The sequence below is a fragment of the Aquarana catesbeiana genome, linkage group LG13 (genome assembly GCF_042186555.1).
Source record: "Aquarana catesbeiana isolate 2022-GZ linkage group LG13, ASM4218655v1, whole genome shotgun sequence".
NCBI lineage: Eukaryota > Metazoa > Chordata > Amphibia > Anura > Ranidae > Aquarana > Aquarana catesbeiana.
The window spans coordinates 227,965,625-228,037,713 of NC_133336.1; the positions used below are offsets into that span (position 1 = coordinate 227,965,625).

At 47.3% G+C, this 72,089-nt stretch overlaps 1 protein-coding gene across 1 annotated transcript; it reads left to right on the top strand.

Annotated features, from left to right (window-relative positions):
* Positions 1–31,747: 31,747 nt before the first annotated feature.
* LOC141116884 (ras-related and estrogen-regulated growth inhibitor-like protein) lies at positions 31,748–37,355 on the top strand. The gene is made up of 4 exons (XM_073609363.1): positions 31,748–31,944; positions 33,871–33,924; positions 34,470–34,546; positions 34,946–37,355. The coding sequence occupies exons 1-4, from the start codon at positions 31,824–31,826 to the stop codon at positions 35,357–35,359; spliced, it is 666 nt and encodes a 221-aa protein (XP_073465464.1). The 5' UTR covers positions 31,748–31,823; the 3' UTR covers positions 35,360–37,355.
* Positions 37,356–72,089: the final 34,734 nt, after the last annotated feature.

The window sequence follows — 72,089 nt, forward strand, 5'->3', positions numbered from 1 at the left end:
ATGGAGTTGCCCCCTCCACGCCATGGCCATTAGTATGGAGTTGCTCCCCTCCCCCCCCATGGCCATTAGTATGGAGTTGCTCCCCTCCCCCCCCATTGGCCATTAGTATGGAGTTGCTCCCCTCCCCCCCAATGGCCACTAATATGGAGTTGCTCCCCTCCCCCCCAATGGCCATTAATATGGAGTTGCTCCCCTCCCCCCCAATGGCCATTAGTATGGAGTTGTCCCCTCCCCCCATAGCCATTAGTGTGGTGTTGCCCCCCTCTCCCCCCCATGGCCATTAGTGTGCAGTTGTCCCCCTCCCCCCGTGGATTAGTGTGAGTTGTCCCCCTCCCGCCATGGCCATTAGTATGGAGTTGCCCCCTCCCCCTCTGGGCTATTACAATGGAATTTCCTTATTCCCCATGGCTATTATTAAGGAGTTGCCCTCCTCCCCCCATGGCTGTTATTGTGGAGTTGCCCTATTCCCCCATGACAATTAATATGGAGTTGTCCCCCCCCCCCCCCCCCATGGAGTTGCCCACATGGGCAATAATAAGGAGTTGCCCACAAGGCTATTAATATGGAGTTGCCCCCCCCCCATCCCCAATGGCCATAAATTGGAATTGTCCCCTTAGCAGCTTTGAGATCTTCCACTTACCTGGGAAGGCTTTCCAGAAGATTTCAGAGGGTGTCTGTGGATGTCGTGTCCATTTGTGAGGTCTGATACTGATGAGGGATGAAAAGATCTGGCTCATCATCATCTTCATTCCAACCCATCCCAAAGGTGCTCAGCAGGGTTGAGGCCAGGGCTCTGCTCAGGACACTTAAGTTCCTCCACACCAAGCTGGCCATTTCTTGTTTTACATGCCCTCTTTATCAATATGCTTTGACATGTTTAAATAAAACCGCTACATACCTTATTGTAGCCCTGGTGGGTCTTTGTGCTTCTCTATGCAATGTAGGCAGATCATGGCTGGTGGGAGGGGTTGGCAGGTACATAGCTTCCTGAAAACATCCCAGAGCCCCCCCCCTGCCTCAGTTTCTCCTCTCAGGCTTGCCGTTTTTTCTTTTAAAGCCAAACCCAAAGACTTTAGCGCCCTCTCCCCAACGAGGGTAGAATGCGGTGCGCATAATGGGCCACAGTGAACAGTGGGTGTGGCCAAATTGCTCTTGCTGACATCATCGTCCTGCCCCCCTCAGTGATGTCGAACTGCCCGCAGCTCCCAGATGGCAACAGATATGTGTGTGTATCTTGGTTACTTGGGGAGTCACAGCTCGGTCTGAATAATGTGTCCGGGTTTTAGTCTGCCTGAAACCCGGACACATGATTCAAAACACGGGCTGTCCGGGTGAATACCGGACAGGTGGCAACCCTAACCCAAGAGCCCTCACTCCTGATGCAAGCAGCGGGTGGAGTTATGCAAATATCAAAACGCCTTGATGGGTGGGTATTAGTCTGGAGCAGTGGGTGTTCCTAGGCAGACTGTATTTGCCTAGGTAACGCCCACAAGTGATGCTGAGCCTTTATGATTGAAAGAACTGAAATCCAATGAATGAGAGGGGCGGGGCCAGGGAGGCTGGGGAGGAAAGGACTAGATAGAGTGGCGGCTGGTGGGTTTCTTTTTTTGGGAGGGCGGCAAACAAACAACACCCCCCATGTGGGCGGTCCGGCACTGACAGCTCCCCCCCTGGAGTGCGGATAGCGACGGTACCAGTGTCCGCTCCTCCAGCTTCCTCCACTGTGTGTCTCCTCTTCTGCCAAAGCGTTAGGCGCCTAACGCTTTGGCCAATCAGGGAAACAGGTTTCACGACCTGCCTCCCGATTGGCGGGGAGGAACTTTAATATGAAAATAGTGAAAATGAATTCGCTATGGTCACACAACTGGGTGGGATTTGAGGGCAATGCTCTGCGCCCCAAGCCCACCCTTTTTTTTAAGCCTATTAGAGCCTCAGTCTTTAATCACATGCTTCAAAAATACACCCACCCCCATTGGAATCCATGGTCCGGTGCCCTGATATGTAGATCAGGGGGATAGGGGTGTCCACACCCGTGTGTCCTCTATGGACGGGCCGCCACTGGCTAGATAATGCTGGATGTCCTCCAAGCTAGAAAATGAGACAAGTACTTATATGACTGTCTGCAGCTTCTAATGCATATGGTGAGAAGCTCACAGCGTGCGGTAAAATCAGAGGAAGCCATTTCAGTCCAGGAGAGGAGCCGGTACACCTGGAGGATGGGTTCCCCCCGATATTAAGGAGCCCCCCAGGCTTCTCCGTGATCTCCCTTCATATCTCACAATTCGTTGAATGAATAAATCGATATTAAAGCGATCCATCTGCCATCACATGCCCCCGCCACGCTTCCTCCGCCTCATCATTCTGGAACTCTTACAAGGAAATTCATTTTGCATCTGGTGCGTCCGAGGCCGGCTCTTCCTAGAAAACCATTAGCGAGATCCTTCAGAAGACTCAATCTGGTTCATCTGAAACAATTAGCGTGAGGCTCCATCCTTCCATATTATCGCCGGCCGCGGGCTGGAATTATCCTCACCGCAAGTCAATGGAAGAGCGGCGTCCTTAGAATTTCTTCAGCCGGGTCCTGTCAATACAAAATGCAATTTAGCCCTTCCCCCACCTCGCGGTGTGCGCGGCACGCGGCACGGCACGGTGATGTGTTTACAAACCGCCATGTGATGTTGTTGTTGCACTCAGGAGATGGCACCGGGCTCTTTAACCCCTTCATGGTCAATACAAACCCAGAGCACCCAATGGTGCAACTTTCACATTATTATTATTATTATACAGGATTTATATAGCGCCGACAGTTTACTCAGCGCTTTACAACATGAGGGCAGACAGTACAAGTACAATCCACTTTAATACTGAAGGAACCAGAGGGCCCTGATCATTAGAGCTTACAATCTAAGAGCATGCATTAGTACATGGCTCCCAACTGTCCCTGATTTGGAGGGACTATCAATGATTTGGAGGGATTATCACTGATTTGGAGGGACTGTCCCTGATTTGGAGGGATTGTCCCTGATTTGGAGGGATTGTACCTGATTAAGAGGGATTTGCCTGATTTTGAGAGATTATCCCTGATTTTAAGGGAATGTCCCTGATTTGGAGGGATTGTCCCTGATTAGGAGGGATTTCCCTGATTTGGAGGAATTATCCATGATTTGGAGGGATTGTCCCTGATTTGGAGGGACTGTCCCTGATATGGAGGGATTGTCCCTGATTTGGAGGGATTGTCCCTGATTTGGAAGGACTGTCCCTGATTTGGAACGATTATCCCTGATTTGGAGGGACTGTCCCTGATTTGGAAGGACTGTTCCTGATTTGGAGGGACTGTCCCTGATTTGGAAGAACTGTTGCTGATTTGGAGGGACTGTCCCTGATTTGGAGGGATTGTCCCTGATTTGGAGGGACTGTCCCTGATTAGGAGGGATTATCCCTGATTTGGAGGGATTATCACTGATTTGGAGGGATTGTCCCTGATTTGGAGGGATTGTCCCTGATTTGGAGGGACTATCCCTGATATGGAGGGATTGTCCCGGATTTGGAGGGACTGTCCTTGATTTGGAGAGATTGTCCCTCATTTGGAAGAACTGTTGCTGATTTGGAGGGACTGTCCCTGATTTGGAGGGACTGTCCCTGATTTGGAGGGACTGTACCTGATTAGGGGAGATTTCCCTGGTTTGGAGGGACTTCCCTGATTTGGAGCGATTATCCCTGATTTGGAGGGACTGTCCCCGATTTGGAAGGACTGTCCCTGATTTGGAGGGATTGTCCCGGATTTGGAGGGATTGTTCCTAATTTGGAGGGATTTCCCTGATTTGGAGCGATTATCCCTGATTTGGAGGGATTGTTCCTGATTTGGAAGAACTGTTCCTAAATTGGACGGACTGTCCCTGATTTGGAGGGACTGTCCCTGATTTGGAAGGACTGTCCCATCTTTGGAGGGATTGTCCCTGATTTGGAAGGACTGTCCCTGATTTGGAGGAATTGTCCCTGATTTGGAGGGACTGTCCCTGATTTGGAGCGATTATCCCTGATTTGGAGGGACTGTCCCTGATTTGGAAAGACTGTTCCAGATTTGGAGGGACTGTCCCTGATTTGGAGCGATTGTCCCTTTCCTCCTCATTTTTTCCTGATTTGGAGGGATTGTCCCTGATTTTAAGGGACTGTCCCTGATTTGGAGGGACTGTCCCTGATTTGGAGGGACTGTCCCTGATTTGGAGCGATTATCCCTGATTTGGAGGGACTGTCCCTGATTTGGAGGGACTGTCCCTGATTTGGAACGATTGTCCCTCTTTCCTCCTCATTTTTCCCTGATTTGGAGGGACTGTCCCTTATTTGGAGGGATTGTCCCTGATTTGGAGGGACTGTCCCTGATTTGGAGGGATTGTCCCTGATTTGGAGGGACTGTCCCTGATTTGGAGGAATTGTCCCTGATTTGGAGGGACTGTCCCTGATTTGGAGGGATTATCCCTGATTTGGAGGGACTGTCCCTGATTTGGAGGGACTGTCCCTGATTTGGAGGAATGTCCCTGATTTGGAGGGACTGTCCCTGATTTGGAGCAATGTCCCTGATTTGGAGGGATTGTCCCTGATTTGGAGGGACTGTCCCTGATTTGGAGCAATGTCCTCTGCCCCTCATTCCTCCTCATGTGTCCCTCATTTTGGTCTGATCTATATAGTTGTATATAAAATGCTCTTTTTATCTATCAAAAAGTGTTTTCCAGCGCTAAACCTTTCATCTGATTTCTAAATTGCTGTATTTGTAAATTCTGAAAGACAATATAGAGGAATAGTATTGGTAAAAAAGCACTTGTGGGTTTAACCAATCATTTTTTTTTGTACAGCTCTGTTGTAAGGGGGCGTGGCAGGGGGTGTGTCCTATGCCTGCATACTTTTGCTGATAGGTGTCCTTCATTCCCATTTCAGAAAGTTGGGATGTATGTTTAGTATACCGGTACAAATCACAACTACTACGTGTATCCAGGTGGATTATACCACGTTTATTTCAGGACAGATTGGGCTTTGATTTGGTGGTAAAATTTATTGGATGTCTCCTGATTTTTTTTATTATCAAAAAAAAAACTGACACAGAATAGTAAAAAAAAAAATATTTATTTTAACCACTTTCCCTCCGGAGGATTTACTCCCTTTCATGACCAGGCCATTTTTTGCGATACGGCACTGCGTTACTTTAACTGACAATTGCGCGGGCGTGCGATGTTGTACCCAAATAAAATTGATGCAGTTTTATTTTTCCCCACAAATAGAGCTTTCTTTTGGTGGTATTTGATCACCTCTGCGGTTTTTATTTCTTGCGCTATAAACATAAAAACGCCGACAATTTTGAAAAATCATACATATTGTTTACTTTCTGCTATAAAACACATCCAATAAAAAAACATGTAAAAAATCAAATTTCTTCATCAATTTAGGCCGATATGTATTGTTCTACATATTTTTGGTAAAAAAAATCCCAATAAGCATTTATTGATTGGTTTGCGCAAAAGTTATAGCGTCTACAAAATTTGTGATAGATTTATTCATTTTTTTTTTACTAGTTATGGCGGCGATCAGCAACTTATAGCGGGACTGCGATATTGCGGTGAACAAATCGGACACTCAGGCTGGGTTCACACTATTGTGAATTGGATGTGGATTTCCACCGCATCCAATTCGCATGTCAGGAGTCAGGAGGAAAGTGTTGTTTATCTTCTTTACAGAGGAAAGACAACACAGGGATGGGCTACAGATTGAATGATCACTGTGATAGCCAATAAGAGTCTATCACAGGGATCACGTGATCAGGATCTGTCCCCCTAGGTCCCAATCATTAGTAGATACCCGAGGTTGTCACCAACAGCCCGCTCTCCATACTGGGAGTGCGTGATTGATCATCAGGTTCAAAGCACAAACACAAGAACACCTACATGAGGTACCCAGGTTTACATCCCTAGTCCTGGATGCTGCATTCATGTGTTACTGTGTCAAAAAGGGGTTAAAAATGTTGCCACCCACAAACACACACACTATATTATCAAAAGTATTGGAGCGCATGCCTTTACACACACAGGGGTGAGAGCACAGGGGGCTGGAGAGCATTATGGGGGAGGCAAAGAGCATGGGGGGGCCGGAGAACACAGGGAGAGGGAGAGAACACAGGGAGGAAGAGGAGAGCACAAAGGGGCCATAGAGCATGGGGGGTTGAAGAGCACAGGGGGTGGGGGATTGGAGATCACAGGGGGAAGTAAAAACAACAGGTGGGCGGAGAGCACAGGGAGGGCAGAAGAGCACAGGGAGGGCAGGAGAGCACAGGGCGGAGAGCACAGAGGGGAGGCAGAGATCACAGGGGGGGCTGGACAGCACTGGGGGGGGGCTGGGGAGGGCACAGGGGGGCAGCGGAGAGCATGGGGGGAGGTGGAGAGCACGGGGGGAGGTGGAGAGCACAGGGGGGCTGGAGAGCACTGGGGGAGAGGCGGAGGGCACAGGGGGGCAGTGGAGATCACAGGGGGGAGATGGAGATCACAGGGGGGGGTGGAGAGCACTGGGGGGGGGCTGGAGAGCACTGGGGGAGAGGCAGAGGGCACGGGGGGCAGTGGATAGAATGGGGGAGGTGGAGATCACAGGGGGGAGGTGGAGAGCACAGGGGTGCTGGAGAGCACTGGGGGGCTGGAGAGCACTGGGGAGAGGTGGAGATCACAGGGGGGAGGTGGTGAGCACTGGAGGGGCTGGAGAGCACTGGGGGAGAGGCGGAGGGCACAGGGGGGCAGTGAAGAGAATGGGGGGAGGTGGAGATCACAGGGGGAAGGTGGAGAGCACAGGGGGGCTGGAGAGCACTAGGGAGAGGTGAAGATCACAGGGGGGAGGTGGAGAGAACTGGTGGGGGCTGGAGAGCACTGGTCGAAAGGTGGAGGACACAGGGGGGCAGTGGAGAGAATGGGGGAGGTGGAGATCACAGGGGGCTGGAGAGCACAGGGGGAGGAGGAGAGCACAGGGGGGCTGGAGAGCACTGGGGGAAAAGCGGAGGGTAAAGGGGGGCAGCGGAGAGCATGGGGAGAGGTGGCGAGCACAGGGGGAGGTGGAGAGCACAGGGGGGCTGGAGAGCACTGGGAGGCTGGGTAGCATTGGGGGAGAGGCGGAGGGCACAGGGGGAGATAGAGATCACAGGGGGTGGTGGAGAGCACAGGGGGTGGTGGAGAGCACTGGCGGGGGGGCTGGAGAGCACTGGGGGAGAGGCTGAGGGCACAGGGGGGCAGTGGAGAGAATGGGGGGAGGTGGAGAGCACTGGGGGGTTGGAGAGCACTGGGGGAGAGGCGGAGAACACAGGGGGGCAGTGGAGAGAATGGGGGGAGGTGGAGATCACGGGGGGCTGGAGAGCACAGGGGGAGGAAAACACAGGGGGGCTGGAGAGCACTGGGGGAAAAGCGGAGGGCCAAGGGGGGCAGCGGAGAGCATGGGGAGAGGTGGAGAGCACAGGGGGAAGTGGAGAGCACAGGGTGGAGGTGGAGAGCACTGGGGGGGCTGGAGAGCACTGGGGAAGAGGCGGAGGGCACAGGGGGGCAGCAGAGAGTATGGGGGGAGTGGAGATCACAGGGGGAGGTAAAGAGCACAGGGGGGAGGTGGAGAGCACAGGGGGGCTGGAGAGCACTGGGGGAGAGGCAGATGGCACATGGGGTCAGCGGAGGGCATGGGGGAGGTGGAGATCACAGGGGGGAGGTGGAGAGCACAGGGGGAGGTGGAGAGCACTGGGGGTGGTGGAGAGCACTGGGGGGGGGGCTGGAGAGCATTTGGGGAAAGGCAGAGGGCACAGGGGGGCAGTGGAGAGAATGGAGGGAGGTGGAGAGCACAGGGGGAGGTGGAGAGCACTGGGGGGGCTGGAGAGCACTGGGGGGGCTGGAGAGCACTGGGGGAAAAGCGGAGGGCCAAGGGGGGCAGCGGAGAGCATGGGGAGAGGTGGAGAGCACAGGGGGAAGTGGAGAGCACAGGGTGGAGGTGGAGAGCACTGGGGGGGGCCTGCGGAACACTGGGGGAGAGGTGGAGGGCACAGGGGGGCAGCAGAGAGCATGGGGGAAGTGAAGATCACAGTGGGAGGTGGAGAGCACAGAGGGGGTGGAGGGCACAGGGGGGCTGGAGAGCACTGGGGGAGAGGCAGAGAACACAGGGAGGAAGAGGAGAGCACAAGGGGGCCATAGAGCATGGGGGGTTGGAGAGCACAGGGGGTGGGGGATTGGAGAGCACAGGGGGAAGCAAAAACAACGGGTAGGCGGAGAGCACAGGGAGGGCAGGAGAGCACAGGTAGGGCAGGAGAGCCCGGGGGTGGAGAGCACAGAGGGGAGGCGGAGATCACTGGAGGGGCTAGAGAGCACTGGGGGGGCTGCGAAAAGCACTAGGGGAGGTGGAGAGCACGGGGGGAGGTGGAGAGCACAGGGGGGCTGGAGAGCACTGGGGGAGAGGCAGAGGGCAAAGGGGGCAGTGGAGATCACAGGGGGAGATGGAGATCACAGGAGGAGGTGGAGAGCTCAGGGGAAGGTGGAGAGCACTGATGAGGGCTGGTAGAGCACTGGGGGAGAGGCGGAGTGCACAGGGGGGCAGTGCAGAGAATGGGGGGAGGTGGAGACCACTGGGGGGAGGTGGAGAGCACAGGGACGCTGGAGAGCACTGGGGGGCTGGAGAACACTGGGGGGAGGTGGAGAACACTGGGGGGAGGTGGAGAGCACTGGGGGGGCTGGAGAGCACTGGGGGAGAGGCAGAGGGCACAGGGGGGAAGTGGAGAGAATGGGGGGAGGTGGAGAGCACTGGGGGGGCTGGAGAGCACTGGGGGGGCTGGAGGACACAGGGGGCAGTGGAGAGAATGGGGGGAGGTGGAGATCACGGGGGGCTGGAGAGCACAGGGGGAGGAGGAGAGCACAGGGGGGCTAGAGAGCACTGGGGAAAAACGGAGGGCAAAAGGGGGCAGCGGAGAGCATGGGGAGAGGTGGAGAACACAGGGAGAAGTGGAGCGCACAGGGTGGAGGTGGAGAGCACTGGGGGGGCTGGAGAGCACTGGGGAAGAGGCGGAGGGCACAGGGGGGCAGCAGAGAGTATGGGGGAAGTGAAGATCACTGGGGGAGGTGGAGAGCACAGGGGGGAGGTGGAGAGCACAGGGGGGCTGGAGAGCACTGGGGGAGAGGCAGATGGCACATGGGGGCAGCGGAGGGCATGGGGGAGTTTGAGATCACAGGGGGAGGTGGAGAGCACTGGGGGAGGTGGAGAGCACAGGGGGGCTGGAGAGCACTGGGGGAGAGGCGGAGGGCACAGGGGGGCAGTGGAGAGAATGGGGGAGGTGGAGAGCACTGGGGGAGAGGCGGAGGGCACAGGGGGGCAGTAGAGAGAATGGGGGAGGTGGAGATCACAGGGGGGGTGGAGAGCACAGGGGGAGGAGAGCACAGGGGGGCTGGAGAGCACTGGGGGGTTGGAGAGCACTTGGGGAAAAGCAGAGGGCAAAGGGGGGCAGCAGAGAGCATGGGGAGAGGTGGAGAGCAGAGGGGGGAAGTGGAGGGCACAGGGTGGTGGTGGAGAGTACTGGGGGGGCTGGAGAGCACTGGGGAAGAGGCGGAGGGCACAGGGGGGCAGCAGAGAGTATGGGGGGAGTGGAGATCACAGGGGGAGGTAGAGAGCACAGGGGGAAGGTGGAGAGCACAGGGGGGCTGGAGAGCACTGGGGGAGAGGCAGATGGCACATGGGGTCAGCGGAGGGCATGAGGGGAGGTGGAGATCACAGGGGGGAGGTGGAGAGCACAGGGGGAGGTGGAGAGCACTGGGGGGGGGGGCTGGAGAGCCCTGGGGGAGAGGTGGAGGGCACAGGGGGGCAGCAGAGAGCATGGGGGAAGTGGAGATCACAGTGGGAGGTGGAGAGCACAGAGGGGGGTGGAGAGCACAGGGGGGCTGGAGAGCACTGGGGGAGAGGCAGAGAACACAGGGAGGAAGAGGAGAGCACAAGGGGGCCATAGAGCATGGGGGGTTGGAGAGCACAGGGGGTGGGGGATTGGAGAGCACAGGGGGAAGCAAAAACAACGGGTAGGCGGAGAGCACAGGGAGGGCAGGAGAGCACAGGGAGGGCAGGAGAGCACGGGGTGGAGAGCACAGAGGGGAGGCGGAGATCACTGGGGGGGCTGGAGAGCACTGGGGGGGCTGCAGAGAGCACTAGGGGAGGTGGAGAGCACGGGGGGGCTGGAGAGCACTGGGGGAGAGGCAGAGGGCACAGGGGGGCAGTGGAAATCACAGGGGGAGATGGAGATCACAGGAGGAGGTGGAGAGCACAGGGGGAGGTGGAGAGCACTGATGGGGGCTGGAGAGCACTGGGGGAGAGGCGGAGTGATCAGGGGGGCAATGGAGAGAATGGGGGGAGGTGGAGATCACAGAGGGAGGTGGAGAGCACAGGGGCGCTGGAGAGCACTGGGGGGCTGGAGAACACTGGGGGGAGGTGGAGATCACAGGGGGGAGGTGGAGAGCACTGGGGGGGCTGGAGAGCACTGGGGGAGAGGCAGAGGGCACAGGGGGGCAGTGGAGAGAATGGGGGGAGGTGGAGAGCACTGGGGGGGACTGGAGAGCACTGGGGGAGAGGCGGAGGACACAGGGGGCAGTGGAGAGAATGGGGGGAGGTGGAGATCACGGGGGCTGGAGAGCACAGGGGGAGGAGGAGAGCACAGGGTGGCTGGAGAGCACTGGGGAAAAGCGGAGGGCAAAAGGGGGCAGCGGAGAGCATGGGGAGAGGTGGAGAACACAGGAGAAGTGGAGCGCACAGGGTGGAGGTGGAGAGCACTGGGGGGGCTGGAGAGCACTGGGGGAGAGGTGGAGGGCACAGGGGGGGCAGCAGAGAGTATGGGGGAAATGGAGATCACTGGGGGAGGTAGAGAGCACAGGGGGGAGGTGGAGAGCACAGGGGGGAGGTGGAGAGCATAGGGGGGCTGGAGAGCACTGGGGGAGAGGCAGATGGCACATGGGGGCAGCGGAGGGCATGGGGGAGGTGGAGATCACAGGGGGAGGTGGAGAGCACAGGGGGAGGTGGAGAGCACTGTGGGGGGGCTGGAGAGCACTGGTGGAGAGGTGGAGGGCACAGGGGGGCAGTGGAGAGAATGGGGGAGGTGGAGAGCACTGGGGGAGAGGCGGAGGGCACTGGGGGGCAGTAGAGAGAATGGGGGGAGGTGGAGATCACAGGGGGGTGGAGAGCACAGGGGGGAGGTGGAGAGCACAGGGGGGGCTGGAGAGCACTGGGGGGCTGGAGAGCACTGGGGGAAAAGCAGAGGGCAAACGGGGGAAGCGGAGAGCATGGGGGAAGTGGAGATCACAGGGGGAGGTAGAGAGCACAGGGGGAGGTGGAGAGCACAGGGGGGCTGGAGAGCACCGGGGGAGAGGCAGATGGTACATGGGGGCAGCGGAGGGCATGGGGGGAGGTAGAGAGCACAGGGGGGCTGGAGAGCACCAGGGGAGAGACAGATGGCACATGGGGGCAGCGGAGGGCATGGGGGGGAGGTGGAGATCACGGGGGGCTGGAGAGCACAGGGGGAGGAGGAGAGCACAGGGGGGCTGGAGAGCACTGGGGAAAAGCAGAGGGCAAAAGGGGGCAGCGGAGAACATGGGGAGAGGTGGAGAACACAGGGGGAAGTGGAGCGCACAGGGTGGAGGTGGAGAGCACTGGGGGGGCTGGAGAGCACTGGGGGAGAGGTGGAGGGCACAGGGGGCAGCAGAGAGTATGGGGGGAAGTGGAGATCACTGGGGGAGGTGGAGAGCACAGGGGGGAGGTGGAGAGCACAGGGGGGCAGGAGAACACTGGGGGAGAGGAAGATGGCACATGGGGGCAGCGGAGGGCATGGGGGAGGTGGAGATCACAGGGGGGAGGTGGAGAGCACAGGTGGAGGTGGAGAGCACTGTGGGGGGGCTGGAGAGCACTGGGGGAGAGGCAGAGAGCACAGGGGGGCAGTGGAGAGAATGGGGGAGGTGGAGAGCACTGGGGGAGAGGCGGAGGGCACAGGGGGGCAGTAGAGAGAATGGGGGGAGGTGGAGATCACAGGGGGGGTGGAGAGCACAGGGGGAGGTGGAGAGCACAGGGGGGGCTGGAGAGCACTGGGGGGCTGGAGAGCACTGGGGGGCTGGAGAGCATTGGGGGAAAAGCAGAGGGCAAAGGGGGGCAGCGGAGAGCATGGGGGAAGTGGAGATCACAGGGGAAGGTAGAGAGCACAGGGGGAGGTGGAGAGCACAGGGGGGCTGGAGAGCACCGGGGGAGAGGCAGATGGCACATGGGGGCAGCGGAGGGCATGGGGGGAGGTGGAAAGCACAGGGGGGCAGCAGAGAGAGCACAGAGGGAGGTGGAGAGCACAGGGGGAGGCAGAGAGCACAGGAGGGACTGGAGAGCACTGGGGGGAGGTGGAGGGCACAGGGGGCAGCGGAGAGCACAGGGGGAGGCAGAGAGCACTGGGGGGGGCTGGAGAGCACTGGGGGGGCTGGAGAGTATGGGGGGAGATGGAGAGAACTGGGAGGGCTAGAGGGCACAGCGAGGGGGGGCTGGAGAGCACTGGGGGGGCAGCAGGATAGGAGGAGCGGTGGGGGTGGCTGCATATCGAAGAATCATTCTCTCCATCTTCCTCCCACAGTCTGCAAGAGGGAGAGGAGGAGAAGCAGGCATTCAGAGACTTTCAGGAAGAAGGAGAGAATGATTCTTCGATATGCAGCCACCCCCACCGCTCCTCCTATCCAGGTTACAGGGTGCCACACTCACATTCTCTCTGATCCGGCTCCATGGTGTCTGCAGCAGATGTCTCCTCTAGTCCCTCCCCCTTCGTGGTCACACCCCCTGGCATAGACGGCTGAACTACACTGGCGGCCATGGAGAGACCGAAGGTGTCTGCTCCTCTGTCCCCCTGGTGCAGATGGCTGAGCTGAACTGGCAGCCGGGCGGCCGCAGAGAGGCCAGGTGAGCAGCGCGTGTTCAAAGAGCATTCCAGCAGCCTTGGGCCCCGCAAGGACATGCGGCCCCGGCCCACCGGGCAAGTGCCTGGTTTGCCCCATGGCCAATCCGGGCCTGGGTTCATTATTGATCTGGCCCGCCATTTGCAGCTATAACAGCTTCAACTCTTCTGGGAAGGCCGTCCACGAGGTTTCGGAGTGTATCTATGGGAATGTTTCACCATTCTTCCAGAAGCACATGTGTGAGGTCAGGCACTGATGTTGGACGAGAAGGCCTGGCTCACAGTCTCTGCTCTATCCCAAAGGTATTCTATCCCAACTTTGTGGGAACAGGTTCAACTTTATGGACTTTGGACTGGTGAGCAGTCTTGTTGGAACAGGAAGGGGCCGTCCCCAAACTGTTCCCACAAAGTTGGGAGCATGAAATTGTCCAAAATGTCTTGTTATGCTGACACTTTAAGAGTTCCCTTCACTGGAACTAAGGGGCCAAACCCAACCCCTGAAAAACAACCCCACACCATAATCCCCCCTCCACCAAATGATTTGGACCAGTGCACAAAGCAAGGTCCATAAAGACATGGAAGAGCGAGTTTGGGGTGGAGGAACTTGACTGGGCTGCACAGAGTCCGGACCTCAACCCGATAGAACGCCTTTGGGATGAATTAGAGCGGAGACTGCAAGCCAGGCCTTCTCATCCACCATCAGTGCCTGACCTCACAAATTCCCTTCTGTAAGAATGGTCAAACATTCCCATAGATACACTGTGGACGGCCTTTCCAGAAAAGATGAAGCTGTTATAGCTGCAAAGGGTGGACCAAGTCGGACTTATAGGGCGTACACACGGTCGGAATTTCCGACAACACGCTCCGATTGGACATTTTCCTTTGGAAAATCCGACCGTGTGTACGGGGCATAAGACTGGGATGTCATTAAAGTTAATGTGCTAGTAAAAGCAGGTGTCCCAATACTTTTGGTAATATAGTGTAGATGTAAATCTGGCCTAAATCTAAAATATCAGTGGCCAGCAGAGGGCAGTAGTGCAGCATCTCTGACCAATATCTGTAATATTGAGCCATTTGGCTCCTCATCTGATCTCAGCATACACCTTGATGAATATTCTTATATGATCAGTGACAGTAAAACTTGTTGTTCACTAATCCCCAGTACACGAGATGTGCTCCACTGACCTGCATTGCTGTACATGTGAGCAGGGATTAGCACATCCCCCGCTGTTCTTATGACATTTTAAACACTCAACAGAGAGAATATTAAAAATGAGGTTTGTGTGTCATTAATTCCATTACACAGAATGTAAACCAGGTCATCGATCCCCAGTGTAACCCATATTTTATGTATATTAATCACCCAATACGGTGCGATAATCCCACATCTCTATAACAGGGATATAAGATTTCCTGACCCCCCGCCAATTCACAGCCAACTGCATCCTAATCCAAATACAGGAGGGAGCGATGTTCTGCAGATCTCTAGAGGGGTCAGTGATTGAATAATCTGCAGAATATATCAATATGGATCTGTCAGGAGGGGGGATGGGAGGGTGCGATGTTCTGCAGATCTCTAGAGGGGTCCGTGATTGAATAATCTGCAGAATATATCAATATGGATCTGTCAGGAGGGGGGGATGGGATGGAGCGATGTTCTGCAGATCTCTAGAGAGGTCAGTGATGAGATAATCTGCAGAATATATCAATATGGATCTGTCAGGAGGGGGGATGGGAGGGTGCGATGTTCTGCAGAATTCTAGAGGGGTCAGTGATGGAATAATCTGCAGAATATATCAATATGGATCTGTCAGGAGGGGGGATGGGAGGGTGCGATGTTCTGCAGATCTCTAGAGGGGTCCGTGATTGAATAATCTGCAGAATATATCAATATGGATCTGTCAGGAGGTGGGGATGGGAGGGTGCGATGTTCTGCAGATCTCTAGAGAGGTCAGTGATGCGATAATCTGCAGAATATATCAATATGGATCTGTCAGGAGGGGGAGGGGAGGGAGCGATGTTCTGCAGATCTCTAGAGAGGTCAGTGATGGAATAATCTGCAGAATATATCAATATGGATCTGTCAGGAGGGGGATGGGAGGGAGCGATGTTCTGCAGATCTCTAGAGAGGTCAGTGATGGAATAATCTGCAGAATATATCAATATGGATCTGTCAGGAGGGGGAGGGGAGGGAGCGATGTTCTGCAGATCTCTAGAGAGGTCAGTGATGGAATAATCTGCAGAATATATCAATATGGATCTGTCAGGAGGTGGGGATGGGAGGGTGCGATGTTCTGCAGATCTCTAGAGAGGTCAGTGATGCGATAATCTGCAGAATATATCAATATGGATCTGTCAGGAGGGGGAGGGGAGGGAGCGATGTTCTGCAGATCTCTAGAGAGGTCAGTGATGGAATAATCTGCAGAATATATCAATATGGATCTGTCAGGAGGGGGAGGGGAGGGTGCGATGTTCTGCAGATCTCTAGAGAGGTCAGTGATGAGATAATCTGCAGAATATATCAATATGGATCTGTCAGGAGGTGGGGATGGGAGGGTGCGATGTTCTGCAGATCTCTAGAGAGGTCAGTGATGAGATAATCTGCAGAATATATCAATATGGATCTGTCAGGAGGGGGAGGGGAGGGTGCGATGTTCTGCAGATCTGTAGAGAGGTCAGTGATGGGATGATCTGCGGTGTGTATTGTGTAGATGTGGGTTGATCGTTCCTCTAGTGATCGTTCTATAGAAGTCTATGGATAATCTTGTCGATGGTCTATGGATAATACTTCCTCTGGCTCTCAGGGGTTTGTGTTGCGGGAGGTATAGATGTGGAAATACAAGTTCAGGGTGAGGTTTTGTTATCTGCACACCAGGGGGCGTCTCCTTCACCTCCATTGTCATTTCCATGGTGGAGGTGACAATGGAGGTGAAGGAGACACCCCTGGTGTAGGACCTCTCACTGTCTCTGCTATTGTTTCATTCTTTGGCCCGTCAAGGTATAAAAGACACAAAGATACAAAGGAGTGTGCGGTACGATGTGTTATGATTAGGGGAAGCCAACAACAAGGCGATACACAAAACCTGCTAATCCCTATTTGTATGTAAAACAACCACACAGCACAGCGCCTCTAAATGACCTTGTGTATGAACTTTAATTTCAGCCCTTTTTATTGTAGCTCTGCAATTATATCTGAGATCTGAAACGCAGAAAAAAATCTATTAGCTCCCATGATGCATTGGGCTTTTTTGCTTGCTCTGCTCCTGCATACACTCCACTGTATAGCAGGTTGGTCTGGCCGGACAGGTGTTGATTAATGAAGTTCCGACCTACACTATATCACCAAAAGTTCTGGGACGCCTGCCTTTACACGCACATGAACTTTAATGGCATCCCAGTCTTAAGTTGGCCATACACCATACAATTTTCTTATTCAATTTTCTTTAGATTTACCTTCAACTATGTAGTGCAAGGGCCTGCCTGATTGCATACACATTGAAAAGGTTTAGGTTTCACCTCATATTATATGGTTTTGGTAAATCTAAAGGAAAGTTGAACAGGAAAATTGAATAGTGTATGGCCAGCCTTAGTCCGTAGGGTTCAATATTGAGTTGGCCCACCCTTTGCAGCTATAACAGCTTTAACTCTTCTGAGAAGGCCGTCCACAAGGTTTAGGAGTGTGTCTATGGGAATGTTTGACCATTCTTCCAGAAGAGCATTTGTGAGGTCAGGCACTGATGTTGGACGAGAAGGCCTGGCTCGCAGTGTCTGCTCTAATTCATCCCAAAGGTGTTCTATCGGGTGCAGGCCAGTCAAGTTTCTAAACCCCAAACTTGCTCATCCATGTCTTTATGGACCTTGCTTTGTGCACTGGTGAGCACCAAAATGATTGGGGTTGGGCTTGGCCTCTTAGTTCCAGTGAAGGGAACTCTTAAGGCGTCAGCGTACCAAGACATTTGGATGACCCCTTCCTGTTCCAGCATGACTGTTCACCAGTGCACAAAGCAAGATCCATAAAGACATGGATGAGTGAGTTTGTGCACTGGTGCGCAGTCATGTTGGAACAGGAAGAGGCCGTCCCCAAACTGTTCCCACAAAGTTGGGAGCATGAAATTGTCCAAAATGTCTTGGTATGCTGATGTCTTAAGAGTTCCCTTCACTGGAACTAAGGGGCCAAACTCAACCCTTGAAAAACAACCCCACACACCTTAATCCCCCCTCCACCAAATGATTGGGGTTGGGTTTGGCCCCTTAGTTCCAGTGAAGGGAACTCTTAAGGCGTCAGCATACCAAGACATTTTGGACAATTTCATGCTCCAAACTTTGTGGGAACAGTTTGGGGACGGCCCCTTTCTGTTCCAACATGACTGCAGACCAGTGCACAAAGCAAGGTCCATAAAGACATGGATGAGCGAGTTTGGGGTGGAGAAACTTGACTGGCCTGCACAGAGTCCTGACCTCAACCTGATAGAACACCTTTGGGATGAATTAGAGTGGAGACTGCAAGCCAGGCCTTCTCGTCCAACATCGGTGCCTGGCCCCACAAATGCACTTCTGGAAGAATGGTCAAACATTCCCATAGACACACTCCTAAACCTTGTGGACGGCCTTCCCAGAAGAGATGAAGCTGTTATAGCCGCAAAGGGTGGGCCAACTCAATATTGACCCCTACGGACTAAATATGGGATGCCATTAAAGTTCATGTGTGTGTAAAGGCAGGTGTCCCAATACTTTTGGTAATATAGTGTATGTATTTAGAATTGTATAATTTGGGGTAGTATTGGGGGGTTCCCCATACCAGAGGCATTACTAGAATCTTCAGGGCCTCAACGAAAAAAACTATGAAGTGCTCCCCTGACTGCCAGGGCCCTACCCTCAGATCCCAGGGCCCTTCACTCCCATCACGGGGCCCTTTATGGTCCCTTTCACATGTTTTGCAGTGGCCCCCCATTCTGCCATCTTGGGTCCTCCCCACAGTGGTGGAACACCAGGGCCCAGTTGCAATTGTGACCTTTGCCGCCCTGGTATTTCCACCATACGATTGTTTATTATGAGTGTGAACGCTACGTAGTTATTATTTCATATATGCATTTCACTGGAAAAGCTGTCATCCCCTCCTGCTGAGTACACTCAGAAGGGATGCATTGTTACATAGGACATTCCTCAATTTATGTCTTCCTGGGAGTTCTTGACGTTCCGTCCCATCGCTCCGGTACATGTGCGGGGGTGACTCTGATCATGTGACTACATCTCTCACATTCATCTCATTGGTGACCACCGAGTCCAGTATGGAGCTTCCTTAAAGCAGAGCTCTGGGCAAAATATTTATTTCCCCATGCAGTGGGGCTGTGCCCACATTTCATGGGTCAACTGCTTGTTTTTGTCTAGGGGATTGCAGAGAGGAGATATACCTATATAGATCCTCCAAACGTAAGCTCCTGCACCCCCCCTAAACACTAGTGGTCTTGTGAATGGACTGTTCCTGATGTCATCACGCCCATAGACCGGTTCTGGTAGTGAGGACAGCAGGAACAGTCCACTGCAGGATGCGGGGGAGTGCGGTTCTCCAGAGGATTCGAAAGATCAAGTAAACCACTGGACAAGGCAAGCAGTTAACCCATGTAGTGCAGGCACAGCCCCACTACCTGGGAGAGATAGATTTTTTCATGGAGTTCTGCTATAAGGAAGAATTCTAGATATGGATCATTTTTACATAGTTACATTGGCTCCAGCATGGACCAAAGTTACTACCCTGTTTCCCCGAAAATAAGACCTAGCGTGATTGTCAGTGATGGCTGCAATATAAGCCCTACCCCCCAAATAAGCCCTACCCTGTTTCCCCGAAAATAAGCCCTACCCTGAAAATAAGACCTACAAGGACTTTAACTAGGGCTTATTTGGGGGGTAGGGCTTATATTGCAGCCATCACCGACAATCACGCTAGGTCTTATTTTCGGGGAAACAGGGTATGTATCTATCATACCCCTGGGATCCCTTTAGAACCGCCTTTCTCAGCCAGGGTTCCATGGATCCCAAGGGTTCCTCCAGAGGTTGATAGAAGTTCCTTGAGCAACGAGCAACTTCCGCCACTCAGGTAAGTAGCCACTAACACCAATGATCTTTGTAGGTATTTTATAAGTGGGAATTCCTCCTTCTGTCCATAAGTGTGAGGAGCATTCTTCCTTTTGACCAGGGGTCTCCAAACTTCCTAAACGAAGGGACAGCGTGATGTCCTTCAGACTTTAGGGGGGCCAGACTGTGGCCAGTGGGAGAAGAAAATGTCCTGGCGTCAGTGGGAGTAAATAAGGCCCTGTCATAGTGTCCCCTCATTGGTGTCAGTGGAAGGAATAGTGTCCCATCATTGGTGTCAGTGGGGGGAATAGTGCCCCATTATTGGTGTCAGTGGGGGGAATAGTGCCCCATTATTGGTGTCAGTGGGGGGAATAGTGTCCCATCATTGGTGTCAGTGGGAGAAGTAGTGCCCCATTATTGGTGTCAGTGGGAGGAATAGTGTCCCCTCATTGGTGTCAGTGGGAGGAATCGTGTCCCATCATTGGTGTCAGTGGGAGGAATAGTGCCCCATTATTGGTGTCAGTGGGAGGAATAGTGTCCCCTCATTGGTGTCAGTGGGAGGAATAGTGTCCCCTCATTGGTGTCAGTGGGAGGAATAGTGCTCATCATTGGTGTCACTGGGAGGAATAGTGTCCCATCATTGGCATCAGAGAAAATAATAGTGTCCCATCATTGGTGTCATTGAACCTAATATTGCCCCATTATTAGTATCAACAGGAGGAATAGTACCTATGGTTGCCACCTCATCCCTTTAAAACCAAACACATATTAAGTACACAGGTTCTGTGGCTAATTAAGGTGGTAATTAAACCCACTTGGTGCCTTATCTGCATTAAATTGGCCTCAGAACCCGTGTAATTCATATGTGTTCGGGTTTAAAGGGATAAGGTGGCAACCCTAATAGTGCCCCATTGTCAGTGTCAGTGTCAATGGCAAAAACTATTCCCCACTGTTTCTGACAGGGGGGGGGAATAATGACCCAAGGGCCAGATAAAGCAAGCAAAGGTCCGCATCTGCCCCCCCCCCCCCCCCCCCCGGGCCGCAGTTTGGAGACCACTGCTTTTGACACTAATGTACGTGAGCTGTAGATATAGTAACAGGGCCAGGACAAGGGGTGGGCAGAAGGGGAGGCTGCCCTGGGCGCAGTGTGTATAGTAGGGATGGGGGATGTGGAAGTTCTTTCTACTATAAGGCTGACAGGAGTAGTTGCAGCAGATCAATACTTCTGTCAGCCCAGAGCTGGAAGCGGCGAGGAAAGGAGGAGAGAGCCGGGAAGGGATGCGGGCTGTGCTCTCTCTTCCCCCTCCTCCTCCTAAGCTTGTACGTAATGAAAAAGGGGGGTGTAATTTGGCCTCTTTGCCCTGGGCACTGGATGGTCTTGTCCCGGCACAGTATAGTAATTATCAGCAGGGGTTCCCAGGGATCAGAGAGGTATTTCAAGGGTTCCTCCATGTTACAAAGGTTGAGAAATGCTGGTCAAGTAGCAGGAAATCATTGTATAGACACAACTACGTCAATGATCTCTGCTAGCTTCTGGGTCTCCTGCTGAGCGGCTGACCTGCTGTATCCTGAACAAAGGAGAGGTCAATCACGTTTTCTTTGATAAATGCAAAGTATTCTCTGATTGGACAAGGTGGATGATATACGCTTTAATCATCTGCAGTTATGTACTATTGTATACAGTTCATAGACTTCAGGTAGTCATGGTTGCAGGTAAATCGAGGTTGACTTCCTCTTCTGTTAATTAGAAGACACCCTGTGTGGATTCAGCGAAAGCATACAATGCCATTCATCACCGTCCTTTCATCCTTTGTTGGTGACCTGTGGGGTTTTGTGTATTAAGATGATATACAGTGCCTTGAAAAAGTATTCACACCCCTTGAAATTTCCCACATTTTGTCATGTTACAACTAAAAACGTAAATGTATTTTTATTGGGATTTTATGTGATGGACCAACATAAAGTGGCACATAATTGTGAAGTGGAAGGAAAATGATAAATTATATAAATTAATATGTGAAAAGTGTGTGGGGGGGGCATTTGTATGGCACCCCCCTGAGTCAATACTTTGTAGAACCTCCTTTCTCTGCAATTACAGCTGCAAGTCTTTTTGGGGATGTCTCCACCAGCTTTGCAAATCTAGAGAGGGACATTTTTGCCCATTGTTCGGTGCAAAATAGCTCAAGCTCTGTCAGATTGGATGGAGAGCGTCTGTGATCAGCAATTTTCAAGTCTTGCCACAGATTCTCAATGGTATTTAGGTCTGGACTGTGACTGGGCCATTCTAACACATAAATATGCTTTGATCTAAACCATTCCATTATAGCTCTGGCTGTATGTTTAGGCTTGTTGTCCTGAACCTCCGGCCCGATCTCAAGTCTTTTGCAGACTCAAATGCCCCGTACACACGGTCGGATTTTCCCATGGAAAATGTCCGATCGGAGCATGTTGTCGGAAATTCCGACCGTGTGTGGGCTCCATCGGACATTTTCCATCGGATTTTCCGACACACAAAGTTGGAGAGCAGGAGATAAAATTTTCCGACAACAAAATCCGTTGTCGGAAATTCCGATCGTGTGTACACAAATCCGACGGACAAAGTGCCACGCATGCTCAGAATAAATAAAGAGATGAAAGCTATTGGCTACTGCCCCGTTTATAGTCCCGACGTACGTGTTTTACGTCACCACGTTCAGAACGATCGGATTTTCCGACAACTTTGTGTGACCGTGTGTATGCAAGACAAGTTTGAGCCAACATCCGTCGGAAAAAATCCTAGGATTTTGTTGTCGGAATGTCCGAACAAAGTCCGACCGTGTGTACGCCCTATAACAGGTTTTCTTCTAAGACTGTCCTGTATTTGGCTCCATCCATCTTCCCATCAACTCTGACCATCTTCCCTGTCCCTGCTGAAGAAAATCATCCCCACAACATGATGCTGCCACCACCATGTTTCACGGTGGGGATGATGTGTTCAGGGTGATGTGCAGTTTTTGTTTTCCGCCACACATAACGTTTTGCTTTTGGGCCAAAAAACTCAATTTTGGTCTCATCTGACCAGAGCACCTTCTTCCACATGTTTGCTGTGTCCCCCACATGGCTTCTCGCAAACTGCAAACAGGACTTCTTATGGCTTTCTTTCACCAATGTCTTTCTTCTTGTCATTCTTCCATAAAGGGCAGATTTGTGGAGAACACGACTGATAGTTGTCCTGTGGACAGATTCTCCCACCTGAGCTGTGGATCTCTGCAGCTTCTCCAGAGTTACCATGGACCTCTTGGCTGCTTCTCTGATGAATGTTCTCCTTGCCCGGCCGGTCAGTTTAGGTGGACGGCCATGTCTTGGTAGGTTTGCAGTTGTGCCATACTCTTCCCATTTCAGATGATGGATTGAACAGAGCTCCGTGAGATGTTCAAAGATTGGGATAATTTTTTTATAACCTAACCCTGCTTTATACTTCTCCACAACTTTATCCCTGACCTGTCTGGTGTGTTCCTTGGCCTTCATGATGCTGCTTGTTTACTAAGGTTCTCTAACAAACCTCTGAGGGCTTCATAGAACAGCTGTATTTATACTTAGATTGAAATAAACACAGGTGGACTCTATTTACTAATTAGGTGACTTCTGAAGGCAATTGGTCCCACTAGATTTTAGTTAGAGGTATCAGAGCAGTGGCAGCTGGTGGTAATTTTCTTTGGGGGGGGGGGGCGGCAAACAGTACCACGCTAAGTCTCCACAGCCCCCCCATTATTTCGTTGGTCGGTCAGTCAGATTGGCTATGCATGAATCTATCCATTATTCAAATAGGGGGTGGGATGGAGAGAGGGGGCGGCTCCCGGGCGCCCCTGATGGACAGGCCACCAGTGTATCAGAGTAAAGGGGGCTGAATACAAATGCACGCCACACTTTTCAGATATTTATTTGTAAAAAAATTGGAAATCCATTTATCATTTTCCTTCCACTTTGTGTTGGTCTATCACATAAAATCCCAGTAAAATACATTTACGTTTTTTTGGTTGAAACAGTGACAAAATGTGGAAAATTTCAAGGGGTATGAATACTTTTTCAAGGCACGGTATGTAAATGTTGGAGTTTTTTGAAAAACCAGTCAATTCCACAAAGCTTTACCCTGGTGATGTGACACATAGAGGGCCATTCATAAGAGAACATGTGATTGCTTTGAAGAAAGGGTGGTACTCTCATCAGGTGTGATGGAAGTTGTGTATTGTAGAACATCAAATGAAGAAAATAATGGTCAAAGATTAAACCATGTAACAATGACTATAGATATTAAAGAGTGAATATACATACATGCACAATATGATTGTCTTGTGACATGATATCTTCTTGGATATTCTATGGGATTGCGTACTTCAGTGGTGGCAATGAAGGAGGGAGGGGTTCTGTTCTCAGACTCTCCCAGCATGGGGGGGAAATCAATAGCTAATGAATGGGTTCACTGATTTGCCCAATTACTTTGTTCCCCAAAAATGTTTGTTTGGGGCCATTAGATGTCCATAGGCACCCTAAAGGAAACCTTTCATGTGAGACACTTGTAGGCTGTCACATGGGAGATGGAAGCATTTTCCTAACCTTATCCCTAAAGTCCTAACCCCAATCCTAGTACAAATGCTAAAGCCCTAACCTTATCCCTAAAGTATCTACCCTACATTTAAAGACCTAACACTAACCCTATACAAAAAAGTCCTACCCTAACCCTAACTATAAATCCTTAACACTAACCCTATACTGTATATAAAGTCCTACCCTAGTCCTATGTCTAAAGCCCTAACACTTACTCTATCCCTCAAATCCTACCCCAACTCTTACTCCAGAGCCTTAACACCTAACCCTATTCCTAAAGGGCTACCATATCTCGAATGTCCTAATACTTACCCTACCCCACAAGTCCTACCCTAACTGTAACTCTAAAGCCCTAATACTAACCCTTTACCTATAGGTCCACTCTAATGCCCTGTACATACGACAGGTTTTGCCATCGGAATAAACTCCGAAGGTTTCTCCGTTGGAACTCCGACGGAATTCTGCTCAAGCTGTCTTGCATACACACGGTCACACCAAAGTCTGACCGTCAAGAACGTGGTGACGTACAACACGTACAACAGGACTAGAAAAAGGATGTTCAATAGCCAGTAGCCAATAGCTTCCGTCTCGTAATTGCTTCAGAGCATGCGTTGTTTTTGGTCCGTCAGAACAGCATACAGACGAGCGGTTTTCCCGATAGGAATTGGTTCCGTCGGAATTATTTAGAACATGTTCCATTTCTAGGTCCATCAGAATTTTCGAAAAGAAAAGTCAGATGAGGCCCACACACGATCGGAATAGAAGAGGAAAAGTTTCCGTTGGACTTTTTTTTTTTTTTAAATCTAAAGCTCTAACACTAACCCTACACATACCGTCCTACCCTAATTAACTTTAACTTACTAACACTAACCCTAGTCCCCAAACCTTACACTAATTTTAAAACCCCAGCACTAAACCCTATCCATAAAGGTCTAATCTAACCTGAGCTTTAAGGCCCTAACACTAACCCTATGCCTAAAAGTCTACCCTAACCTTAAAGCTAAAAGCCCTAACACTAACCCTACACCATATGTCCTACCCTAATCCTAGCTTGAAGGCCCTAACATTAACCCTATCCCTTAAGTCCTACCCTAACCCTAACTCTAGAGCCTTAACACTAACCCTATCCCTAAAGGTCTACCATTACTCTAAAGCCCTAACACTAACCCTACAATGTATGTCCTACCCTAATCCTAGCTTGAAAGCCCTAACATTAACCCTATCCCTCAAGTCTTACCCTAACCCTAACTCTAGAGCCTTAACACTAACCCTATCCCTAAAGGTCTACCATTACTCTAAAGCCCTAACACTAACCCTACAATGTATGTCCTACCCCAATCCTAGCTTGAAATCCCTAACATTAACCCTATCCCTCAAGTCTTACCCTAACCCTAACTCTAGAGCCTTAACACTAACCCTATCCCTAAAGGTCTACCATTACTCTAAAGCCCTAACACTAACCCTACACTGTATGTCCTACCCTAATCCTAGCTTGAAAGCCCTAACATTAAACCTCTCTCTTAAGTCCTACCCTAACACTAACTCTAGAGCCTTAACACTAACCCTATCCCTAAAGGTCTACTATTGCTCTAAAGCCCTAACACTAACCCTACACCAGTGGTTCTCAACTGCTGTCCTCGGGACCCACTAACAGGCCAGGTTTGCAGGATAACTGAAATACATCACAGGTGATATCATTTGCTGCTCAGTGATTGCAGTATTCTAGTCTGCACCTCCCCAAGGTAATACCTAAATTTTGGCCTGTTAGTGGGTCCTGAGGACCGGAGTTGAGAACCACTGCCCTACACTGTATGTCCTACCCTAATCCTAGCTTGAAAGCCCTAACATTAAGCCTATCCCTTAAGTCCTACCCTAACCCTAACTCTAGAGCCTTAACACTAACCCTATCCCTAAAGGTCTACTATTACTCTATAGCCCTAACACTAACCCTGCACCGTATGTCCTACCCTAATCCTAGCTCGAAAGCCCTAACATTAACCCTATCCCTCAAGTCCTACCCTAACCCTAACTCTAGAGCCTTAACACTAACCCTATTCCTAAAGGTCTACCATAACTCTAAAACCCTAACACCTACCCTACTTCTTATGTCCTACCTTAACCTTAACCTTAACTCTAACCTTACCACTTAAGTCCTAACTCTACTGTTAAAGCTCTTAACTCTAACCCTAAATCCTAACCCTAAAGTTCTATTCCTAACTTCTACTGGAAATGCTAGCCTCCTGGCTATTATTTCAACCCTCCGGCTATAATACTTATAACTGAGTCTGTAACCCAGAATAATCTAGATAGGGACTTTTCTCTGCCTTTTCTGATGCACACTTAAAGTTCAATGTCACGAATACGGAAAATATTACACAGAGAGGGGTCAGCATACCAGCCAGGTAACTAAAACTTTCCAGGAGAGCTCAGCAGTGGTCACCCCTCCCCCAACCACCCCTCCCCTCCTTTTCCCTCTTGAAAATTTTCCTTTCAGGTAATGTGGATTGGCCTCCTGGGACTTTGATCAGTAGTAGTTAATGAGCGGCGTCCTCACCTCTTGTGTATTACAATAACAAACACTTTCTATTGGGGGATATTTGAAGTAATCTTAGAGGTTCCACCTTTATCAATGGCCCGCACATGAGTGTTTTGTTTAGAAGAAGTGAATGTTTTGTAAACACCAATCACAGGTCCTTCACGGCTTGTATTAGTGTATTCAAGCTGTGCTGGGCTTTAATCTTACGAGATGGCACCCGCATAGACCATGGCGGTGTGATTATGACTGATTGAGTTATTGGGAATGGAAAACAGAAACAGCCATGTGGGGCCTATCATCATCATCATCATCATCATCATCATCATCATCATCATCATCATCATCATCTTAATTTTGTGACAAAACTTATTATTACAAATATTCATTAATAAACTGATGTGCCAAAAAGCGATTATCGATAATAATAATTAATAATAAATAATACTATTTAAATGATGTGACACAACTGACATTGTGAAAAAAAACTGAATATTAGTATTAAGTACTGATGTACTGATTATTGATAGAATTATTATTATTATTTTTTGGGGGGTTTATTTTCAGGGTTTGGGCTTGGCCCCTTAATTCCAGGGAAAGGAACTCTTAAGTCAGGAGTACGCAACCTCGTCCCTTCAGCGGTTTTAAAACTACAAGTCCCATGAGACATTGCAAGACCCTGACAATCACAGGCATGACGCCTAGAGGCAGAGGCATGATGGGATTTGTAGTGTCACAAAGCAAGGTCCATAAAGACATGGATGAGAGAGTTTGAGGTGGAGGAACTTGACTGGCCTGCACAGAGTCCTGACCTCAACCTGATAGGCTTTGGGATGAATTAGAGCGGAGACTGTGAGCCAGACCTTCTCATCCAACATCAGTGCCTGACCTCACAAATGCACTTCTGGAAGAATGGTCACACATTCCCATAGACACACTCCTAAACCTTGTGGACAGTCTTCCCAGAAGAGATGAAGCTGTTATAGCTGCAAAGGGCGGGCCAACTCCATATTGAACCCTACGGACACCGATGATGGCATTCCGATATGAATTTGTAAATATTTATTAGGCCTTAACTTTGCCAATGGATTCTATTTGTTACATATCAGGCAGACCCTTGCCCTTCATAAATGATGATAGATCTAAAGGGGATTGTACAATCAGATTGTATAGCGTATGGCAGGGATATGCAATTAGCGGACCTCCAGCTGTTGCAGAACTACAAGTCCCATGAGGCATAGCAAGACTCTGACAGCCACAAGCATGACACCCACAGGCAGAGGCATGATGGGACTTGTAGTTTTGCAACAGCTGGAGGTCCGCTAATTGCATATCCCTGATGTATGGTCACCTTTACTCCAGGTAACATCTTACGACAACCCAGCTGTGCTCCAGCATTGCTTCTGGGCTAACCACCAATGGACTGTTAACATTTTCAGACCACCAATGGACTGTTAACATTTTCAGACCACCAATGGACTGTTAACATTTTCAGACCACCAATGGACTGTTAACATTTTCAGACCACCAATGGACTGTTAACATTTTCAGACCACCAATGGACTGTTAACATTTTCAGACCACCAAAGGACTGTTAAAATTTTCAGACCCCCAATGGACTGTTAACCCCAAGTAAACAATCAAAAAATGTTTAGTTTTTTTTTATTAACCACTAGCCGCCACGCCACCGCAGTCATACTGCGGAAGGTTGGACACGGCTGTGCAAATCGCTGTAGCTGTACATCACTCCTTTAAGAAGGTGCGCACCGCGTGTCCCCGGAGCCGATGCTCATGCGCCCAGCGGGCGCGATGACCGCCGGGCACCTGCGATCGCTCGTGACAGAGCAAGAACCGGGATCTCTGTCTGTAAACATACAAATCCCGATTCTCTCAGGGGAGAGGAGAGAGATCGTGTGTTCCTACTAAGTAAGGACACCGATCTCTCTCCTCCCCCAGTCAGTCCCATCCCCCCCACAGTTAGAACACATCCAGGGAACACATTTAACCCCTTGATCGCCCCCCTAGTGTTTAACACCTTCCCTGCCAGTGACATTTTTACAGTAATCAGTGGCTATTTTTAGCTCTGATCGCTGTATAATTGTCAATGGTCCCAAAATAGTGTCAAAAGTGTCTGATGTGTCCGCCACAATATCACAGTCCTGATAAAAATTGCAGATCGCCACCATTACTAGTAAAAAAAAAAAAGTAATAAAAATGACATAAATTTATCCCCTATTTTGTAGACGTTATATTGTGCTTTTGCACAAACCAATCAATATTGCGATTTTTTTTTTTTACCAAAAATATGTAGAAGAATACATATCGGCTTAAACTGAGGAAAAAATATATATATTTTTTTTAAATTTGGGATATTTATTATAGCAAAAACTACAAAATTTTGTGTTTTTTTTTTTTTTTTTTAAATTGTCGCTCTTTTTTTGTTTATAGCGCAAACAATAAAAACCGCAGAGGCAAACAAATATCGCCAAAAGAAAGTTCTATTTGTGGGGAAAAAAGGACATCAATTTTGTTTGGGTACAACATCGCACAACCGCGCAATTGTCAGTTAAAGCGACGCAGTGCCGAATCGCAAAAAATGGGAAGGGGGCAAATCCTTCCCGGGGGGGCTGAAGTGGTTAAACTCCCAAAAGTTAGTGGGCAGGAAAAAAACGATTTTCGAATTGTCGAAATACTTTATTACTTTTCTTGCTCTTCCCTCATGTTAGTTACACACTTGTACGAGGAGATTACAACATTATGGAGGGAATAAAAATTCAACTGTGATAATAAAAACATTTTTTTTTTAAATATATTTTTCTAATTTATGCAGTATAAAGTAACGGCTTTGTGTGACGGAGCATTACGCATGGCTGTGATATTCAGGGAGCGACTTACACAGTTTAATAAGAAAATTATCGTTATAGCTTCGCAAACTGACGCCATTTCCAGCAAGGCGTGAAAATAACCTGCGTAATTGAGACGAAAAAAAGGCTGTTAAAGCCACATTCTTTTTTTTTGTATCATTTCAACTGAGAAAAGAGATACACATATAAACTATAACAAGTTACTGTCACAAACCCAGAAACCACTAGGGGGCCATGTAGATGACTGCGTTATTTAGCAAACATGCTATCCATTTAAGAGTTACATTTACTTGACTCTTCAGGAATTTTTTTTTTTTTATGCTATGCATATATTTTATTTTATTGTATTTTATTTATTTATGTATTTTTTTATGCTATGCAGATATTTTATTTTATATATTTTATTGCAATTTATTTATGTATGTATTTATTTATAATATATATTTTTTATTGAATAGTGTTTTGTTTAGTTTTATTGTATTTTATTTAGATATTTTTCATTTATTTTTTATATTAGTTACTTTATTTATTTTTAATTTATTTATTTATTTTATTTTTCATTTATTTTATCAGATTTTATCTATTTTATTGTGTTTTTTTTTTTTTTTTCATTTCCAATCATTTTTTTTAAGTATTTCAAAGAAGTACAAAAGCCAATTTGAAAACATGTGGCAGAAAAGGGATGCATATGGGTCTCTGGATACCTTCTATTATTATTATACAGGATTTATATAGCACCAACAGTTTACGCAGCGCTTTTCAATATAACAAGGGAAACAGTACAGTCACAATACAATAAAATACAAGAGGGTTAAGTGGGCCATGCTCATAAGAGCTTGCAATTCAATCTTACCATAGTACAGTAAACAAAGTCAAGGCATTACAGTATCCACTGAACATAAGGTCACCTGTAGTGCAGTACAATGGCTTCAAGGAACAACAATATAAAAGAAGGCAATCCATTTAAATATCCTGTTTTTGTTTTATTTTATTTGTATTTTATTTATTTTATTATATGTTATTTATTGTATTGTTTTGTATTTGTATTTTATTTTATTTATTTCATTATATTGTGTTTATTTTATTGTATTGTGTTTTATTTATTTTATTGCATTTTTTTTTATTTTATTGCATTTTAATTATTTTGTTTTTTATTTTATTGTATTGTATTTTTTATATATATTGTATTTATAATATTTATTTGTTTTATATTTTAATTTTATTTTATTGCATTTTATTGCATATTGTTTTATTTGAATTATTATTATTCTTATACAGGATTTATATAGCGCCAACAGTTTGCACAGCGCTTTAAAACGTGAAGGCAGACAGTACGATTACAAAACAATTCAATGCTTCTAGATTGTAAACTCTAACGAGCAGCGCCCTCTGATTCCTCTTGTATTGAATTGTATTGTAACTGTTTGCCCTAACGTTGTAAAGCGCTGAGCAGACTGTTGGCGCTATATAAATCCTGTTTTATAATAGTAATAATAATATAGAGTAATCAGAGGGACCTGTTTATTAGAGCTTACAATCTAAACATTGTAATTACTGTATTTTATAATATTTAATGTATTTGCAGAGTTTTAGCAAACTGCATGCCACCCAGTTGAAAGTTACATTTAAGTGACTTTATTTTTTATGCTATGCAGATATTTTATTTTATTGCATTTTATTTCTTTTATTTTATAGTATTTAATTTATTTATTGTTTTATATTTTATTTTATTGAATTTTATTTTTTTATTTTATAGTATTTTATTTATTGTTTTATGTTTTATTTAATTGCATTTTATTTATTTTATTTTATTTTATTTATTGTTTTATATGTTATTGCATTTTATTTCTTTTATTTTATAGTATTTTATTTATTGTTTTATGTTTTATTTAATTGCATTTATTTTCTTTTATTTTAGAGTATTTTATTTATTGTTTTATATTTTATTTTATTGCATTTTATTTCTTTTATTTAAATAAAATACTATAAAATAAAAGAAATAGAATGCAATAAAAAAATATAAAACAATAAATAAAATACTATAATTGTTTTATATTTAATTTTATTTCTTTTATTTTATAGTATTTTATTTATTGTTTTATGTTTTATTTAATTGCATTTTATTTCTTTTATTTTATAGTATTTTGTTTATTTATTGTTTCATATTTTATTGCATTTTTTTTTATTTTAGAGTATTTTATTTATTGTTTTATATTTTATTGCATTTTATTTCTTTTATTTTATAGTATTTTATTTATTGTTTTATGTTTTATTTTATTGCATTTATTTTCTTTTATTTTAGAGTATTTTATTTATTGTTTTATATTTTATTTTATTGCATTTTATTTATTTTATTTAAATAAAATACTATAAAATAAAAGAAATAAAATGCAATAAAATAAAATATAAAACAATAAATAAAATACTATAATTGTTTTATATTTTATTTTATTTATTTTATTGTGTTTTATTTATTGTTTCATATTTTATTTCATCTTATTTATGATTTCCTATGTCCAATCCTTTTAATATATTTGCCCCCCCAGACACATGAAACTGTCCGCTCACCTGATACAGAGCATGATAGGGAGGGACACGGCTGATTGATTGCATTACATATCAAAAGGCCCCTGCAAAGACAATCCACTGCCGCTGTCAACATCAAACCCCCCCCCCCCGAGGGGTCCTCTGCGATTGGCCACTGCTGCTGTCAATCGTCCTCCCACCTCCTCTCCCCTCTGCTATAAGAAGAGCTGGCAGTCAGCTCAGAGCTCAGAATCCTCCTCATCACACTTCTCCTCAGTAACAAGTTCCCGGATTACAAATGGTTGTTCAAATCCGCACCAACCAACATCAGCAAGCCAAGATGACCGAGATCGGCCACCAGCAGCAGAAAGTGGAAGCCAACATTTTGGTCCTGGGCGCGGAGAACGTGGGCAAATCCGGTAGGTTAACAAAAAGATTTTTTTTTCCGAGCTCCACGGGGCGCATTTTATAAAGCGGAGAATGTGACTTTCACCAAACATTCACCGGTGGTGGATCCATCATTTATACCACCGGCCGTGAATGTTTGGTGAATGTCAAATTTACTCCTTTTACATTTCCCCACTAAATGTTTCATTCTTCTTGTTGATTAATAGTTATACTTTTTGAAAAAAAGATGAAATGCAGTTTTGATTTTTAAAGTACTCACTTTGATTGCAAGCTCTGCTGCCAACAACTGAGTGTGACAAGTGCAGCAAATTTAATTTAGCTTATTGAAATGGGAATTTTGTTTCTTTTTTTCCTATGGTGAAATCTGCCTTTAAAGAAATAATGGGAGTTAATGTTTATCAGATAGTTTTATGGGGTGTATTCATAATTTTTTTTTTTTTTTTTTTTTTTTTTTTTTGAGGCGGTATGTACATTCGTTCTGTGCAAACGGTGCAGAGAACAAATGTCATTGGGCTACTTCCTGTCCTGATCAAATGTTTTTGTTTTGAATGGGAAAATACTAAATTCGGTCACTAGACAGTGCTAAGTGTTATAGGAAATTCCCCCTATGCGATTGCCAGCTCTGCTGCCCAGATTGAATGTGGAGGGGGGGGGGGTGCACTCTTCACTCTCTTTTTTTCTCTGTGGTCTGGAGAGCTGATTAGCACCATCTTGCTGATTTAAGTTTGAAGGAGATTTGGACATTTTCAAATAAAAGGGTCAGTCCAACAAAAACTGATATTTCAGTGTTTGGTGGATGATGTAGGGTTAAACCCCCTGGCACTCTCTTCTATCTAATCAATGCTGTACCCATTATGAGGGGTTACCACCCTCCCTGTGCTGAGTTCCCAGGTCTGTAGACCTGATGTGCCCATTATGAGGGGTTACCACCATCCCTTTACTGAGTTCCCAGGTCTGTAGACCTGCTGTGCCCATTATAAGGGGTTACCACCCTCCCTGTGCTGAGTTCCTGGGTCTGTAGACCTGATGTGCCCATTATGAGGGGTTCCCACCATCCCTGTGCTGAGTTCCTGGGTCTGTAGACCTGATGTGCCCATTATGAGGGGTTACCACCATCCCTTTACTGAGTTCCCAGGTCTGTAGACCTGCTGTGCCCATTATGAGGGGTTACCACCATCCCTGTGTTGAGTTCCCGGGTCTGTACACCCGCTGTGCCCATTATGAGGGGTTCCCACCATCCCTGTGCTGAGTTCCCGGGTCTGTACACCTGCTGTACTCATTATGAGGGGTTCCCACCATCCCTACACTGGGTTCCCAGGTCTGTACACCGGATGTGCCCATTATGAGGGGTTCCCACCATCCCTACACTGGGTTCCCAGGTCTAGGACACACAAGTGGGGACACCCAAAACCTCCCAGGTGGACAAGAACAGAGTCAGGATTTCTGACAGGGAGCTCTCACGGTTGAGGTATCCAGAACAAATAACAGTCAGATGCTGATCATGCCCGCATGCTCCACCAGTTAATAAAATATCTCTTCTGGATGGACTGATCCTTTAATTTTTAACCAGGGCAACTAAGTTGCATTTTTTTTGTGAACAAAGGTGATTCTGGACAGTTTTACAAGCCAGGTTTATATGTACTGATGTAGGGTAACTTGGTGGGATGAAGAGTAACTGTTTAGTGCAATAGCCTATGGCGACCAATCAGATTCAGAATACTTTAATAATCCTATAGGAAACTGTTATCAACATGCATTCATCAACGATCTCACAACAGTAAACTGATTCTGATTGGTTGCGGCATATTGCAGGGAAATGAGCCCGCCTTTGACCTTTTTTAAATGTTCTGAAAAGTCACTAATGAATTATTTGTTTTAAATGATTGAAATTTGTGTTTCTGGGTTGAAATCTAAATATTTTACCTTCTTCTTTTCAGCGCTAACCGTTAGATTCCTGACCCGGAGGTTCATCGGAGAGTACGTTGGCACCGGTAAGTTCCTTTCGCTAAATTAAAAAAAAAAAAAAAAAAAAAATAGAAATGTTATTGAATTCAGAGATAGAACTGAAATATAAGAGGGCTTACTCCTTTCCCTATAGATCCAACTTTTACTTATGTTAAAAGCTGAAGGTTTTCATTCTATCACCCACTGTAGCACACCCCCTTCCACTGTTTATGAATTTCTTCCTTGGTGGTAGGCAGCCAACTCATTCATTTGCTGTAGAAGATGAGGAGGAATGGGTGGAGCCCAAGGCTGCAGATAACGTAGACTTCCCCCAAGGTAGACTTCCCCCCAAGGTAGACTTCCCCCCAAGGTAGACTTCCCCCAACATAGTCCTCACTTGCATTTTTGGCTCCCCGAGCACCACAATATGGCCGTATTTTGCTACAATATGCCCATGTGCATGAGCGCTTATCGTTCAAAAAATTAGTTTCTTAAGTTAGTATTGAATATGTTTTAATTGATCAGATTATGAATTATGTCCTGGATGATCCTCAGCTCTCCTGACAATCCATTTTTCTCTTCTGTCTTTCAGAGTCCATCTACACGCACAATGTCATGGTGGATGGTCGGGAGACCTTCTTCAGCATCTGGGACTCTGTCTGTCCTAAGGTGAGTCAATATCTACATGAAATTCTTCCTGGGTACATAAAGTGATTGTTACTTAGTAGACCCATTGGGTCCTTGTATCTCTTGGGGGATCCAGTGGAGAAATTCCACCCACCATAAAGTCCCACCTTAAAGTTCCACATTCCCACCTACCTTGAATTTTTGTGATTACCCGCCCACATTGTAATGTACATGCTCCTTACTGAATTTAGAATGGGTTGAATCTCTACAACCATTTTTATGGTGGGCAAGTTCTGAGTAGAGGTCTCAGATGGTTTAACTATATCTCCATTTCCTTTCTGGGTGGGGTGACCCTTTAGGCCTCATTTAACCTATCACTGTGATTTATCAATGTGTATTTGGATATTTTTTTAATGAAAGTATTTTGCCTTTCTTGAACAGAACCCTAGCCTTCAGACGTGTATCAGTGACGAGCAGTTGCGATGGGCCGATGGCTTTATCGTGGTCTACAGCATTTGCAACCGCGACAGCTTCAACGTGGTGCGCCAGCAGCTGCAGCGCATCCGCCAGCAGAAGAAGCGCCAGGGTTTAGCTCCTGTTATCATTGTAGGAAACAAGCGTGACCTCCAGCATCGGCGGGAAGTCTCCAGCGAGGAGGGGCGCATGCTGGCCATCGGCTCCGACTGCGGCTTCTTCGAGATCTCAGCGGCGGAGACCTACCACGGCTCGCTGGTGGTCTTCCACCAACTCCTGGAGTCTGTGCGGGAGAACCGCAATGCCAACAAGAAAAATGCTGGGATCAAGGGCATCGTCAGGAGCATGTCCGCCGTATTTGGGCGCAAGAGGATGGAGTGAAGCTGAGCCTTCTCATCTGCAACTTCTTTGGCCTATCAGTTGGCCTTGCAACCGTTTAAAGGGCAATGTCTAGGTGGCGGGCTACCAGCATAAGTCTTTATGTGGTCTGTCGCAGACCGCTTGGCACTGGCGCACTCGTTCGTGGAACAGTCAGGGGTTGGACTTGATACTTTGGACTCTGGCCACCCGAATGACAGTATTGACTTGAAGCAGACTTGGTTGAAGCCGTTGTCCCGGACAAGCCTCCAACCTGCTGATGGTTGTGCAATCTTTTTGGATTTTTTTTGTCCAGCACCTTGGCGGACACGGCTCAGTGGAGTCCAGATTGGTATGCAATGGACAATTCAACAAGCACAGGGTACGGCCCAATGCTGGAGAACATTTATTTGTCCCAGTGCAGACCCCCACCCCGACCAAATGGTCCATTCTCACAATGCAATGGGGGCAGGACAATGACTCTTCCTAAGGGCTAGTTGTTCAAATGTTCATCTGCCTGCTGACTTTTTTATTTGTTGTGTGGTGTCTGATATGGCTTCATTCTCTGGGGGGTGGGGGGGTCTCAAGGCCCCAAAATGGAGGACAGAGGTTTTTTCACTGTTGGTTCCGGAGTGTTATTTGCACTATACGGGGGGGAACTGAGTTTTTGACTTGTTCCTCCCAGCCTTCCTCTACTACTCCCGTAACAGCAATGAATACATTCATCTATTTCTCTCCCCTATTTAGGGTCACCGTGGACCACGTTCATTCGATTTAAAGCCAACTAGAGCAAAATGCCTGTGTGCAAAACCTCTGACGGAAACTTTTTTTTTTTCTATACCCCCCTGCAATGGCTTACCAGCTTGAGGGCCCTGAAGCTATTTGTTTCCTAGGAACTTTATTGATACATTTGTTCAAAGCTCCTTATAACCCATACTGGTAAATGTTACTGGCCAAGGCTGCTTTGCGGGTCATCTAAATCAGTCCAAGGTTTACCGTTGCCCCAACTTCCCTCCGCCTAAAGGCCACTTCTTATAATATAAGCTACTGATATCTTTGGCTTAATTGGGGGGGATAAAAAATTTTTTTTTAATTTTTTGGTATCGGAGTTAATAAACTTGTCAGGTCAGGTGTTAAAGGGTAAGCTGCTCTGAAGGTGAGGCACCTGTGCGAAAAGCCTCATTTGGAAGCTGCACTCCAAGGTTGTGATGTCACCTGAATAGCCTCAGCTGTTAATTGGTGCGGGGAGATAAAAAAAAAAAAGCAGCTTCCTTCTGAGGTTTTGCGCATGGGTCTGACTGACAGTAAAAAAGGAGAAAATGCCATGACATCCTACCGACTTATTAAATCGTCATCTGTTTGGGCCAATCAGTGTGTGGTGGTGGTGGGACGTGCAATTCATCTGATGTTGATGGTAATCGAAATCTGTGAGTGTGATCGCTCTTCACATGTGTGATTATCATTGGATTGTAATTATTAACTGTTTTTGTTTAAAACTTTTTTTTTTTTACAAAGTAAAGGAGATGGAATCAATGTAAATAAACTGAGGGGGCAGTGACACACTGACTGTACAGATTGTATATAAGCTGAGATGGGAGTGGGCGGAGCAGTGACACACTGTGATTGTATATAAGATGGGAGTGGGCGGAGCAGTGACACACTGTGATTGTATATAAGATGGGAGTGGGCGGAGCAGTGACACACTGTGATTGTATATAAGATGGGAGTGGGCGGAGCAGTGACACACTGTGATTGTATATAAGATGGGAGTGGGTGGAGCAGTGACACACTGTGATTGTATATAAGATGGGAGTGGGTGGGGCTGTGACACACTGTGATTGTATATATGGTGAGGTGGGAGTGGGTGGGGCAGTGACACAATGTGACTGTACAGAGCTCTTTGTGCATAATGTGTGTATACAGTATATATATTGTAAATGTACAGACAGAAGTTTTTTTATTTCATTCTGATGCAGGCAGGGAATTTGTTTACATAAAAAGGGAGAAATATTTATTTTATATGCTATTTCTGAAAGTCTTATTATTTTTTTTTTCTTCAATAAAAATAAAGAATCAAACTTATCAATATCTGCATTTTGTGATTTCTTAAATCTTACCAGCTCCTCTCCTGGATTGACATGGCTTCCTCTGATTTTTTTTTTTTTTTTTTTTCCTGCATACCGTGAGCTTCTCACAATATGCATTAGAAGCTGCAGCAAGTCAGAGCCCCGCCTCATTACCCTGGCCCCGCCCCTTTCGTTCATAGAGTTCAGTTCTTACAATTACATACCTCCCAACTTTTTGAGATGGGAATGAGGGACACCTATCAGCAAAAGTATGCAAGCATAGGACACACCCCTTGCCACGCCCCCTTAAAGGAGAATTGTATAAAAACAAGACTGGTTAAATCCACAAGTGCTTTTTTTTTTTTTTTTTTTACCACTACTGTTCCTTTATATTGGCTTTTGGAATTTACAAATGCAGAAATTTAGAAATCAGATGAAAGGTTTAGCACTGGAAAACACTTTTTGATAGATAAAAAGTGTGTTTTATATACAACTATATAGATCAGACCAAAATGAGGGACAAATGAGGAGGAATAAGGGACAAAGGGACATTGCTCCAAATCAGGGACAGTCCCTCCAAATCAGGGACAGTTGGGAGCTATGCAATTATGGATGCTCAGCATAACATATGGGTGCTGTTTTCAGGAAACGATGTGCAGCCCCCTGCGCTGGCCCCTCCCACTTTAGGGCCAGTTCACTCCTGGAATGCATTTTGCGTTCCGGTGCGATTTTCTGTGCAACTCATTTGAATGGGATGAAACTGCACCAAAATTAATGCATACATGACTTTTTTTTTTTTTTTTTTTTAAACAGGCACTGCACCAGATTGCCTGCATTGGATTGCACAGTATCATTCAATCGCACTGCGTTTGCAGTCTGCACTTAGGGTGTCATTAGGAATATATTGACACCAGCAGCAGATCACACACACAGTGCATTTTGAGTGCAGGAAAAACGCACACTAAATGTTTTTTTCACACACCGTGTTCCTGGGTGAACGGGCCCTAAATCCGTCCACCCATCCCAATGGCATTGGAATCTTTAAGACATAATAGTCACAGTGGGCTAGAAATATTGATTTATTGTTTGCAGGTGAGAGATTGCATCATGGTTGCTGATGAGAATATTGGTTTAAAGATAAAGTGAAGTCAAGGAACTAGATATCCAGTCAGATGGACATTGTACTAACATCCAGCATTTTCATAGACTTACCCCCACTTTCCGGGTGCATCAGCTGGGCCTAAATACTATCCGATAGCCAGCATAACCAGACCTAGTGCTCTCAGTAATCAGCACTCAGTAACTGACCTGCTCTGACACGCCCCTTTTCTGCTCTGACACTCCCCCTCGTCTTCCTGCTATACAGTATATTGTATGTGTGTGTGGTAGAGTTGCCACCTCATCCCTTTAAACCCAAACACATATTAATTACACCGATTCTGAGGCTAATTTAATGTACTAAGTGAATTTAACTACCCCCTTAACCCCATAAGGACTGGGGCTATTTGTCAGACTCTGTGTTTACAAGATAAAATGGAAAATTTATATCAAATACTTACCGTAATTTTCCTTTCCTGATAGACTCCATGGCAGCCTAGGTATGGGTTAATCCCGCCTCTCATACCTCATAGGACCCCACTCCCATAAATCTTTGCTTCTGGTCAGAGACCGTGTTCCGTAACTTAGCCTACTCCAGCAAATGGGAGGGAACTCCTGCTGCCATGGAGTCCATCAGGAAAGGAAAATTACGGTAAGTATTTGATATAAATTTTCCGTTTTCCTGACAGACTCCATGGCAGCCTACGTATGGGAAATAACTAGCCATACACACCCGGGTTGGTAATTGCTGGATAATGAAAAAAAGGTTTAATTGGCACCATCAACAGATAATGTGTGCAAACCAAGGTTTAACCGAAGACAAAGAAGCCGGTTCTACACAATAGTGCGTCATAAAAGTGTTAATTGATGACCATGAGGCCGCTTTACAGATTACTTCCGGAGACACATGCCGGGATGCTGCCCACGATGTAGAAACGCTCCTGGTAGAATGAGCGGTTACCGCCTCCGGAGGAGCCAAACCCTTAGACCTATAAGCCCATTGAATGGCCTGAACGATCCATGCTGCGATGGTTCTAGAGGAAGCCCGTGATCCCTTGTTTTTACCATGAAAGAGAACAAACAGATGATGAGACTGGCGAAAGGAAGCTGTGGCTTCCAGGTATTGCTTTAGAACCTCCCCAACATCTAGAGGGTGAACATTAGAATCCTCGGTAGACCTGAAAGTAGGAAGGACAATCTCCTGATTCTCATGGAAGACGGTTGTTACTTTTGGATTCGATCCTAACATGGGGATCAAGACCACTCGATTTGGGAAGAAGGTAAGGAATGGTTCTTTGCATCCTAAGGAACCAATTTCGGAGACCCTCTTGGCCGATGTTATGGCCACTAGAAAGACCACTTTGAGAGAAAGCTCTTTAATCGATGATTGATCCATATGCCGTATCTCCTTTTCTGAGAAGAAATCCAAGACGAGAGTAAGATCCCATTTAGAGAATCTTGGTCTTCTCTGAGGCCTAAGCCTTATTGCTCCCCTGAAGAACTGCCTAGTAAGGGGGTGTCTGGCCCATGATACGCCTGTGAAGGCTGAGACTGCAGAAACCTGGACCCGCAAGGAACTCACCGATAAGGACAGATCCAGGCCAGTTTGTAGAAAACCTAGAATGTCCTGAATCCATGGATTACTACAGGAACCATTGGTGGAAACCACATAGTCCGCAAACTTCGCCCAAATCCTTTGATACACTCTGTTGGTGCCCGCTCTTCTGGCATTCAACAATGTAGCAATAGCTGTACTTGGACATCCTAGCGCTTCCAACCTTCCCCTCTCAACCACCAAGCCATCAGATGGAGATGGGATGGGCATGGGTGAAGAGACGCTCCCTGCAGCAGGAGATCTGGTCTAGACGGGAGAGGGACCGGCTCTCGGTAACTGAGCTGCATCAGGAGAGGAAACCATGGCCTGTTGGGCCAGCACGGGACAATTGCCAATACTTCGACGTCCTCCCACCTGAGCCTCGATAGAAAACGAAGAATGATTGTAACCAGGGGAAAGGCATAAGCCCTGTGGAATATCCACTGGTCTGTCAAGGCATCCACTCCGAAGGCTTGGGGACAACGACACCTCGTGTACTATTTCTCCAGCTTGAAGTTGCAAGGGGATGCGAACAGATCATCCCTAGAGACAGGACCCAATTGAGACAGGACCCAATTGAAAACTTCGGTGTGGAGGGACCACTCGTTGTTGTCCAGGGTGGCTCTTGAAAGGAAGTCCGCCTGGACATTTTGAATCCCCGGGAGATAAACAGCCGATAGATTTGTCAAGTTCGTCTGGGCCCAGGACATGATCGGGCTTACTTCCCTCAGTAAGGAGAGACTGCGGGTACTCCCCTGTCTCTTGATATATGACACTGCGGTCGTGTTGTCTAACCTCAGGAGGACCGAGGCTCCTGATATCAGATGGAGAAAAGCTTGAAGGGCACGGAGGGCAGCTCGAAGCTCCAGGACATTTGAGACTATCCCTTGGGATGGGAAGTCCCATCTGCCTTGGGCTACCTCCGTCAGGCAGAGAGCGCCCCAACCTCTGTTGCTTGCATCCGTTGTCACCGTAAGCCAGGAGACAGGTGCTATGGAATGGCAATTGAGGAGATTTTTCCGTTGCAGCCACCAGGGGAGGCTCTCCCGCATGGAGGTGGTTACCCGTACAAGATGGTCTCGAGACCCTGGATCCCATTGTTGGAGAAACCCCTTCTGAAAGGGCCGCATTTTCCATTGTGCCCACCTCACCATGGGGACTGTGACTACCATGGTGCCAATTATCTTGAGACATTGTGAGGCTCTGAGGAGAGATGATGACAACGCTAGGCGAATTCTCTCCCGAATTACCGGAATTTTCTCCAGAGGCAGAGAGATGGTGCTCTCCACTGTGTTGAATTGGGCTCCGAGGAATATTAGAGCCTGTGTCGGAACTAGATGACTTTTCTCTCTGTTCAATAGCCAACCGAACTCTGTCAGGGTAGAGATGACTTGATCTCGATGTGACAACATCTGTTCCCTGTCTTGTAACAGCAGGAGTAGGTCGTCCAAATAATGGTGTAACCGAATACCTCTGACCCGGATTAGTGCCACCACAGCCAATAAGAGCTTCGAAAACACTTGAGGCTATGTTGTGAGCCCGAATGGGAAACATGTAAATTGGAGATGCCTCTGGTCTACTGCAAATCAGAGATACCTCTGGAATTCTTTTGCGATCGGCACATGAAAGTAGGCGTCTTTCAGGTCTATGGAGACCAGCCAATCTCCTGGTTGTATTGTTTGTCGGATTGTCAGCAGTGTTTCCATCTTGAATTTTTCCTTCTTGATGAAGGAGTTCAGATGTGTCAAGTCGATTACTGGCCTCCAAGAGCCATTCTTTTTGAGGACCATGAAAAGGGGGGAATAAACCCCTAGAAATCTCTCTTCTGATGGAACTTGAATGGCGGCCCCCTGGGCAATCAGTGAATCTGTATATGATAGAAGAATTTGTTTTTTCTCTTCTGAGTGCGGAAGGACCGTAGGCACAAACTGGTGTATGGGTGGACTGTTGAATACCCAAGTGTGACCTGAGGAGACCGTTTTGACGGAGTAAACGAGCCCCTACTTGCTCCGTCTGGACAGGCGCCTTATCAAAAGGACTTGGAAGTCTCCCATCCTCCTGACGGGGCTGACTTTGAGGATTTTTGACCGGAAGGCTGGCCTATCCCCCAGTTTTTTCTAAACTCATAGCCAGGTCTGTAGCGGCGAGCATCTCTAGCACGCCCTGGCTCTTGCCTAGGTTGAGTCCTTCTTTGGTTAAGGATACGACTGCCCTGGGGTAGGAACCCTGATTTACCCCAGTAGCACAGGTAATGGCAGAATCTAGTTTATTTCCAAAGAGTGAAGAACCCTCAAATGGAATCCTGCACCATGCTTGTTTAGAGGCAGGGTCTGCAACCCATGGGCGTAACCATAGGGCACGTTTTGCTGTAACTGACGAGAGCATAATACGTGCCACAAGACGAATAATGTCAATGGATGCTTCCCCCAGGAAGACCGATGCCAGCTTCAGCTCATGTACTGGAGAGCTCTTGAATAAGTCTTCAGACACACTTCCTAAAGCTGTACCCACATCATCCGTCCAAGACTCCATCGCTTTAGACAAAGCTGCGAGGGCCAGGGCTGGTTTACAAGCCATACCCACCGTGATATATATACGTTTTAAGTCCGTATCAATCTTCCTCTCCAAACCATCCTTGAAAGAGACGGTATCCTCTAGAGGGAGTGTAACATGTCTCACCAGCCTCATGAGAGCTGCATCGATAAGGGGGGCTGATTCAAGATGTTTTACTTCATCAATCTTGAAAGGATACATCTTTGCTATCTTGGAAATTAAAGAGTTTTTCCTTTCAACCTTACCCCATTCATCCGAGATAATTTCGCCCAGTTCACCCAGGAAGGGGAAATTTGGGCGATCCTTCTTAAGATGTTTAAAGTATTTCCTCTGCTTAGAGGGTGCCTCTACTGGTTCTTCCCATCTCAATGCGTCTTTAACCGCTCTGACCAACTGTGGAACCAGGGAGAAGTCAAAACCTGCACCAGGCTCAATCATCTCTGCCTCGCTGTCTGAGGAACCACTCAAAGAGAGACTATGTTGAGATGGACCCAGAACTTCGGGCTCAGTTTCTTCAACAACTGGAGCTATAACAGAAGGAGGAATTACTGCCCGGTCAAAATATGTTTTGTTAAGAGATTCTTGGACCACTTTCCTAACCAGAGCTTCCACTTGCTGGTCCCCAGCTCCTCTTTCCTTCGTAGCTCTAGAATAGCATAACTCACAGAGAGATTTACCCTCTGGGACTTGAGTTTTACATCCCCAGCAAGATTTTCTCTCGGAGCGGCTGGAATGGCGGGGGTAATGATGACTGGACCTAGATCTTGACCCCTCTTTGCGGTGTCTGGAGGATGACCTAGTACGTCTAGAACCAGACGTGGACTGGTGATGTTGAGACCTAGACTGGTCTTTCTCTTTGTGTGCCGATAGCTGCGGTTCAGACCTAGAAGGGCTGAAGGAGAGAAAAGAATACTTTGCTCCTAAATAATACCCCAAACAATACAGGCGGAATGAAAAATAAAAATACTTTCATCCTACCAGCGGTGTAAGGGTTGGCCACTAGGGGGCGGTGACACATCCATGGCGACAGAATCAAAAGACTGAAAACAATTCAATAGAAAGCAACTGATAAATAATAGATTTAACTTTCTCTCTCTCTTTCTTTTTTTTTTTTAAAAACCCAGATACAAGAAGGTACAACAAAACCCCTTACCTTAGAAGTCAGAGGAATGGACACAGGGAAGCCTGCTGCCTGAGAGGTGAGAGCAACCCAAATAATAGCTGTATCTGACAGCTATTTGAATCTGCCGCCTGACGATGACGTCATCGCGGCCACAGCGTCCCTACGCTGTGACCAACGCCGCTCCACGGTGCTCGCGCGCATGCGCGATCGCCGCCATCCTACCCGGACCGCGCAGGTGCGAACCAAGCCTCGATTTCAATCGAGACCTCGCAGCTGCACACTCAGAGCGGGGAAGCGGCGAGCTGGAACGCAGATGCGTCCCAGCCGCCATGGCCACTTACACAATCGGAGCTACAAGACAGAAAAACAACACACAAAAACAGGCTGCCATATCAGAAAAACAGAAGGGCATACATTACCACGGCACCCAACGAGATCCATCCTGGGACTGGGAGCTGAGAGAGCGCTCACCGCACGACCGGGGTATTTGTAAGAGGAGGTCTCCCGCTAATAGCTGGGACGATTGGCCAAGTTGCCGCTTCCCAGCCAATGGCTGGTCTAATAAGCTCTTCAAGGCATCGTAATGAACCCCTTGTGTCCGCCCTGCTAATAGCTGGGAAAGCTGGACTCCAGTAAGACACCGCCATCACCATCAAAACACATGCGAACCACCAGGACTGGATCAATAAACTTGATAAGGTAAGAGATACACCTTGGTCCTAGGAGGAGGACAAAAAAGGAACACGGTCTCTGACCAGAAGCAAAGATTTATGGGAGTGGGGTCCTATGAGGTATGAGAGGCGGGATTAACCCATATGTAGGCTGCCATGGAGTCTGTCAGGAAAAATCTTTTTTTTTTTGCTAGAAATCTACTTAGAACCCCCAAACATTATATATACCTTTTTCTAACATCCTAGAGAATAAAATGGCGGCTGTTTCTGTCACACCGTATTTATGCAGCAGTCTTACGAGCTCACTTTTTTGGGGAAAAAATAAATTTTTTGACTTAAAAAATAAGAAAACAGTAAAGTTAGCCCAATTTTTTTTTAATACTGTGAAAGATGATGTTACGCCGAGTAAATTGATACCCAACATGTCACGCTTCAAAATTGCGCCCACTCGTGGAATGGCAACAAACTTTTACTCTTAAAAATCTCCATGGGCGACGTTTAAAAATTTCTACAGGTTTCATGTTTAGAGTTACAGAGGAGGTCTAGGGCTAGAATTATCGCTCTCAATCTAACGATTGCGGAGAAATCTCACATGTGTAGTTTGAATACTGTTTTCATATGTGGGCAAGACTTACGTATGCGTTCGCTTCTGTGCGCAAGCTCGGCGGGACGGGGCGCTTTTAAAAAAATATTTTTTTTTTATTGCTTATTTTACTTTTTATTTCATTTTTACATTATCCTTTTTAAAAAAAAATTGTGTCACTTTTATTCCTATTCCAAGGAATGTAAACATCCCTTGTAATAGAAAAAAAGCATGACAGGACCTCTTAACCCTTTCATGACTAAGCCTATTTTTGAAATTTGGTGTTTACAAGTTAAAATCCGTATTTTTTGCTAGAAAATTACTTAGAACCCCCAAACATTATGTATATTTTTTAGCAGAGAATCTAGAGAATAAAATGGAGATTGTTGCAATATTTTATATCACACGGTATTTGTGCAGCGGTGTTTTAAACGCAAATTTTTGGAAAACGGACACTTTCATGAATTTTAAAAAATCCAAACAGTAAAGTTACCCCAATTTTTTTGTATAATGTGAAAGATGATATTACGCCGAGTAAATAGATACCAAACATATCACGCTTTATAATTGCACGCACTCGTAGAATGGCGACAAACTACGGTACCTAAGAATTTCCATATGCGACGCTTTAAATTTTTTTTACGGTTACCAGGTTAGAGTTACAGAGGAGGTCTAGTGCTAGAATTATTGCTCTCACTCTGACGATCGCGGCAATACCTCACATGTGTGATTTGAACACCGTTTACATATGCGGGCGTGACTTCCGTATGTGTTTTCTTTGCTGCGCGAGCTCGCGGGGACGGGGGCGCTTTAAAAAATATTTTTTTTCTTATTTATTTTATTTATTTTTAAATTCATAAATTGTGTTTTAAAAAAATAAAATGTTTTGATGACTTTTATTGCTGTCATAAGGAATGTAAACATCCCTTGTGACAGTAATAGGTGGTGACAGGTACTCTTTATGGAGAGATCGGGGGTCTAAAAGACCCCAAATCCCTCCTTTGCACTTCAAAGTATTCAGATCTCCGAAAACGGCGATCCTGAATGCTGTGTACTTTTTAAAAACCGGCGCCATTGGCAGCCGAGTAAACGGGAAGTGACGTCATGACGTCGCTTCCGCGTTTACAATTCGAAGGCTGGAACGAAGCCACCCACAGCTTCGTTCCAGCCCGCCCCATCCTCTGGAGGCATCGGATTGGTCACCGAGCCTCCGGATCGACCGGGAGGCCCGGTAAGAGCGGCGGGAAAGCGGCGGGGGGGGGGGACGTCCCCTCCCGCTGCTCCGGTATAACAGCCGAGCGGCATCGGTTGTTATACATGGATAGCCAATCGCCGGCTCTAAACAACGGTACCGGGATGATGCCTGCAGCTGCGGGCATCATCCCGGTATAACCCCCGAAATCCGAGTACGCATATCTGCGTACGGTCGGCGGGAAGGGGTTAAATATTAGATCTGGGGTCAAAAAGACATCAGATCTCATATTTACACTAAAATGCAATAAAAAAAATGTAATTTAAAAAAAAAAAATTCCCTTTTTAAGAGCATTGGGCGGAAGTGACATTTCACATTGCTTCCGCCTTCCAATGCTATGGAGCCGAGTGGGGGTCATCTTCCCCTCACTCGGTAGCCAGGCATCTAGGGGAGAGGACGTGATTGTCTCCGCCGCTAACGGCGGCTATGGTAAGCTGCGGAGACAAGCAGAGCACGGCAGGACCCCTCTCCCACTACCGATAAAAGTGATCTTGCAGTGATTCCACCGCAGAGACCACTTTTATCTGAAAGCGGACCGCCCGCTGAAGAAGAGGATACTGGGGGTATGGCAGCTAGCTGCTGCCATAACGATACTCCTCTTGAAACAGCCAATGTATAATGACGGCGGGCGGGCGGCAAGTGGTTAATCAGCCACAGAACCTGTGTAATTAATACGTGTTCGGGTTTAAAGGGATGAGGTGGCAACCCTAGTGTGTGGTGACACATCCTGAAAGGTGTGGATGTTACTCAGCTCTGCCAGTACAGAGCACTGCAGGGGGAGACCAGGAAGCACCATCTTCACTGAGAGACAAAAGTATTTTCAATCACAGATCATAACCTTCTGAAATACAGAATAGTCCAAAAGTTTGCATAGGTATACCTAGTGCCCTCCGTAATCAGCACTCAGCAACTGACCTGGTCTGACACTCCCCCTTTCTGGTCTGACACGCCCCCTTTCTGGTCTGAAACTCCCCCTCTCCTTTTTGCAATATATGTCTGTATGGTAATACATGCTGAATAATGTGGCTGTTACTCAGCTCTGCCAGCACAGAGCACTGCAGGGTGAGACCAGGAAGCACCATCTACACTAAGAGAGGAGGGTATTTCAATCAATCATAACCTGCTGGGCTAAAGAAAAGTCCAACAGTCTGTGTAGGCATACCTAGTGCTCTCAGTAATCAGCACTCGGTAACTGACCTAGTCTGACACGCCCCCTTTCTAGTCAGACACACCCCCTTGTCTTCCTGCTTTATAATTGTCTGTATGGTGACACATACTGAAAGGTGTGGCTGTTAATGAGCTCTGCCAGCACAGACCACTGCAGGGGGAGGCCAGGAAGCAACGCAACATCTACACTGAGAGACGAAAAGTATTTCCAATCACGGACCATAACCTGCCGGGATACACACCCGTCCGACAGTCTGCAAAGGTATACCTAGTGCTCTCAGTAATCAGAACTCGGTAACTGACTTGGTATGACACACCCCCTCTCTAGTCAGACACGCCCCCTCTCCTTTCTGCAATATATGGCTGCGTGATGACGTGCTGATGGGTGTGGCTGTTACTCAGCTCTGCCAGCACAGAGCACTGCAGGGGGAAGCCAAGAAACAACATCTTCACTGAGAGAGAAAGTTATTTCAATCAGTCATGACCTGCTGGGTACAGAACAGTCTGCGTATTCTCCTCAGCGCCACAGTGGCCGTGCGTCTCCTCCCTCCTCCTCCTCCTTGGCCAATAGGATCACTTCTCTTTTCGGCCAATCGGGGAAACGGGTCTCAGGACCCGCTTCCTTGGTTGGCCGGGAGGAGAATCAGTGTGACAATAGCGAATATTAATTCGCTATTGTCACACAATTAGGTGGGCTCGGGGGCGCAGTGCTCTGCGCCCCGAGCCCACCCTATGTTTAGGCCAATTAGAGCCTCAGGCTCTAATCATGTGCTTCAAAAGAAAACCCCATTGGAATCCATGGGTACCGGTGCCCTGCATGTAGATTAGGGGGCCAGACGCATGGACAGGGAGACAGCGCCCCTGCGCCCAGCATTACGGGCCGCCACTATGTACAAACAACAACTGATATACACATATGTGGTATCACTGCAATTATCAGGAGCAGGAGAATTTATTTCTGGTTGTACTTTGGTGGAAGGTTATGGTAGTAGCAAGAAATATACAGCTACATTTAAAAAATATATATTTTTTTTACTATTGTGGGCCTTTGATAATAAAAAAAAAAAAATCAGGAGATATTCCATTTACACCAAATAAAAGCCAAATTTTTCCTAAAAAAATACTTTTTTTTTACTATTGTGGGCCCTTGATAAAAAAAAAAAAAAAAATCAGGAGATATTCCATTTACCACCAAACAAAAGCCCAATTTATTCTAAAAAAAAATACTTTTTTTTTACTATTGTGGGTCTTTGATTATAAAAAAAAAAATCAGCAAATATTCCATTTACCACCAAATAAAAGCCCAAATTATCCTAAAAAAAAATACTCCTGGATGTACAAAGTAGTGGTGATGAAATATACGGTTTTACTAACACGTGTCAAAGTTGCAAAATTGTGCTTAGGCATTAACGTTTAGTTTTAGCCTTAGGAGCGGGTTAATATTCTCGTGCCGACAGCACAGTCCTAGCCGCATCCTCAGTCACCTGTACAGTCCGCGTTTTCCTCCCCTTCCCCCCCCCCCGTGCCACGCAGCCGCTCAGTCTGCACGTTACCTCTTCAGAAGTGTCCAGAGCGCAATTATTACCCACGTGTCGGATAATTCACATAAAACAAGCACATCGAATGTCATTCAGTACAGGATCCGCGCTCTCCAATCCTGCTTCTGCGGGGTATTTATAGATACGCTGAGAAAACAATTTGGAGCTTTTTTTTACACGTTTCTGGATATTTTTTGGCCGTTGATTGATCTATGAAATGGAATAATTCAACTTCCTCTGTTTTGAAAAACGACCTGAAATAAACCCCCAGAATGTATACAATGTTACTACACACACATATAATAAATACAATGTATCTCGTTTATCCCTTTCATGCCTAAGCCTATTTCTGACATTTGTTGCTTACAAGTTAAAATCTGTATTTTTTGCTAGAAAATTAATTTTATGACATAAAACATTGCAACAATCACCATTTTATTTTCTAGGGTCTTTAGTAAAAAAAATATATATATAGATATATAATTATATCTATATATATATATAGATATATATCTATCTATATACTGTGTATATAGATAGATATATATCTATATATATATAGATATCTATATCTATATATCTATATATATAGATATAGATATCTATATATATCTATCTATCTATATATAGATATATATATAGATAGATAGATATATATATAAATTTATTTTTTTTTTATTTTTTTCAACCAAAGACCCTAGAGAATAAAATGGCGATTGTTGCAATATTTTATGTCACACACTATTTGCACAGCGGTCTTTCCAACGCAATTTTTTTGAAGAAAAAAGACACCTAGACAATTAAAAAAAATAAATAAATAAACAGTAGTTAGCCCAATTTTTTTGTATAATATAAAAGATGATGTTACGCCGAGTAAATAGATACCTAACATGTCACGCTTTGAAATTGCGCACACTCGTGAAATGGCGACAAACTACGGTACCTAAGAATCTCCACAGGCGACACTTTAAAAAAAAATGTAACAGTTACCAGGTTAGAGTTGCAGAGGAGGTCTTTTGCTAGAATTGTTGCTCTCACTCTGACGATCGCGGTGATACCTCACATGTGTGATTTGAACACCGTTTACATTTGCGGGTGCGACTTATGTATGCATTTTCTTTGCTGCACGACGGGGGTGCTTTAAAATTTTTAATTTTTTTTTAAAATTTATTCTATTTTATTTATTTTTTATATTATCCATTTAAAAAAAAAAATTATGATCATTTTTTTGCTGTCACAAGGAATGTAAACGTCCCTTGTAACAGTAATAGGTGGTGACAGGTATTCTTTATGGAGGGTTCGGGGGTCTAAAAGATCCCAAATCCCTCCTTTGCACCTAAAAGTATTCAGATCGCCAAAATTACAGTATTCTGAATGCTGTAATTCTTTTTAAATCGGTGCCATTGGCAGCCGAATAAACCGGAAGTGACGTCGCTTTCGGGATTTTACATTGGAGACCCAATCAGAGCCAAATCCGGCTTCGTTCGAGTCTCAGCCTAGGCGGCGGACGTGCCAGGTGGCTCGGATCTCCTTTGCTTCTTTGCAAAATATCTCAAGTTCTGTCAGATTGGATGGAGAGCGTCTGTGGGCAGCAATTTTCAAGTCTTGCCTCAGATTCTCAATGTGATTTAGGTCTGGACTGTGACTGGGCCATTCTATCACATGAATATGCTTTGATCTAAACCATTCCATTGTAGCTCTGGTTGTATGTTTCGGGTCGTTGTCCTGCTGGAAGGTGAACCTCCGCCCCAGTCTCAAGTCTTTTGCAGACTCCAACAGTTTTTCTTCTAAGATTGTCCTTTATTTAGCTCCATCCATCTTCCCATCAACTCTGACCAGCTTCCCTGTCCCTGCTGAAGAAAAGCATCCCTACCACATGATGCTACCACCACCATGTTTCACGGTGGGGATGGTGTGTTCAGGGTGATGTGCAGTCTTAGTTTTCCCCCACACATAGCGTTTTGCTTTTAGGCCAAAAAGTTCAATTTTGGTCTCATCTGACCAGAGGACCTTCTTCCACATGTTTGCTGTGTCCCCCACATGGCTTCTCACAAACTGCAAACTGGACTTCTTATGGTTTTCTTTCACCAATGTCTTTCTTCTTGTCACTCTTCCATAAAGGTCAGATTTGTGGAGAACACGACTAATAGTTGTCCTGTGGACAGATTCTCCCACCTGAGCTGTGGATCTCTGCAGCTCCTCCAGAGTTACCATGGACCTCTTGGCTCTTCTCTGATGAATGTTCTCCTTGCCCGGCCGGTCAGTTTAGATGGACGGCCATGTCTTGGTAGGTTTGCAGTTGTGCCATACTCTTTCCATTTTCAGATGATGGATTGAACAGAGCTCTGTGAGATGTTCAAAGCTTGGGATATTTTTTTTATAACCTAACCCTGCTTTATACTTCTCCACAACTTAATCCCTGACCTGTCTGGTGTGTTCCTTGGCCTTCATGATGCTGTTTGTTCATTAAGGTTCTCTAACAAACCTCTGAGGGCTTTACAGAACAGCTGTATTTATACTGCGATTCAATGACACACAGGTGGACTCTATTTACTAATTATGGTGACTTCTGAAGGCAATTGGTTCCACTAGATTTTAGTTGGGGGTATCAGAGTAAAGGGGGCTGAATACAAATGCCCCCCCACACTTTTCACATATTTATTTGTAAAAAAAATTGAAAAACATTTATCATTTTCCTTCCACTTCACAATTATGTGCCACTTTGTGTTGGTCTATCACATAAAATCTTGGTTTTTGGTTGTAACATGACAAAATGTGGAAAATGTCAAGGGGTATGAATACTTTTTCAAGGCACTGTATATACATTGCGGCTTGCAAGTGGTTTACCTAGGTTATGGCTTAAGATATCATCAATAACCCCGGTATTTTTTATTTTTTTTCAGCAGGTGACTGACTTTCTCATGAAAGTGGTCCAAGAGGTTCATTAGCCGCTGGGTCTTTCCCCCCTCCCACCGCTCACTGACTCCTTGCTATTCCTCAAGTAAAACTGCATGTATATTTGTTCTGTGCAAATGGGGCAAACATTTTTTTATGTTATTAGGCTGTTTCCAGTGCTGGAGAAATTTTATTCATTGATTTAAAACAGAAAATACAGCATTTGGCCACTAGATGGAGCTAAGTTTCACTGTAAAATTCTATTTTACTTCACACCATCTAGTGGCCAAATATGGTATTTTCCATTTCAAATCCCTGTAAAACATTCATCCAGCACAGGAAGTAGCCTAACATTATTATTTTGCTCCGTTCACATAGAACAAATACTTTCACTTTGGCAAATCTCTATGTAATTTTTTTTATGAATAAATATGAATTAATAAATAGAAAATTGCTCAGAGCTATTCATCTGGTAAAGCTGCATGTACAGTTGTTCTATGGGAATGGGTGCAAAATCGAATGTTATTAGGCTATTTTCTGTCCAGGCTGAATGTTATTTATTCATACAGAATAGTGTGAATCAGGAAAATACCACATAAAGACCACTAGATGGCATTAATGATCAAAGGAAAAAAAATGCCTTTTGCTATGAACGCTAGCTCTGTCTAATGGCCATAAAGTGGTATTTTTTCAGATTTATTCTATTCTGTATGAATGCAAGACATTCGACCTGGAGAGAAAATAGCTGAGTAACATTCGATAATGCTCCCAAAAAAAAAAAATACGCACACACGTAGATCTCAATGGGCCCTAAAGAAGATCTCCTCAACATGCCGGTGCGATCTTTCCTTTTCTCACATGTCAGTTGACCTCTGCGCAGTTCCCATTAAACCTACGTGAGAAATCTCTGAACGAATGTTCGCCGTCATCTTAGAGCGATTGATTTTAAATTGCTTCTTAAAAGTAAATAAACTCGGCTGGTTTGAAGCCAGGCATGAAGGAACACAATGTTTTCCCCGCTGCTCCCCACCCGGAGGAATGGCTGATTGAGAAATTTGTGTGACCCTGCCTAGCACATACGGTATATGCATGGTTGGCTTTATACCACAATAGGGTTTAGGTCTGGAGACATGCTTGGCTAGTCCATCACCTTTAACTTCAGCTGCTTTAGCAAGGCAGTGGTGGTCTTGGAGGTATGTTTGGGGTCGTTATCATGTTAGAATACTGCCCTGTGGCCCAGTCTCTGAAGGGAGGGGATCATGCTCTGCTTCAGTATATCACAGTACATGTTCATGGTTCCCTCGATGAACTGTAGCTCCCCACTGCCGGCAGCCCCAGACCATGACACTCCCACCACCCTTCTTGACTGTAGGCAAGACACACTTGTCTTTGTACTCCTCACTAGGGATGAGCCGAACACCCCCCAGTTCGGTTCGCATCCAGAACATGCGAACAGGCAAAAATATTAGTTCAAACACGTGAACACCGTTAAAGTCTATGGGACACGAATATGAATAATCAAAAGTGCTCATTTTAAAGGCTAATATGCAAGTTATTGTCATAAAAAGTGTTTGGGGACCCGGGTCCTGCCCCAGGGGACATGGATCAATGCAAAAGGAAGTTTTAAAAATGGATGTTTTTTTCGGGAGCAGTGATTTTAATAATGCTTAAAGTAATACAATAAAAGTGTAATATTCCTTTAAATTTCGTCCCTGGGGGGTGTCCATAGTATGTCTGTAAAGGGGCGCATGTTTCCCGTGTTTAGAACAGTCTGACAGCAAAATTACATTTCTACAGGAAAAAAAGTCATGCGTGGGGGTCCCCCTAAATTTCATAACAGGCCCTTCAGGCCTGGTATGGATATTAAGGGGAACCCCGTGCCAAAATTTAAAAAATAAATGGTGTGGGGCTTCCCCTCAAAATCCATACCAGACCCTTTAGGTCTGGTATGGATTTTAAGGGGAACCCTGCGCCAATTTTTTTTTTTTTAAATGGGGTGGGGTACCCCCAAAAATCCATACCAGACCCTTACCCGAGCACGCAACCTTGCAGGCCGCAGGAAAAGAGGGGGGGTGAGAAAGCGCCCCCCTTCCTGAGCCGTACCAGGCCACATGCCCTCAACATTGGGAGGGTGCTTTGGGGTAGCCCCCCAAAGCACCTTGTCCCCATGTTGATTGGGAGAAGGGCCTCATCCCCACAACCCTTGCCCGGTAATTGTGGAGGTCTGCAGGAGGGGGGCTTATCGGAATCTGGAAGCCCCCTTTAACAAGGGGACCCCCAGATCCCGCCCCCCCCCTTGTGAATTGGTAATGGGGTACAAATGTACCCCTACCATTTCACAAAAAATGTGTCAAAAAGGTTAAAAAACACAAGAGACGGTTTTTGACAAGTCCTTTATTAATTTATTCTTCTTTCTGCTTCTTCTTCCATCTTCATTCTTCAGGTCTTCCTTTGGTGTTCTTCTTCTTCCTCCATCTTCTTCTTCTCCATCGTCTACTCCCTCTGCTCTTCTCGTCCCGCATCTTCCTCCAGCTTCTTCTCCGCTCCATCCACACAATCCGCCTCAGTGGGAGTCTTCTGCCGTGTGACGCTTCGGTTCTTCTGACACTTCTAATATAACGGAGGGCGGGGCCATCCGGTGACCCCGCCCTCCTCTGATGCACAGGAACTTCCCTATGGCTTTCCCTGTGTTGTCAGAGGGGGGCGGGGTCACCCGTTTACATAACTATAGACACCCCCCAGTTACGAAATTTAAAGGAATATTACACTTTTATTGTTTCACTTTAAGCATTATTAAAATCACTGCTCCCGAAAAAACGGACGTTTTTAAAACTTTTTTTTGCATTGATACATGTCCCCTGGGGCAGGACCCAGGTCCCCAAACCCTTTTTATGACAATACCATGCATATAAGCCTTTAAAATTAGCACTTTTGATTTCTCCCATAGACTTTTAAAGGGTGTTCTGCGGCTTTCGAATTTGCCACTCATCCCTACTCCTCACCTGGTTGCCGCCACACACTTTTGACACCATCTGAACCAAATAAGTTTATCTTGGTCTCATCATACCACAGGACATGGTTCCAGTAATCCATGTCCTTAGAAGGGATGAGCCGAACACCCCCCGGTTCGGTTCGCACCAGAACCTGCGAACGGACCGAAAATTCGCGCAAACTTTACAATCCCATTGAAGTCTATGGGACTCAAACATTCAAAATCAAAAGTGCTAATTTTAAAGGCTAATTTGCATGGTATTGTCCTAAAAAGGGTTTGGGGACCCGGGTCCTCCCCCAGGGGACATGTATCAATGCAAAAAAAAGTTTTAAAAACGGCCATTTTTTCCGGAGCAGTGATTTTAATGATGCTTAAAGTGAAAAAAAAGTGAAATATTCCTTTAAATATCGTACCTGGGGGGTGTCTATAGTATGCCTGTAAAGTGGCGCGTGTTTCCCGTGCTTAGAACAGTCCCTGCACAAAATGACATTTTTAAAGGAATAAAAGTCATTTAAAACTGGTTGCGGGTTTAATGTAATGTCGGGTCCTGGCAATATGGATGAAAATCAGTGAGACAAACGGCATGGGTACCCCCCAGTCCATTACTAGGCCCTGTAGGTTTGTTGTTAAGTAGAATCTGTTTGTAATTTTGAACTGGTACATTTTTAAAGATCTATTTTGAGCATTTTGGAAAACATAGGGAAGGGTTATCACCCCTGTGACATTTGTTTTGCTGTCTGTGCTCTTCTTCAGAAGATTTCACCTCACCTTCTGCCCCAATGACAATTTTTTTTTACAATTTGGGGTTTTTAGTGAAACAAGGATTCGTGATAAAGCATCAGTGAAGAGGAGAAATGTTTTTCCCATATTAACTCTTACAGGAGAGAATTTCCCTTCCTAGGGGTAGATTTCATCTCACTTCCTGTTGTCTCCTTCCGTTTGCAAGTAGGAGTCGTTTGTAAGTTGGATGTTTGAAAGTAGGGGCCTGCCCTATATACTCTGCAGAAATTGGGGCCTTAGGTGTTGTTGTTGCCACAACATTGTAAGCCCTCACAGTTACTCTTGGTGGGTGCAGGAACGGGCCCTGCTGTGAAATATTAGATGAAGAATTGTAATTACATGTCCCTGTTGAACAGGGTCAGAAAAATTGGGCCTTTGGTGGTGGTGGTGTTGCCACAACACTGTAAGCCCTCACAGTTACTCTTGATGGGCACTGGAACGTGCCCTGCTGTGAAATATTAGATCAAGAATTGTAATTACATGTACCTGTTGAACAGGGGCAGAAAAATTGGGACCTTAGGTGTTGGTGTTGCCACAACACTGTAAGTCCTCACAGTTACTCTTCGTGGGCGCAGAAACAGGCCCTGCTGTGAAATATTAGATCAAGAATTGTAATTACATGTCCCTGTTGAACAGGGGCAGAAAAATTGGGCCTTAGGCACTGGTGCCACAACACTGCAACCCCTCACAGACACTCTAGTTGGAACGCAGGAACGAGCCCTGCTGCAAAGTATTGCATCAAAAATTGTAATTACACGCCCCTGTTAAACAGGGGCTGAAAAATTGGGCCTTAGGCACTGGTGCCACAACACCGCAACCCCTCACAAATACTCTAGTTGAGCGCAGCAACTAACCCTCCTTGCAAAATATTGCATCAAAAATTGTAATTACATGCCCCTGTTAAACAGGGGCTTAAAAATTGGGCCTTAGGCACTGGTGGCGGCGCCCAGAACCAAAATTGTCCTTACAAGCATGATCATTGAGGAGGAAGAGGAGAATTACTCAGCATAACAGGATAGTCACTCAGCATCAGCATAGGCAGTCTTTGAAGGGATCTGACATTTCAAAAAAAAATATTCGGTTACATCAGCATCAGGTGCTTGGTAGCTGGTGGCGATCCAAGACTGATTCATTTTTATGAAGGTCAGTCGAACGACCGAGTCGATGGACAGACGCACCCTGTGATCGGTTACAAAGCCTCCAGCAGCACTGAATGTGCGTTCCGAAAGAACACTGGATGCAGGACAGGCAGGGCCGGTGCTACCACTAGGCAAACTAGGGTGCCCTGCTGTCTAGGGCGCCTGGCCACTGGTTTTCCTAGTCTCTTCTCTCTGCAGGAAGCAACTAAGTCTCAGCATCAGTAGGCAGCCGCCACTCCTTTCATACATAGTGTCAGAGGCGCAGCAGTGGTAGAGGACTGTGTTTGTGTCCCGACTCTTGCAGCAAGCAAACATTCATTGATGGGCACTGGTAGGTTGCATTTGATGGGTGCTGGTGAGGCTGCATTTGATGGTCGCTGGTGAGGCTACATTTGATGGGTGCTGGTGAGGCTGCATTTAATGGGCGCTGGTGAGGCTGCATTTAATGGGCGCTGGTGAGGCTGCATTTGATGGGTGCTGGTGAGGCTGCATTGATGGGTGCTGGTGAAGCTGCATTTGATGGGCGCTGGTGAGGCTGCATTTGATGGGCGCTGGTGAGGCTGCATTTGATGGGTGCTGGTGAGGCTGCATTTGATGGGCACTAGTGAGGCTGCATTTGCTGGGTGCTGGTGAGGCTGCATTTTATGGGTGCTTTATTAAAAAGGTGGGATTTACATGGGCAGGGAAAAGGGGGCTGAGTCAGCCGGGGGGGGGGGGGGGGGGCGACAAAATGAGGTTTCGCCTAGGGTGTCAAAAATCCTTGCACCAGCCCTGAGGACAGGCCAGTAGCTCAATTGCATACTGTGCAAGCTCTGGCCAGTGATCCTTCCTCAAGACCCAGTAACCCAGAGGATTTTCGGTGGGAAAGGTGTCCAAGTCAGATCTTGCCCCTAGGTATTCCTGCACCATGTAAAACAGATGCTGGCGATGGTTGCTGGAACCGATCATACCTTCGGGCTGCGGACTAAAAAATTGTCTGAACGCATCGGTCAGACGACCACCTTCTCCACCGCTCCTTCTTTGACTGACCGAAGCCTCAGCAACACATTGTGAAGGAACAGGAGTTTGTAACCTCCCAGTCTCTGGGAACGTATTGCACAGACCTTTCTGCAAGGCCTCCCGAAGATGTTTCATCCTCTGCTCCCTCTGCGACGGCAAGATAAGGTCCGCAACCTTACCTTTGTAACGTGGATCAAGGAGGGTTGCCAGCCAGTATTGGTCCTTCTCCTTGATACCACGAATACGAGGATCCTTCCGCAGGCTTTGCAGGATCAGGGAGGCCATGCAGCGTAAGTTTGCTGAGGCATTCGATCCGGAGTCCTCTGGGTCACTAAAGACAACATGATCCGCAGCCACCTCCTCCCAGCCACATACAAGTTCATGGGTTTCTTGGGACTGTAAATGATCCCTTGAAGACTGCTGCTGATGCTGAGTGTCAGGCTCCACCTCCATGCTGACACAATCCTCCTCCTCCTCCTCTTCCTGTGTGATCAGCGGGCACGCAGGAACACTGTCTGGATAAAGGGGGCCTTGAGAGGTAAGGAAGTCCTCCTCTTCCTGCCTCTGTTCTGCCTCAAATGCCCTGTCCATTATTCCACGCAGCGTGTGCTCCAACAGGTGGACAAGGGGGATAGTGTCACTGATGCATGCACTGTCACTGCTCACCATCCTCGTGGCCTCCTCAAATGGTGACAGGACAGTGCATGCATCCCTAATCATGGCCCACTGGCGTGGGGAAAAAAAACAAGCTCCCCTGACCCTGTCCTGGTGCCATAGTCGCACGGGTACTCATTGATGGCCCTCTGCTGCATGTGCAGCTGCTGCAGCATGGCCAACGTTGAGTTCCACTTGGTGGGCATGTCACAGATTAGGCGGTTCTTGGGCAGGTTAAATTCCTTTTGGAGGTCAGGCAGCCGAGCACTGGCATTATATGACCGGCGGAAATGCACACAGACTTTCCTGGCCTGCCTCAGGACATCCTGTAAACCCGGGTACCTGCCCAAGAACCACTGCACCACCAAGTTAAGTACGTGAGCCAAACAGGGCACATGGGTCAGTTGTCCCTGCCGGAGGGTGGAGAGGAGTTTGGTGCCATTGTCGCAAACCACCTTTCCTGGCTGAAGCTGACGTGGCGTCAACCACCTCTGAGCCTGCCCCTGCAGAGCTGACAGAATCTCTGCACCAGTGTGGCTCCAGTCCCCCAAGCACACCAGCTTAAGCACCGCATGGCATCTTTGCGTAGCCCCTTGAACGCCTACGGAGCACCGCTGGTTCCGAGCACAAAGCACGGGAAGAGGCCATGGAGGAAGAAGAAGAGGAGGGGGTGGAGGAGAGAGGTTTGTCAGAATCACCAGTAGTAGCATTTTGGAGGCGTGGTGGCAGAACAACCTCCAACACTACTGCACCTTGTCCTGCATCCTTCCCAGCTGCCAGAAGAGTCACCCAATGCGCCGTGAAAGATAGGTAACGTCCCTGCCCATGCCTGCTGGACCATGTGTCAGCGGTAATATGCACCTTACCGCTGACCGCCCTGTCCAGCGAGGCCAAGACATTGGCTTCCACATGGCGGTAGAGAGCCGGAATCGTCTTCTGTGAGAAAAAGTGGCGTTTGGGAACCTGCCACTGAGGAACCACACATTCCACAAACTCACAGAAGGGGGCAGAGTCTACCAACTGAAAAGGCAGCAGTTGAAGTGCTAGCAATTTAGCCAAGCTAGCATTCAACCGCTGGGCATGTTGATAGCTGGGAGCGAACTTCTTTCAGTGGTGCAGCAGCTGGGGCAGGGAAATTTGCCTGGTACAATCTGACGTCGGTGTACCGATAGCAGATTGCCCACAAGTACTTGGCTGTGACACACCTAATTCTACACCTTCATTCCTCTCAGCGCATGTCTCAGAGAGGACTGAAGGTATAGTGGGGTTGGAGATCCCAGCTGATGAGGAGCAAGGAGAGGTTCTCTTTGTTCTTTGGTGTGGGTCTTTTAGGTATGCTTGCCAACGAACTGCATGGCAGGTCAACATATGTCTGGTCAAGCATGTGGTGCCCAAGCGGGTGATGTTTTGGCCACGCGAGATACGCTTGAGACATATGTTGCAAATAGCAGCGGTGGGATCTGATGCACTCATCTCAAAAAAGGCCCACACCAAAGAACTTTTGGAATAACGTGCAGAGACAGCAGCGCCCTGCACATGCGGAGCTCTGCGGTGTGATGCAGTCGGTGTGCTGCCCTTAAGCTGGCCCCCGGAGGGCATCCTGCCTTGTTGGTGATGTGCCTCCTTCTCCTCCTCTCTCCTATCAGGCACCCATGTGGAGTCAGTGACCTCATCATCCCCTCCCTCCTCATCACTGGAGAAAAGCTGGCAGTATGCTGCAGCTGGGGGAACATGACTGCCAGATTGCTGTCCTTCTTGGGCACCCCCTCTGTCTGGGCTCACGTTACTGCCTTCCTCTAGCTGAGTACCATCATCGGAGCCTTCGAAACGCTGGGCATCCTCCTGGAGCATGTACTCAACACTGTGGTCAAACAGATTGGGGGACTCCTCAGGAGGACATGGTGGGGCTAGGGAAGGAGTGACTGATGCACTTGAGCTGAGGGAAGAGGCCACGTTTGGCAGCTGCTTTGCCAGAAAAAGTACCCTGAGCCTGGGTGAGAGAGGATGAAGAGGATGAGGACGGCTTGGTCATCCACTCGACCAAGTAATCCGCATGTTGCGGCTCAACGCGGCCAGCTGCTGAAAAAAAGGACAAGCGTGTCCCACGGCCACGTACTGATGAGGATGCACCATCTCCACGACCAGCACTGTTGCCTCTAGACACAGAGCCTGCTTGCCCTCTTTTATTGGCTTGTCACTGTCTGCCTCTCCTTGTTGGCCTTCCAGACATACTAATGGCCTGCACTGCAGTGAGATGTAGCTGCACAAAACTGGGATGTATATATATACTGATTATACAGCAGCTAGCAGAATGCCTGCCTGTGGTATTAAGAAGCACACCAGCACTTGTCTTCAGGTAGCTATAGGTGCAACTGTGCAGGGTACACAGTACACTAACTGTAAATACTTCAAGAGCCTGCCTGTACTATTAACAGGATCAGAAGAACACAAGCACTTGTCTTCAGGTAGCTATACTGTAGGTGCAACTGTGCAGGGTACACAGTACACAAACTGTAAATACTGTAAAACCACCTGCCTGCCTGTCAGTATATTAGAAAGAGAATAACAGGAAAGGATCTAGCTAAACTGAATACAGTGTATATATATATATATATATATATATATATATATATATATATATATATATATATATATACATATATACACAACACCTGGGATGCATATATATATATATACACAATACACTGTAAGTGCAGCTAACTGACTCGACCTGCCAACTCTATCTAACTTAAATCAAATGACACTGTCTCTCTGTCTATCTATCTCTCTCCGCCGCCGCAACACACTACACAAGGCCGCTACGCAGGCAGCCTTATATAGTATGGGGTGTGTTCTAAACCCCTGAGCCATAATTGGACACCCTGGCTTTGGCCAATTACGGCTCTCTGTACACACGGCGCTGTGATTGGCCAAGCATGTGGGTCATAGTGCATGCTTGGCCAATCATCAGCCAGCAATGCACTGCGATGCCGCAGTGAATTATGGGCCGTAACGCGCCACTCTAATTTGGCGCGAACGGTCCATATCGTTCACAATTCGGCAAACGGTTGAACAGGCAATGTTCGAGTCGAACATGGGTTCGACTCGAACTCGAAGCTCATCCCTAGTCCTTAGTCTGCTTGTCTTCAGCAAACTGTTTGCGGGATTTCTTGTACATCATCTTTAGAAGAGGCTTCCTTCTGGGACAACAGCCATGCAGGCCAATTTGATGCAGTGTGCGGTGTATGGTCTGAGCACTGACAGGCTGACCCCCCACCCCTTCAACCTCTGCAGCAATGCTGGCAGCACTCATACATCTATTTCCCAAAGACAACCTCTGGATATGACGCTGAGCACGTGACCTCATCTTCTTTGATGGACCATGGCGAGGCCTGTTCTGAGTGGAACCTGTCCTGTTATACCGCTGTATGGTCTTGGCCACCGTGCTGCAGCTCAGTTTCAGGGTCTTGGCAATCTTCTTATAGCCTAGGCCATCTTTATGTAGAGCAGCAATTCTTTTTTTCAGATCCTCAGAGAGTTCTTTGCCATGAGGTGCCATGTTGAACTTCCAGTGACCAGTATGAGAGAGTGAGAGCGATAACACCAAATTTAACACACCTGCTCCCCATTCACACCTGAGACCTCGTAACACTAACAAGTCACATGACACCGATGAGGGAAAATGGCTAATTGGGCCCAGTTTGGACATTTTCACTTAGGGGTGTACTCACTTTTGTTGCCAGCAGTTTAGACATTAATGGCTGTGTGTTGAGTTATTTTGAGGGGACAGCAAATTTACACTGTTATACAAGCTGTACACTCACCACTTTACATTGTAGACAAGTGTCATTTCTTCAGTGTTGTCACATGAAAAGATAGAATAAAATATTTACAAAAATGATGGGGCACTATTCCTCCCACTGACACCAATGATGGGCACTATTCCTCACACTGACACCAATGATGGGGCACTATTCCTCCCACTGATACCAATGATGGGGCACTATTCCTCACACTGACACCAATGATGGGGCACTATTCCTCACACTGATACCAATGATGGGGCACTATTCCTCACACTGACACCAATGATGAGGCACTTTTCCTCCCACTGACACCAATGATGGGGCACTATTCCTCCCACTGACACCAATGATGGGGCACTTTTCCTCCCACTGACACCAATGAAGGGGCACTATTCCTCCCACTGACACCAATGATGGGGCACTATTCCTCCCACTGACACCAATGATGGGGCACTTTTCCTCCCACTGACACCAATGATGGGGCATTGGTTACATCCATTGACACAGGTCATTTTCTACTTCCATTGGGAAAAGTCCGGCCCACTTAAAGTCTGAAGAACACCAAACTGGCCCTTTGTCTGGAAAGATTGGAGACCCCTGATTTAGACTACTGGGGTCGTGGTTTCGACCTGCCTGGAGTTTGCATGTTCTCCCTGTGCTTGCCTGGGTTTCCTCCGGATATTCTAGTTCCTCCCACATTCCATAGACATGCTGGTAGGTTAACCACTTCAATACCGGACACTTTCCCCCCTTACTGCCCAGACCAATTTTCACCTTTCAGCGCTGTCGCGGTCATCCAACACTGTACCCATAGGACATTTTTATCATTTTCTTCACACAATTAGAGCTTTCTTTTGGTGGTATTTGATCACCTCTGGAGTTTTTATTTTTTGCTAAACAAACTAAAAAATACCAAAATTTTTAAAGAAAAAAAAGTTTTTCTTTGTTTCTGTTATAAAATTTTGTTTTCTCCTTCACTGACGGGCACTGATGAGGCGGCACTGATAAGGAGGCACTGATGTGTAGAATTGATGGACACTTATAGGCAGCACTGATGGGCACCGATAGGCGGCACTGATATGCAGCACTGATGGGCGCTGATAAGCGGCACTGATTGGCACTGTTAGGTGGCACTGATGGGCACTGACAGGCAGAACTGATGGGCACTGACAGGCAGCAATGATGAGCACTGATTGGATCTGATAGGTGGCACTGATTGGCACTGATAGGCGGCACTGATGGACACTAATAGATGGCATTGATGGGCAGCACTAATGATTAGGTACTGACAGGTTTTCCTGATGGGCACTGATTGGCACTGTTGGGAGCACTGACAGGCGTTTCTGATGGGGCACTAACTGGCAGCTGATGGGCACTGTTGGTGGTTCATCTGATGGGGCTGTGCTGATAACCAATGTTCTGATTATCAGCACAGACCCCCGCTGATCGGCTCTCCCTGTCGGCACGAACCGAGGAAAGACGTTTCCCGGGACTTCCTGGGTCACGCTGTGATCAGCTGTGATTGGTCACAGCTGATCACGTGGTAAGGAGCCTCCGTCAAAGACTCCTTACTACGATCGGAGATGCAGTGTGTCAGAGCGTGCGCGCGCTGGCATGTTATATATATCATATGACGCCCAGTCAGGATAACTGAACCACCGCCCGGGCGTCATTCTGCTATAGGCCGGGCGGGAAGTGATTGATTGGCCCTCGTTTATGTGTATGTATGAATGTGAGTTAGGGACCTTAGATTGTAAGCTCCTAAGGGTAGGGACTGATGTGAATGTATAATAAATATGTAAAGCGCTGCGTAAACTGACGGCGCTATATAAGTACCTATAATAACATTTAGTATATTGTTTTTTAAAATACAACATAATCTAGTAAATAATAAATATAATTCTATTATAATCAAATTTCATACATATACATTTTTTGTTTAGGAAATTGAAGTTCCTAAAAATACTTTTTGCCCAGCAACTGAAGGGACATTACACGTGTCACCACACTGACAGTACACGAGGGGATGTACACAGCGCTGATCGCTGACTCACTTGTGGGATGTGAAGAGGAAATTTGACGTGTCCGGATACCTCAGACTGTCCCAGCAATCAGGACAATCAGAGTTATTGATTACGCTCGGCCTGTACACAAAACGTCATCACCCATTACCACCGTCCATACACGTATACCGCAATATCCTCTCCTAAACACGGATCACATGTCCTCTCCCAAACATGGGTCACATGTCCTCTCCCAAACACGAGTCACATGTCCTCTCCCAAACACGAGTCACATGTCCTCTCCTAAACTCGGGTCACATGTCCTCTCCCAAACACGGGTAACATGTCCTCTCCTAAACACGGGTCACATGTCCTCTCCCAAACACGGGTCACATGTCCTCTCCTAAACACGGGTCACATGTCCGCTCCTAAACACGGGTCACATGTCCTCTCCTAAACACGAGTCACATGTCCTCTCCCAAACACGAGTCACATGTCCTCTCCTAAACTCGGGTCACATGTCCTCTCCCAAACACGGGTAACATGTCCTCTCCTAAACACGGGTCACATGTCCTCTCCCAAACACGGGTCACATGTCCTCTCCTAAACACGGGTCACATGTCCGCTCCTAAACACGGGTCACATGTCCTCTCCTAAACACGAGTCACATGTCCTCTCCCAAACACGGGTCACATGTCCTCTCCTAAACTCGGGTCACATGTCCTCTCCTAAACACGCGTCACATGTCCTCTCCCAAACACGGGTCACATGTCCTCTCCCAAACACGGGTCACATGTCCTCTCCTAAACACGGGTCACATGTCCTCTGCTAAACACGGGTCACATGTCCTTTCCTAAACACGGGTCACATGCCCTCTCCTAAACACGGATCACATGTCTTCTCCTAAACATGGATCACATGTCCTCTCCTAAACACGGGTCACATGTCCTCTCCTATACACGGATCACATGTCCTCTCCTAAACAGGGAATCACATGTCCTCTCCTAAACACGGATCACATGTCCTCTCCTAAAACGGATCACATGTCCTCTCCTATACATGGATCACATGTCCTCTCCTAAACACGGATCACATGTCCTCTCCTAAACATGGATCACATGTCCTCTCCTAAACACGGATCACATGTCCTCTCCTAAACACGGATCACATGTCCTTTCCTAAACACGGATCACATGTCCTCTCCTAAACATGGGTCACATGTCCTCTCCTAAACACGGATCACCTGTCCTCTCCTAAACACGGATCACATGTCCTCTCCTAAACACGGGTCACGTGTCCTCTCCTAAACACGGGTCACGTGTCCTCTCCTAAACATGGATCACATGTCTTCTCCTAAACACGGATCACATGTACTCTCCTAAACACGGATCACATGTCTTCTCCTAAAAGGGATCACATGTCTTCTCCTATACACGGATCACGTCCTCTCCTAAACATGGATCACATGCCCTCTCCCAATAACGGGTCACATGTCCTCTCCTAAACACGGATCACATGTCTTCTCCTAAACACGGATCACATGTACTCTCCTAAACACGGATCACATGTCTTCTCCTAAAAGGGATCACATGTCTTCTCCTATACACGGATCACGTCCTCTCCTAAACATGGATCACATGCCCTCTCCCAATAACGGGTCACATGTCCTCTCCTAAACATGGATCACATGTCTTCTCCTAAACACGGATCACATGTCCTCTCCTAAACACGGATCACATGTCTTCTCCTAAAAGGGATCACATGTCTTCTCCTATACACGGATCACATGTCCTCTCCTATACACGGATCACATGTCCTCTCCTAAAACGGATCACATGTCCTCTCCTATACACGGATCACATGTCCTCTCCTATACACGGATCTCATGTCCTCTCCTAAACAGGGAATCACATGTCCTCTCCTAAACATGGATCACATGTCCTCTCCTAAACACGGGTCACATGTCCTCTCCTAAACACGGATCACATGTCCTCTCCTAAACACAGATAACACGTCCTCTCCTAAACACGGATCACATGTCCTCTCCTATACACGGATCACATGTCCTCTCCCAATAACGGGTCACATGTCTTTTCCTAAACACGGATCACATGTCCTCTCCTAAACACGGATCACATGTCCTCTCCTAAAACGGATCACATGTCCTCTCCTATACACGGATCACATGTCCTCTCCTAAACATGGATCACATGTCCTCTCCTATACACGGATCACATGTCCTCTCCTATACACGGATCACATGTCCTCTCCTAAACATGGAATCACATGTCCTCTCCTAAACATGGATCACATGTCCTCTCCTAAACACGGGTCACATGTCCTCTCCTAAACACAGGTCACATGTCCTCTCCTAAACACGGATCACATGTCCTCTCCCAATAACGGGTCACATGTCCTCTCCTAAACACGGATCGCATGTCTTCTCCTAAACACGGATCACATGTCCTCTCCTAAACACGGATCACATGTCCTCTCCTAAAACGGATCACATGTCCTCTCCTATACACGGATCACATGTCCTCTCCTAAACACGGATCACATGTCCTCTCCTAAAACGGATCACATGTCCTCTCCTAAACATGGATCACATGTCCTCTCCTAAACACGGGTCACATGTCCTCTCCTAAACACAGGTCACATGTCCTCTCCTAAACACGGATCACATGTCCTCCCCCAATAACGGGTCACATATCCTCTCCTAAACACGGATCGCATGTCTTCTCCTAAACACGGATCACATGTCCTCTCCTAAACACGGATCACATGTCCTCTCCTAAAACGGATCACATGTCCTCTCCTATACACGGATCACATGTCCTCTCCTAAACACGGATCACATGTCCTCTCCTAAACATGGATCACATGTCCTCTCCTAAACACGGGTCACATGTCCTCTCCTAAACACGGATCACATGTCCTCTCCTAAACACAGATCACATGTCCTCTCCTAAACACAGGTCACATGTCCTCTCCTAAACATGGATCACATGTCCTCTCCCAATAACGGGTCACATGTCCTCTCCTAAACACGGATCACATGTCTTCTCCTAAACATGGATCACATGTCCTCTCCTAAACACGGATCACATGTCCTCTCCTAAAACGGATCACATGTCCTCTCCTATACACGGATCACATGTCCTCTCCTAAAACGGATCACATGTCCTCTCCTATACACGGGTCACATGTCCTCTCCTAAAACGGATCACATGTCCTCTCCTATACACGGATCACATGTCCTCTCCTATACACGGATCACATGTCCTCTCTTAAACAGGGAATCACATGTCCTCTCCTAAACACAGATCACATGTCCTCTCCTAAACACGGATCACATGTCCTCTCCTAAACACGGGTCACATGTCCTCTCCTAAACACAGGTCACATGTCCTCTCCTAAACACGGGTCACATGTCCTCTCCCAATAACGGGTCACATGTCCTCTCCTAAACACGGATCACATGTCTTCTCCTAAACACGGATCACATGTCCTCTCCTAAAACGGATCGCATGTCCTCTCCTATACACGGATCACATGTCCTCTCCTATACACGGATCACATGTCCTCTCCTAAACAGGGAATCACATGTCCTCTCCTAAACATGGATCACATGTCCTCTCCTAAACACGGGTCACATGTCCTCTCCTAAACACGGATCACATGTCCTCTCCTAAACACGGATCACATGTCCTCTCCTAAACACAGGTCATATGTCCTCTCATAAACATGGATCACATGTCCTCTCCTAAACACAGGTCACATGTCCTCTCCTAAACACGGATCACATGTCCTCTCCTAAACACGGATCACATGTCCTCTCCTAAACAGGGATCACATGTCCTCTCCTAAACACGGATCACATGTCCTCTCCTAAAATGGATGACATGTCCTCTCCTATACGCGGATCACATGTCCTCTCCTAAAAACGAGTCACATGTCCTTTCCTAAACACAGGTCACATGTCCTCTCCTAAACATGGATCACATGTCCTCTCCCAATAACGGGTCACATGTCCTCTCCTGAACACGGATCACATGTCTTCTCCTAAACACGGATCACATGTCCTTTCCTAAACACGGACCACATGTCCTCTCCTATACATGGATCACATGTCCTCTCCTAAAACGGATCACATGTCCTCTCCTATACACGGATCACATGTCCTCTCCTATACACGGATCACATGTCCTCTCCTAAACAGGGAATCACATGTCCTCTCCTAAACACGGGTCACATGTCCTCTCCTAAACACGGATCACATGTCCTCTCCTAAACACAGGTCACGTGTCCTCTCCTAAACACGTATCACATGTCCTCTCCTAATAATGGGTCACATGTCCTCTCCTAAACATGGATCATGTCTTCTCCTAAACACGGATCACATGTCCTCTCCTAAACATGGATCACATGTCCTCTCCTATACACAGATCACATGTCCTCTCCTATACACGGATCACATGTCCTCTCCTATACACGGATCACATGTCCTCTCCTATACACGGATCACATGTCCTCTCCTAAACACGGATCACATGTCCTCTCCTAAACAAGGAATCACATGTCCTCTCCTAAACACGGGTCACATGTCCTCTCCTAAACACGGGTCACATGTCCTCTCCTAAACACGGATCACATGTCCTCTCCTAAACACGGATCACATGTCCTCTCCTAAACACGGGTCACATGTCCTCTCCTAAACACGGGTCACATGTCCTCTCCTAAACACGGATCACATGTCTTCTCCTAAACACGGATCACATGTCCTCTCCTAAAACGGATCACGTGTCCTCTCCTAAAACGGATCACATGTCCTCTCCTATACACGGATTACATGTCCTCTCATATACACGGATCACATGTCCTCTCCTAAACAGGGAATCACATGTCCTCTCCTAAACACGGATAACATGCCCTCTCCTAAACACGGATCACATGTCCTCTCCTAAACACAGGTCACATGTCCTCTCCTAAACACGGATCACATGTCCTCTCCCAATAACGGGTCACATGTCCTCTCCTAAACACGGATCACATGTCCTCTCCTAAACACGGGTCACATGTCCTCTCCTAAACACAGGTCACATGTCCTCTCCTAAACACGGATCACATGTCCTCTCCCAATAACGGGTCACATGTCCTCTCCTAAACAAGGATCACATGTCCTCTCCTAAACACGGATCACATGTCTTCTCCTAAAACGGATCACATGTCCTCTCCTAAACACGGATCACATGTCCTCTCCTATACACGGATCACATGTCTTCTCCTATACACGGATCACATGTCCTCTCCTATACACGGATCACATGTCCTCTCCCAATAACGGGTCACATGTCCTCTCCTAAACAAGGATCACATGTCCTCTCCTAAACACGGATCACATGTCTTCTCCTAAAACGGATCACATGTCCTCTCCTAAACAAGGATCACATGTCCTCTCCTAAACACGGATCACATGTCTTCTCCTAAACACGGATCACATGTCTTCTCCTAAAACGGATCACATGTCCTCTCCTATACACGGATCACATGTCCTCTCCTATACACGGATCACATGTCCTCTCCTATACACGGATCACATGTCCTCTCCTATACACGGATCACATGTCCTCTCCTAAACAGGGAATCACATGTCCTCTCCTATACACAGATCACATGTCCTCTCCTAAACACAGATCATGATATAACATGTTTGTATAGAAATAATGTTAAAGTACAAATGGCGCCAACCTTATCCTATTATTAATTGTTTGGTAACTGCCCCTTTAAGTGGACTTCCTACTCAAAAATAAATAAATATGTAAAGTAAAACACTAATAATAACTCAGAGCTCCTCCCTTTACATGTTTATTTATGTTTGTATGGAAACCAATCACAGATACTGAGCATCACCCCAATGTCATAGGAAGACCACATCTTCTCCACACTGACATCCACACAGCAAGGCATTCTGACATTTGCATAACCCTTCCCACTGCTGGCATTTTGACATTTGCATAACTCCTCCCACTGATGTCATTTTGTTAACTCCTCCTACTGCTGGCATTTTGACTTCTGCATAACTCCTCCCACTGCTGGAATTTGTACATCTGCATAACTCCTCCCACTGCTGGCATTTTTATATTTGCATAACCCCTCCCACTGATGGCATATTGACATTTGCATAGCTCCTCCCACTGATGGCATTTTGCATTTGCTTAGAATTTTGTCATTTGCATAACTCCTCCCCCTGCTGACATTTTTACATTTGCATAGCTCTTCCCACTGCTGCTGACATTCTGACATTTGCATATCTCCCCCCACTGCTGACATTTGCAAATATCCTCCCACCGCTGACATTTTGACATTTGCATAACTCCTCAAACTGCTGGCATTTTGACATTTGCATAGCTCCTCCCACTGCAGGCATGTTGACATTTCCAAAACCCCTCCCAAGAGCCAGCCCACTGCTTGTGTCAGGGCTGAGGTCTCTTGGGAGGAGTACTGAGGGTGATATTTTCAGGAAGCTATGTACAGCACCCAGCTGGCCCCATCTGCCTGCATTGCATAGAGAAGCACAGAGACCCAGTGATCGCTGATTGTAAAATGTACTGAAAATTGAATTTTTTTATTTAAAAATGTCATCAGCATGTGTGTGAGAGGGGTGAGGGGTGAGAGGGGTGGGGGGGTGGGGGGTGAGAGGGATAAGGGGGGAGGGAGGGGGGTGAGAGAGGTGGGGGGTGAGAGGGGGGGTGAGGGGTGAGAGAGGTGGGGGGTGAGAGGGGTGGGGGGTGAGAGGGGTGAGGGGGTGAGGGGGGTGAGAGGGGGGTAACGGGTGGGGGTTGAGAGAGGTGGGGGGTGAGAGGGGGGGTAAGGGGGGTGAGAGGGTAAGGAGGTGAGGGGGGTGAGAGGAGTGAGGGGGTGGGAGGGGTAAGGGGGGAGGGGTGGGGGGTGAGAGGGGTGAGGGAGGGGGGTAACGGGAGGGGGGTAACGGGTGGGGGTTGAGAGAGGTGGGGGGTGAGAGGGTAAGGAGGTGAGAGGGGTGAGGGGGTGAGAGGGGGGAGGGGGGTAACGGGTGGGGGTTGAGAGAGGTGAGGGGTGAGGGGGTGAGAGGGGTGGGGGGTGAGAGGGGAGGGGTGGCGGGTGAGAGGGGGGTAACGGGTGGGGGTTGAGAGAGGTGGGGGGTGAGAGGGGGGGTGAGAGGGTAAGGAGGTGAGGGGGGTGAGAGGAGTGAGGGGGTGGGAGTGGTAAGGGGGGGAGGGGTGGAGGGTGAGAGGGGTGAGAGAGGAAGGGGGGAGGGGGGTAACGGGAGGGGGGTAACGGGTGGGGGTTGAGAGAGGTGGGGGGTGAGAGGGTAAGGAGGTGAGAGGGGGGAGGGGGGTAACGGGTGGGGTTGAGAGAGGTGGGGGGTGAGGAGGGTAAGGGGGTGAGAGGGGGGTGAGATGGTAAGGGGGGGAGGGGTGGGGGGGGTAACAGGTGGGGGTTGAGAGAGGTGGGGGGTGAGAGAGGTGGTGAGAGGGTAAGGAGGTGAGAGGGGTGAGGGGGGTGAGAGGAGTGAGGGGGTGAGAGGGGGGTGAGAGGGTTAAGGGGGGTAGGGGTGGGGGGTGAGAGGGGGGGAGGGGGGGTAACGGGTGGGGGTTGAGAGAGGTGGGGGGTGAGAGGGGGGGTGAGAGGGTAAGGAGGTGAGAGGGGTGAGGGAGGTGAGAGGGGTGGGGGGGTGAGAGGGGTAAGGGGGGGAGGGGGGTAACGGGTGGGGGTTGAGAGAGGTGGGGGGTGAGAGGGTAAGGAGGTGAGAGGGGTGAGGGAGGTGAGAGGGGTGGGGGGGTGAGAGGGGTAAGGGG

Bases quoted from the DNA above. Each gene is read 5' to 3' on its own strand.
- LOC141116884 (XM_073609363.1), top strand. From the start codon at position 31,824: ATGGTTGTTCAAATCCGCACCAACCAACATCAGCAAGCCAAGATGACC. The intron at 31,945-33,870 runs GTAGGTTAACAA...TCTTCTTTTCAG, and splicing joins GGAGAACGTGGGCAAATCCG to CGCTAACCGTTAGATTCCTG. The intron at 33,925-34,469 runs GTAAGTTCCTTT...TCTGTCTTTCAG, and splicing joins CGGAGAGTACGTTGGCACCG to AGTCCATCTACACGCACAAT.